Raw genomic sequence first — 71,210 nt, forward strand, 5'->3', positions numbered from 1 at the left:
TTGAAAATATATAGATGAGGCAATATACAAAATTTGAGCAAGATTGGAGGTGATTTGAACTGGTTTGGTATCAAAATTCGTACTTAAAATCGAGTTTTAAAAAATTTTCTATGACACATGTATCACGCATGTATCTCACACATATATATACATGGATATACATGTAATATACATAGGATACATATGCATATCATCTTTTTCCATGTCCATCTTCTACTTCGAATATTTAATTCAAACTATCTCAAAACTCCACCAAACCATCCAAATATTAAGATTCAAACTCCTTAAGATGTACCTAATCTATTCCCACAACACTCCACTTAAAAGAAAACAAAAATTTGACCTTTTTGAATACAAATAGCTAATTGGCTAATATTGATAGCATTTGGCTAATATTAATAATATTTTATATATTGACAATTTTTTATACTAATTTGCTTAGGGGAGGTTTAGCAAATATCCATGCAATAGAAACTAAGTATCCGTCCCTGCCCATCCTTTTTTCCCCTACCCATTATTTTTAATACCCAATCAAATAAAGTCAAACTAAGCTACTAAACCCAACCAATTCAAGCCAAGCCAAGCTAAATGGGTAAAAGAAGTGGGATTGGTAGGTTGAGTAATTAGTTTTAATTGAGTAGATATATATTGTAACTAGTTTTTAAATGAGTAGAAAAGGATAATTGTTTTAAGTTCAGTGGGTATTTTGCATAAATTGCTCATTTGCTTTTGGACAAACATTAATGGTAATTCCTACATATCTAGGTAAAAAATTCATTTCTTCAGAATGGGCATGTTCATGCCATATCTTTCATATATTTGGGCCTGCATTGATGTCAATTATGGGGCATTTGCACAAATGGCCTTTTTATGCTACTATTTAAATTTTGTTCCTATTAATATTGATTTAGTGAAGCTGAGGGTCTGTCGGAAATAACATCTCTGTCTCATCGGGGTAAGGGTAAGGTCTGCGTACACACTACACTTCCCAGACTCACTTGTGAGATTTTACTGGATCATTATTTTTGTATTAATATTAATATAGTGGGCTAAATTTATCCACGATAACCTTTAAAGGCAACATTAAGGGGTGAAGTACACAAATAGCCCTTAAAGTAGATGATCTTGATTTTTTGTCATTATTTGTCTTATAGGCAACTTTAAGTTTAATAAGTATTGCTACTTGCTTGTCCCATGAGCAACTTTTAAATTTTGACCTTAAAGTTCTGTCCTTGGGCAAACGATAATCAAAAGTTAAAGATCATCCCAAAATATTTTATATTTCTGCAAGTTTTTAAAATTTAGAAGATTAACGGAGACAAAATTCAAATAGTGACCGCTGAAAAGGCCATGCGGTGCAATTATTGCCTTACTGGTAGAGGTGAGTGAATGACCCGAATACAAATATCCGACCCGAACATTATGCTGACAACATAAATTCGAAACAGTTAAAGAATGTTACCGTCAACATATATCTCTATATAATAAACTCCCATTTCTTGAGTTGCTCAATTTTCATCGTCAAATTCAATCACAAAAAAAAAAAAAAAAAAAAACATCTTCTCTCCCCCTTTAACCGGCAAATTCCAATGGCAACAGCAAATTAAAACTAGGGTTTCAACAGAATTCTTGTTCAATCAACTATGGTGGAAAAAAGGAAACCTTTAGTTCTTTCTTCCACTAAAAATCTACTAAATTCACTTTTAAATTCAGAAAATAAATCCCAGATTGAAACCCAAATTCCATTTTTGCCAAAAGTACAATTGAGAGCTGGAGTTCTTAAAATATCAAAAGACGACATTGTTAATCTTGATGATTCTGCTTTGGTGGGGATAACTACTTCTCAACTTAGAAGACTTTGTATTACTTCCGGCTCACTGGTAACCTTATGCCCGTTAAATCTTATTTTCCCGCACTTCTCATTAAATTTAATGACCATAGTTTGTTAAATATTTGATGGATTCTAAAAGTGATCACTTTAGGCAAACTTAAAAGGATCAAAACTGCTCAGAAAAATTTGAAGAATCATTTTAGAAAGATTTATTTATATTACACTATGGCATATAAGTGATCTTCTTAGTGTTATTCACAGATAATTAACGCACTAAGGGTGTGGTCTAGTGATCAATGAAGTGAGTTGGGAACCTGAGGTCTCAGGTTCCAATCCAAGTGGGGGACATAAACACTAGATGATTTCTTTCAATCTGACCAAGCCTTAGTGGATAGAGTTATGGTTGGTGACAGGTATCCTGTAGAATTAGTCGAGGTGCGTGCAAGCTGGCCGGCCTGGACATGACGATTATAAAGAAAAAAAATGACAGATAATTAACAAATTAGGCAAACTCTTTTCCTGTGTTTAAAATTTGCTTTGTGATGCCTAGTATGAGAGTTTTGACATTCATTTCTAATGTAGCAGTAACAATACCTTATGAAAAAAATGTAGGGGTGAAGATATAGTATTGCTTGTATTTGCATATGCAGTGGTCTAACTGATAAAATACCTTACATTGCTTACTGTTTTTATCGATCTCTGTTTGTGGTATTGTGCGACATTCATTTCTAGTGTAGCTGTAAAGAAACCTTTAGACATTCATTCTCCCTTACTAACTTAGACATACATGATTCTTGCTTGACTTTGTGCTCCCTCTGTTTTTTCCGTAGGTACTCATTAAAAATGTCAATACAAGTCAACAAAGAATTGGACAAGTGGTAGTTCTAGATCCTCCTAGTTGTGACCAAGTTTTATCCGGACGTAGCTCATCACTGCCACATTCCTCCGGGATAGCATTTCTCTTGCCATTATATAGCTATCATGATTCTCATATAAAACCAGATGGAGAAGTTGCCTATTTATCTCCGATTCTAGCATTTAACCTTAATTTACATTTGTCATGCTTGAAATCAATGATTCAACAAGGGAAAGAAGCTTTGTCACCACTATTTGAGGCCAAATCGAATAACATAGTGAGTGGAAAAGACAATGTTCTCGTCACTCTAGAATTTGAACCTTTGGATCAGTTGCCAAAATATGCCACACACCTGCGGGCTTCTTTTGTGAAGATACCAGAATGTGGGAGTCTAGATTCAGTTAAAAAAGATTCATCTACAGAAGCTGAAGACCGTCAAGAGTTGATCGATATAGAATTGAACAAGTACTTTGAAGTAGATAGACTTCTTTCGAGAGGTGATCTTTTCAGTGTATGCATCAATTGGGATTGCAAATCGGCTCTGTGCATCCCTTGCAGTCAAAAGAAGCAAAATGGTGGTTCTGACCTCATCTATTTCAAGGTTTAAGTTTTATTTATTATTGTCATAGGTTCACGAGTAACTTGCGAAATGCCTTGACACTCACTCTTATTAGTAAGCAATCCCAGGTTGTGGCCATGGAACCTTCTGAAGAACCTATCCTAAGAGTCAACCGTACTCGAACTGCCCTTGTACTTGGAGGGAGTGTACCTTCTGCTGTTCCTCCAGATTTCTTAGTTCCTCGACCGCGAGGTTCTCTGCCTTTACAAATGAGCACTGTGAAGACTTTAGCCTCCATACTTATGCCACCATTATGTCCATCAGCCCTTTCATCAAAATTTCGAGTTGCTGTGTTGTTGTATGGTTTGCCTGGTATGTTCTAAACTTTGTCATTTGCTGGTTAATTTGAAAGATGCTGCTTATAGGATGATTTTGATCTTTTTTTCTCTTCTTAACTGTTTTGTGATATTTTCTTTTATCACCTATCGCATGACGTTGCAGAAAACAAAGAGATGATTCTCAGAATTGTTACATATCGGCAGAATCTCTAGATTGGGAGTCCAGTGTTTGAATTTCAAAAAAAAAAAATTTGAACATGGTTTAGATGTCTATAGTGGATGAGTAGGATAGTGCTTAAGCTATCAGAAACATGATTTTATGGTTCTCTTTGATAAATATATTTTACATGTACTTCTTCCATCCCAGTTTATGTAATGGTGTTTGACTAGGCACGAAGTTTAAGAATGAAAGAAAGACTTTTGAAACTTGTAGTCTTAAACAAGCCATAGATATTTGTGTGACTATAAATCATCTCATTAAGGATAAAATAGATAGTTTAAAGTTAAATAGTTACTAAATATAGAAAGGTGTAATTCTTTTTTGGGACTGACTAAAATGAAAGAGTGTCACATAAATTGGGACGGAGGGATTACTACTTTACAAAATTTTTATTCGGTTAAAAGCTGCAGCTCCATCGATTTATAAATTAATTTTGCCGTTGATGGATGGTTTCAAATTTTCTACAGGGTGCGGGAAGAGAACTGTGGTTAAATTTGTTGCTCGTCAATTAGGCCTTCATGTGGTGGAATTTAACTGTCAAAGTGTATTTGCAAATTCTGATAGAAAAACATCTTTTGCCCTAGCTGAAGCTTTCGGCATGGCTCGCAGGTATTTTAGGTTGCCTAGGATTTATTGTCTATTTAACTAACTACTATCATAAGGTTTATTGACTGTAGGTGGCAGTCTTTACTAATATGTCGACGACCTGATTTTCTTTGTTCCCTGGTAAATTTACTATGTAAGGCTAACCTAAGATTTTCTGATTTACACAATTTTTCCGTACCTTGAAGCAATAACTTTTTGCTAATGCGAACATACATTAGGGAAATCATGACTAGCTTCATAGAAGTATATTATACATGAAAAATCTTCACGTTTAACTAATTATTCCTTGTGTTTTGGATACTCGCATATTTCAATGATTGTCTCTTTCTAAATTGTTCCTCTGTCCCAATTTATTTGAGCTACTTTCTCTTTCACTTCTTTCAAATTAAATTGGGCCTTATCCTAAACTGACAGAGAAAAATTAGTTTACATTTTTTGAATAGACCAACAACCCACTTTAAAAACCTTTGACAATGATTTTGAACATATATTAAACTAATCTCAACTAAAAGATCCGTTAAACTCTATGTTTAAATCCATCTGGTCAAACAGGCTCAAGCATATCGAAACTTAAGAGGCGTGGTTGTCTTTAATGTGGTCTTTTATTCCTTTGAAATCAATTTGCACTGCAGATACTCGCCTACAATCCTTCTTCTTCACCATTTTGAGGTCTTCAAGAACCTGGTCTCTCACGAGGGTTCACCACATGACCAAGTTGGTATGAACTTAGAGGTTGCATCCGTCATAAAGGAATTTACTGAGCCAGTTGCTGAAGATGAAGAAATCTACTCAGAGGGAAAGTCAAATGCTCATGATGTAAGATGTATTCCAAGTTCCTTTACTTTTCATGTCTCCGTGTCCGTCATACTATACTGAATGATGTTGATGAATTTTCCTTTGAATTATCATGATCATCATCAATTAGATTGGTTTGTTTTTCTTTCCTGTTCGCTTTTCAAAATTATAATGTTCTTGGATTCATGCTCATATGTATGTGAATTTATGGGAAGAGGGAGATTCAGAAAGCTAAATTCTCTCCTATTCTAGGTAGTATCATAGTCAGAATTGTTTGCAAAAGTTGCAAAAGACATGATATAAATGGATCCATGTAATAGTTATGCCTACTTGCGCTCAAATGTTACCTGATTTCCGTAAGAAATTTGAGTCAAAATAGCTGCATTTTGGCTTAAATTCAGAACATGTCTGCTATTAAAATCTTCTCGGAGTTGAGGTTGTCCGCTCATAGTCATACGAGCTAAGTCCTCTTAATTTAATTTTGTTAACAGCTCAATAAAGGTGAAGTTTTGATAAGCTTGCGTCAAAATTTCACCAGCATTTGCATTTTTTGAATTTCTTTTACCACAATTTACCCCATGCACTCCCTTATCTAGTCCATAGTCTATACGGCAATTATCATATTCTCTGTTCTCCCCTCACCCCCCCCACCGGCGGGGGGGTGCGAAAAGAGGACGACGACATAATATTACTTTCTATTGCCACCTTTCTTTCTGAAAGATGCTGCTTCACATAATATACTGGAGAATAGTCTGGGTAATGCTTATTCTTGTCTTTTGTTGATGCAGCAAGTAAAGGTTGCTCAACCTGTAAGTCGGCACCCAGTGCTGTTAGTTGCTGCTGCTGATAGTTCTGAAGGCCTTCCACCAACTATTAGGCGTTGTTTCAGTCACGAGATTAGCATGGGTCCGTTGAATGAAGAACAGAGGAACGAAATGCTCTCCCAGTCTCTTCAACATTTCAGTGAACTACTTCCAGATGTAGGTAAACTTGAAGTTTCCTTCTCTTTTGTCTGTGTGATCTTAATATTCATTAATATGTACACTACACTGGTCCTTTATTAAACTTCATTGGCTATAGGCCAAAAGAGTCCATGAAATTTTCTAATTTTGCACCCAAGGGTATGTCCTAGTGGTCAATAAAGTGGATTGAGAACCATGCGGTTTCAGGTTTGAATCCCAGCGGAGACAAAAACATTGGGTGATTTCTTCTCATTTGTCCAAGCCTTGATGGACAAAGTTACCTACTACCTGGTGCTGGTGGGAGGTAGCACGTATCCCGTGGAATTAGTCGAGGTGCGTGTACGTAAGCTGGCCCGGACACCAGGGTTATTAAAAAAAAGTATGTCCATGAAGTTGGGAAACTTGAGAAGTCTAAAGGGTTTTGGGTTTTTTTTTTTTTTTTTTGGGGGGGGGTCAGGAATGAAAGGACCCTCATCTCTTCCTTTCTGTTATTTTCTAGATTACTGAAGTTGTGGGTGTCATTTGTTGTCGTTTTTATTGCAGACTTCTTTGGAGGACCTTGTGAAAGATTTGGTTGGTCAGACATCAGGATTCATGCCAAGAGATCTGCGAGCTTTAGTTGCTGATGCCGGTGCAAATCTAGTCCTTAGTCGTGGTAGTGAGGAAGTCGAGGTTGAGAATGGAAATCTGAAAGAGCTTTCTCATGAGAGCAAGCCAATCGAGAATAATGGCTCGCATGACTCGACAAAGTCCCTAAGCAAAGAAGATGTAATGAAATCACTGGAACGATCAAAGAAAAGAAATGCATCAGCACTGGGTACTCCAAAGGTAATTCGGGAAATGATTTTGTAAACAAAACTAATCTTATTATGCTTCTTTTGTGTTTGATTGGACTTGCTCAGCATTTTAAAGTTTTTTGCAAGAAAATGAAGTTTCAAAGTTTTTTTTTAACTTTTTTTTTTTTTGGAGCAACAAAATTTGGTGAAAGTTCAGATCTTCTGTGCTCCATTATTGGACTCTAATGTGCTGACTGCTTATATTGGTTTGGTTCATCTTTTTTTGTATAGCATGGGATTGCAATGCAGACAGTCAATTATTGTATTGAAAAGTCTAATGCTGCTTGACAAAATTCTTATATATATGGTTTACACTAGTGTAGGTTCCAAATGTCAAATGGGAAGATGTCGGTGGTCTTGAAGATGTGAAGAAATCAATTTTGGACACTGTACAGGTATTCCATTGATTTACTCCCACATAACGCTTGTGAAAACTAAAGCGAATAAGCCTCCTTTTAAAGTTTATACTTATTACCCATGGTGCGTCGAATTAGAAGTTGTACTCTACTGGATTTAGTATTTTATTTCTGCTGTTTTTCAGATGATGTGACTTCCATTCTCTTCTTCCTTTGTAATGCAGCTGCCTCTTTTACACAAGGACTTGTTTTCGTCTGGATTGCGCAAGCGATCTGGTGTTCTTTTCTATGGCCCACCTGGTACAGGGAAAGTGAGTTTATGAGTTGCTTTATGCAGTGTCATATCATCTGTATTTTATTGTCCAGTCCTGTTCCTGGTCATCTATTCATTAACAACATTCTGTTGAAATGTTCAGACTTTACTGGCAAAAGCTGTTGCTACCGAATGCTCCCTGAATTTTCTCAGTGTGAAAGGGCCCGAGTTGATAAACATGTACATAGGAGAGTCAGAGAAAAATATTCGGGACATTTTTCAGAAGGTAAGCTATTTTTGCTTTTGCAAAGATGTTTTAAAAAAGGATGCTGCTTATTTAAAATTCTTCTTGAAAATTGCAGGCTAGATCAGCTCGACCATGTGTCATCTTCTTCGATGAGCTTGATTCTCTTGCTCCTGCCCGGGGTGCTTCTGGAGACTCCGGCGGTGTAATGGATCGAGTGGTTTCTCAGGTACACAATGCATTGGTTTGTTAGTCATATTTTCTTCTTTTCTCGACTAATATACTGCTTGTTATACTAAACCTCTGTCGTTTCTAGATGCTTGCAGAGATTGATGGCTTGAACGACTCTACCCAGGTTAGCTACTCCACTCAATCATTAACTAGCTCTTTATTATCTTTTTGATAACCGAGAAATACCCGAGGGCTAGCTAGCGCACGGTTCGGAATATCATTGAAGAATTGGCCTTCCCCTCTACCCTTCTCCACTTAAATACTAGACTGCCGTCTGAATGATTCAAAGTCCTGACGTGCGCGGTGCGCCTAACCTACACATCGACGCAATGTGCTCTTATCACTATACCAAAGCCTTGGGGCTAGATTTTAGTTCTTTTTGTACTCGTCTTATTTGTAGATCTAATTCTTGGCCCCTCTTTTGTAACAGGACTTGTTTATTATTGGAGCTAGCAATAGGCCTGATCTTATTGATCCTGCCCTTTTGAGGCCAGGCCGATTTGATAAGCTCCTTTATGTTGGTGTGAATTCTGAAGCCTCTTATAGGGAGAGGTGAGCTCTCTTATATTCTGACCCTGTACTTGTCTTTGTATTTGATGTTTGATTTCTTGAATTTCAATGATCTGTAGGGTCCTTAAAGCGCTTACACGGAAGTTTAAATTGAAAGAAGATGTATCTCTACTCTCAATAGCAAAAAGGTGTCCTCCAAACTTCACAGGTGCTGACATGTATGCACTGTGCGCTGATGCTTGGTTTAATGCTGCGAAACGCAAGGTGTGTGTTTTCATCCCTTATTTCTAATTTCAAAATATACTTTTACCCTTTGTGTCAGTGCAGTTGGTACGAAGGGTAACCTAGCATTATCAGACAACCGATGGTATCTCAACTGATAAATATTACTCCGCCCCATTTGAATTTATTTGTTAGTTTCCTTTTTAGTCTGTTTCAAAAAGAATGCTTCTTTCTATATTTAGTATTAATTCCAACATTCTCATTTTACCCTTAATGAAACTTCATTATAGGAATGACATAGCATGTTTACGTGGCAAAATTCAAAGGGTATCTTTAGTATGTTATACACACTTTTAGTTTAAGATCTTCTTAAACTTTGTGCTTAGCCGAATTAAGCCACATAAAATGAAACGGAGAGGGTATATGGTCCTAGCTGCTTCCTAAAAGATATTTTGGTGTTTATGCTGTAGGTTGCCAGTTCGGATTCAACTGGCTCAGATGATGTGGATGACTCGATCGTCGTGGAATATGATGATTTTTTAAAGGTAAGACAGCCACTAATGGAATGTTTTGGGGTTTCTCTATGGGTGGACAGAGGCATTTTTTTTAAAGTTATTGGATTACATGATGGGGAATCGAACTCTCACCAACCTATATCCTATGCTACTGGTGAAATGCTTCACATATATATATGCTCCGTGTTGAAAATACTGTGTTCCGTTGAAGCGAGTAAACCATGCTACGTCTGCCTATATCCTATGCTACTGGTGAAATGATCATCTTTCTCTATTTTGAAGGTCTTGGGAGAGATCTCTCCCTCGCTGTCAATGGCCGAGCTTCAAAAGTATGAGTTGCTCCGTGAACAGTTTGAAGGATCATCAAGATGATAGAGAGGGGTTGCTCGCAATCTGCCTCCTACCGGCCCATAATCTTCTGCCCTTCTTTCTAAATGGGGATGGCCGATGCACCTCATCTTCTCATTTCGTTGTTGCTCATTCCTGTTAGGCTGAAGTATTCGGCCTTTCCACTCCGTGCCAGCTTGGGCTTCTTCCAACCGAGACTTCGAGTCACGCTAAAAGTAAGAAAGGAACCACTGTTGATCCTCCGGTCAATAGATTAAAAAAAAGGAAAGGAAAAGGATAGTCAAGATAGATTACACTTGGTGGTGGCATTTTTCATTTTAGATGAGGGTGCAATCCACTTTCCATTTGAGTTATAGTTGAAATAATTGTCATTCTGCTTGAGTTAGTGGCAGTTAGTTCAGTTGCTTTTGGCTTGTGGAATTTGTCTAGAATAAACTTCCATCCATATTCACTTCAAAATCATGTTTTTGATTTAGCAATCAAGGGCTGTATATATTGTTATTCACTTCAGTCTTTTTGTATTTAATTAGAAATTTTACCGTTTGCACTCAATGAAAAAATGCATGACGTATGTCATTTAAAATTTTAAATAAACTTGTATCAACTTAACACCCCGCGCCCCCGAGATCACTCGACTTCCATCGGTCAATCTCCCCGGTGTAGCTTGAAAGAAGAAAGAGTCCAATTCATTTGAGATAGTCTTTCATTGATCTTTTCTACTCTCGCTGCCTATTCAGAATGTGCGAAAGTAAAATAGCGGTGGTCAGATTACGTGTTCTCAGATGAAAATAATGCATATAAGTTCTCAGTTAAATATGGAACAAATAATTATTAATAAGAAAACTACATATATACAAACAGATAAATGTAATGATTATTGCTCAAATGCCGGCCTTCAGGAAAGGTATGTAAGGGATCACAAGGAGAATATTCAGTGTAATCATATCCTTGAGAATTTCTAATATGGATAACTACAAACATTGAAAGACAAGATAAAATCTTGAAGAGACGTCGTTGAAACGAGATTTTTTCATCAAAGATAAATTTTACCCGTATTCCATTTATGTCAAATCAAGAAATAATCTTAGTAATTAAAATAAAAGTGAAAATATATAATACTATTTAACCATGGATAAGGGATAAATAAGCTAATGAAAGATAATATGTAACATTTATTTATTTGGTGTTAAAAATGGATGCATTTAAATATATACCTTTAATTTGTCATGACTCTCTAGCGTAAGTTCTTTGACTTAAACAAGACATTTATACTTTTGTTTGTGTGTAAGAGATCATTAAAATTTTAATAAATATTAATCCTGAAAAGGCTTAGCCATAATTGCTTAGCCATACTATAAAAGTTTAGGAGAGAGTGGTAAAGCTAAGAATGAGGAAGAGTGTGTCTGTTTCCGAGAACCAGTTTGGATTTATGCCGGGGCGTTCGACTACAGAAGTCATCCACCTAGTCAGGAGATTGATGGAGCAGTATAGGGAGAGAAAGAAGGACTTGCATATGGTGTTCATCAACTTAGAAAAGGCTTACGATAAAGTTCCGAGGGAGATTTTGTGGAGATGTTTGGAGGCTAGAGGTGTACATGTTGCCTACGTTAGGTTGATTAAGGACATGTATGATGGAGTAAAGACCCGAGTGAGGACGGTGGTGGGGACTCAGACCATTTTTCGGGTATGATGGGGTTGCATCAGGGGTCGGCACTCAGCCATTTTTTGTTTGTTGTCGTGATAGACGTACTAACACACCACATCCAATGAGAGGCGAGATGATATTGTATTGATTAACGAGACGCGAGACGGTGTGAACGCGCAATTAGAGGTATGGAGGCAGACCCTGAAATCTAAAGGTTTCAAGTTGAACAGGACAAAGACAGAATACTTGGAGTGTAAGTTCAGTGGCGAGACTCAAGGAGGGGAACGGAAGGTGAGGCTGGACACACAGGTCATCCCTAGGAGAGGGAGTTTTAAGTACCTTGGGTCTATTATTCAGGGGGATGGGAAGATTGATGAAGATGTCACACATCGTATTGGGGCGGGATGGATGAAATGAAAACTCGCTTCCGGTGTTTTCTGTGACAAGAAGGTGCCACCGAAACTTAAAGGTAAGTTCTACAGAGTGGTGTCAGACCAACGATGTTGTATGGGGCTGAGTGTTGGCTAGTCAAGATCGCTCATGTCCAGAAGATGAAGGTAGCAGAGATGAGGATGTTGAGATGGATGTGCGGGCACACCAGGTTAGATAGGATCAGAAATGAGGTTATTCGCGACAAGGTGGGTGTGCCCCTATTGAGAACAAGATGCGGGAAGCGCAACTTAGGTGATTTGGTCATGTGAGGAAGAGGAGCACAAACGCATCGGTGAGGAGGTGTGAGAGGTTGACATTGGAGGGCCTACGGAGAGGTAGAGGTAGGCCAAAGAAGAGGTGGGGAGAGGTGATTAGGAAAGACATGGCGCAGCTTCAGCTGACCGAGGACATGACCCTTGATAGGAAGATATAGAAGTCGAGGATTAGGGTAGTAGAGTAGGTAGTCTAGAGTGTTCATAACAATAGTATTGGCACGCAGTCTCACTTTCTGTTGGTAGTAGGTTTTTATAACTAACCGTTGTTTTCTTTCATTGTTGATCACCTTACTGTCTTGTTGTTTTTATTCTGCTTTAATATGACTTTTTGGTACTGTCTTTTCTTGTCTATATTTCATTAATGTGATGCTTATGCTTTCCTGAGTCGAGAGTCTATTGGAAGCAACCTCTCTATCCTCACAAGGTAGGGGTAAGGTCTGCGTACACACTACCCTCCCCAGACCCCACAGTGTGAGATATTACTGGATATGTTGTTGTTGTATTAATCCTGAAGCTATAATTCAAAATACAGAGTGTTCGGAATAAGAATTTCGAAAATTAAAAGTGTCAATTTTAAATCTTAAATCCATCTAACTTCTTCACCAATAGCACTGTTCTTTGACCTAAGTTGCCAAAAAAAAGGGGCTATTTTTCACATACTAAATCTAACTAGTGAAAGTGATTGGAAAATGAGAAGAATTGTACACTTACCAAAGATAAAATGAACTGTTTGACAGTTAGAAGGAAGCTAATGTCCAATTTTTTTACAGTTTAGGTTAAAAAAAAGAAACAAACCTTACAGTACAAAAACACACACTTTACAGTTAAGGGAAAAAAACTGTTTTTCCCTTTCTTCATTTAGAAAAAAAAAAAACAGTTAACCGCACAAATACCAAAAAACAAAAAAAAGAAAGTAAAAGAAGGCTGTTATGTTATACACCAAAACCAGTTTCTCTTTCTTTCTTTCTTTCTTTCCTTCTTTCTCTTTCTTCTTTTTGAGTAAACTAAGATCCCACTAACAAATCCAAGTTCCTCAAATTACAGTTTTTTTGGTCCATTTATTTTTCTTTTTCTTTTGTGGGGGTTTTGGTGAATTTATTACTTTAGTGTTAAATTAAGGTCAATTTGGTTGGTAAAGTTTCAATTTTTTTCTGTTCTTTTGATTGATTCAGCAGAAAAAGTTGATCTTTTTTTATCTGGGTTTTTGCCCTGTTGTAATTGGGTGGAGGAATTTTTATTTTAAATTTTATGTTGGAGCTAAAATTCAGGGGATTTGGAGTTTGAAATTATTCTTCAAATTCCATCATTTTAAGTTTTTTATGTGGTTCAGGAGAAAGCTTTTGTTTTATTTTTTCTGAGTTCTTGTTGTTTCATGTTGTAATTTGGTAAATATTTATTTTGTTTTTTTGTAGATAAAGTAAGGGGCTTGAGGGTTTTGAATTTTCTTGAAATACCATGTTTTGTATGATTTTCATATAGTTCAGAAGAAAGTTTTGATTTTTCTTTTCTGGGTTTTTGTTGTTATATATTGTAATTTTGTGGGTATTTTAGTTTTTGTTTTTTTTTGTAGAGGAAATAAGGGGCTTGAGGGTTTTGAATTTTCTTGAAATTTTAGTTTATTGAATGATTTATGTAGATGGAAGAAAGGGGTTAGTTTTAGAATTTGGTGTTAAAACAGAGATGAAGGAGACTAAGCTTGAAGAGGGAGATGCTTGTAATGATTCAACAGTTGACCCTGATATTGCACTCTCCTATATTGTATGTGTTTTGTCTTCCTTTTCCTTTTTTTTATTTACTTCTCCAAGATTACATTTTTGTTATTCAATAGTACATAGAGAAGGTTAGCCTTGGAGCAATGATAAAGTTGTTTCCGTATGACCTATAAGTCAGGTGTTCGAGCCGGGGAAGCAGCCACTATTGCTTGCGTTAGGTAGGCTGTCTGCAAGGGGGTGAGGCCCTTCCCGGACCCTGCGTTAACGCGGGATGCCTTGTGCACCAAGCTGCCCTTTTTTAAATAGTACACAGGGATATATGTCAGTAGGTACTTTTTGTTTTTATTTCGTGTAATGGTGGTTTAAGATGAGCTTAAATGGACTGGCATGGCTGTTGTTGTTGACACATTTTTTTAACCATCAAGATAATGACAGGTAACTCTAGTTAATAGTAATGAGGGGTAACCACCAATTTAATATATCTGGAAGTTAAGCATCCACTCTATGTCTAGGTATATTTTTGTGTTAAAGTCGATGGCATTTCTTCTATTCTTGCTATGTAACTTAACTATGGTGAGTAGGATGGAGGGCTAGTCACTAGTGAGCTCACAAAAGTTTACCTGCAGAATTGAATACCAGTTTCGTACGATATATTATGCGTTTTCCAGCGTCTCACATAACTGTTCTCTTATTCTTTCAAGGATGAGAAACTCCAAGATGTTTTGGGACATTTTCAAAAGGATTTTGAGGATGGAGTTTCATCTGAGAACTTGGGTATTACAATGGCACATTCTTAGAATCAGAAGTTTGCAGTTGTATGCTTGTTCCTTGAAATATGAATGACAATTAATTTGCATGTATTGACAGGGTCAAAATTTGGTGGATATGGTTCGTTTTTACCTACCTATCAGCGTTCACCTTCTTGGTCTTGTACACCGAGCAATATGCGCCCAGAGGTAGCTGCCTTCTAATGACGGCTGTGTTGTGTTACTATGCTTCATTGTATCAAACAAGTATTATTGCTTTACTCACATTGATTTCTACTTTGACTAAGCAATATGCATATCATCTTGTTATTGCAGGGTGGTCGGCGATCCTCAGTAGCATCATCATCCACTTCTCTGCCAGGAAGGCCCACAGCAGCTTCTGCCTATTCGGCAGTAGTACCTGCACCGAAGGCTCAAACAGCTAATGGGAAAACAAATTCAGCTATTCCACCTGCTCATGAAAACGTCTCCGCTTTGAAAAGTGAAATAGTCAAGAAGCCGACAAATCTATCAGACCAGAAAGCTCCCAAGTTGCATATCGGAGTTGGTATTGAAAATTTGTCAACCCAAAAGAAAGCTGAAATCTACAGCGGGCTCGGTCTTGATGCCTTTCCGTCATCATCGCCGGATGATAGCTCGATATATGGTGAGGGGTTGTCCCATGACCTTGGGGATTCCCGATATGAATCTCCGACAAGTATACTTCAGGTGAATGCTCTCACCCCTCTCCTAAAATCATCAAATTTGCTTTGTATCTCTTCCTTTTTGGCCAACTTGACCTTGGGTTCTCCCGTTTTTATTTCCCATCCATATATTGGGGCAGATTATGACCTCATATCCAATGCATGAAGGCCTACTATTATCACCGCTTTCGGATGATTTGATTTGCTTGACTGAAAAAGGGAGGTTCTGGGGGAAATGTGGATCTGAACGTATGATCAAGGAAAGCTTTGAAACTTCTGTTGCATTAGTAAATGGATCTCATTATGCAAAGAGGAAAGCTTCAGAAGCTGGGAAATGGAAATCTTACGATAAAGATGTTTTAGCAAATGGCTATGGCAATGACAATCAAAATCGTAGTGGTGTGCAATCAAAGGAGGAGGTTGATGTAGACGTTATCACCAGTGAAGAACTTGTTTCTAAGGCATTGAAGCTCCCTCTTATCGAAACTAAGTTTCACGGTGTTCAAAGCACAGAGGTCTTAAAAGAAGTTTCCATCGCTGATTCCATGGAATCTAAGAGTAAGAAAACCCCTTATAGAGACACTCGCTTGTCTGGAAGTGGTTCGGAGGACATGAAAAAGAACCATGCCGGAGATAGATACAGAGACTTCTTTGGGGACATGGAAGCTGATGACGACAATGATGAAACTGGTGTACATGAAATTCCTTCACCAGATTCTGATGCTGTCGGTAAGAAAAGTTTAGTTGAACATAACGGCTCGATAAAGGAAAGAGTTAATGTTAGAAAAACCGAGAAACCATGTTCATCTGGGGAGTATCCTATATCGGCTTCAAATGGATCAACTTCCCCTGATGCTTTGCGCGCCAGCCAAGAGAACCAGAATCTTGGTGTACAAGTTATCGAATCCAGTCGGACAAAAGGATATGGATCAAAAGCTTCGTCAAGTGGAACTAAACAAGATTGCTCACAATCTTCCGACCATGTCATAATGAACCACGAGGAGAAGAGGAGACGTAAAAACAAAGAGAAGAGAATTTTTCTTGACAACCATTCTGATGGAGGTATTCTCATCTTAAGTACTCAATTTTGGACTTGCTGAAATCGTGGAATTCTGGTATTTTTTCCTTTATTTTCTGTCTGGGATGTTTGACAGGTACAAAGAACGCAAAGATGAGGAACATGAGTGAGGAGGATTTAGATGTATCTGCTAAAAAAATTAAACGAGATGATGTCCATCGTGAATCAGGTACAAAAGTCAAAGCAAATACCATGGTTTCTGGTTATGCAACTCATCAAGATGCTGACATAAATGCAGATCGATTACGTCAAACTAGTCAATATGTTTGCAAGACGGAAAACTCAGATCAAGGATCTGATAAGGAGAGAAAGAATGACCATCAGTATCAGAACAGTGCGCCAGCCTCAAATGGTAGAAGAGGTTCCTCGTCACGGAATAAAGACAAGAATGGGGCTCCAAAATATGATTCTGACCAATGTATGACCAAAGATCGTGATATTTTAAGTTTATCTTCAGATCAAATGCCATTGGATGAGGAGAAAATGACACCAGGAAAAAACAAGTTTCAGGAGAAATCTGGGGTTAGTTCTGATAGATTAAAAAAGAGTTCCAAGAAGGATCCTTCTGGAAAATTATTGGACAAAAATGTTAAAGGAGACAATCAATCAAGAATTGTTCATCACGATGACGCACAGGTTGGATTGGATGTTACATCCTACCCAGATAAAAGGCACGCGCCAGTACCTGATCGAGATGATCATAGATCATCTAAGAAGCATGTTTCCAACAAAAGCGAGCAGATTGAAGTCTCTCCCAAGTCTCCATTAACAAGAGATCAGAATGAGACAGTTGTATTTAAAGAGCCGGTTCCTGGATCCGAAAGGGAAAATGGGGCAAATCTTGTTATAGTTGATGCTTTTGAAAGGGAAAGGTCAAATAATTCACGACAGGGTAAAAAAGCTAAAAGCCACCACGGAAAACTACCTAATAGTACTGCTCATAAGGTCAGGGATGTAGATGTTCCAAGCCCTGTTCGGAAGGATTCGTCGAGTCAAGCTGCTACAAATGCTATAAAAGAAGCCACAAACCTTAAACACCTGGCAGATCGCCTCAAGGTATAAAGAATTTACACGTATGTCCAAACAATATGGTTTACTGTTTGTTTCATTTTTTTTGTGTTGGCATAACTTTGCTATTTGTTCCAGAATTCTGGATCAAGTGAAAGCACGGGTATCTATTTCCAAGCAGCACTAAAGTTTCTCCATGGCGCCTCCTTACTAGAATTAGACAGCACTAAGCATGGTGAATTGAACCAGTCAAGGAGAATCTATAGCAGCACTGCGAAACTCTGCCAGTGAGTTCTCCTCTAAACTTGAACTTGGTTCATTCATTGAGACACGTGCAAAAAAACTGTTGCAAGCATGATAGTGTTGTGTTTATAAAGATTGTGGAGTAGGTATTACTTCCGTAACATGCCAAAGTGCCAAGGGTCTGAGATACATCTGCAAGCATTATTCGATGGACTCGTCATGTGCAGGGGCGAAGCTAGAAGCCCGGCTACGGGTTCGGCATAACCCAGTAACTTTTGCTCAAACAGTGTAAAAAGGGCAGCCCGGTGCACTAAGCTCCTACTATGCGCGGATCCGGGGAAGGGCCGAACCACAAGGGTTTATTGTACGCAGCCTTACCTTGCATTTCTGCAAGAGGCTGTTTCCACTGTGATCTCCTGATCACATGGAGGCTGTTTCCATGGCTTGCTCAAACAATGTATTTGCGTATGTACAAATATTAAATTTAGAATCCAGTTATCAGCACTTGAAATCGTTGTTCTAAAATCCAAAATCCATAAAGTAGAAATCTTGGCTCCGCCTCTGGTCATGTGAATCTCCCATTGAAGGATCAATCTGTCTCTCTTAGCGAATAACGTGCTTTTGAAATAACAAATTATGCATTTGAACTGCTATTCTTTTATAATTTTGAGTCTTTATTTTAGCTTAATGATTGAATTTCCAAAACTATAAAATTTGCCTTGACACTGTTTCCATTCTTTACATTTATTAAGGATCTAGGAATGGCTAAATATTTGGATTTTGTTAAAGCTACATAGCTGTAAAAATTGGTTGATATCTTGCCACTGTATCAGTAAATTTGTAAATGTTTGAATTTGTTAGAATATTCTGTTTCTTGTTGACCAAACAATTTTAGCAGCGGATATAACAATATAATTTCAATTAGCTCATAAAAATTTTGGAAGCAAATTTCTTCACCAGTATCATGTATTGTGAAAACTTTGTGACCTAATCTGTTCTTCCGAATATGATTAGTGCTTTTCAAATCCAATTTTTGAAGAGACGTCTGCACCCTGGGGGCAATGTTTATATCACTTTTGTACTCAATAGGAAAATCAAACTTCATTGGATACTTTTTCGCACATGTGGAGTGTACACGACTTATGGATAATCCATATAGTTTTCTGTATTTCAGAAATCGGTTGTTATAATGCTATGGCAAAACTTGAACTACCACGGAAATGTCAATAAGGATGTAAAGCTGATTGTTGGTCCTTCTTATGTTCATAGGTTTTGTGCTTATGAATATGAGAAAATGAAAGACATGGCTGCTGCTGCACTTGCTTATAAATGCATGGAAGTTGCATACATGCGAGTAATTTATTCTTCACAGTCCGATGCAAATCGATACAGAAATGAGTTACAAACAGCTCTACAAATTCTTCCTCCAGGTAACCTGCATTGAGATGTCTAGAAAATTCTACATTTATGGTATCAATATGGTGGTGCTTCTTTACGCCACTGATTTAACTTTTGATATAACTATCAATACGCTTTTTGATGGTTACTCACCAAGAGAACATGTCAAACGTTATCTTGTTTTACTCCTTAATCATCATGTGTTTGTATTGGCCAATGCATTTTTGCACTAATATCCTATTAGTCGGGGCAGTATTGGCATATGTCAAAATTAGTGATATCCACTGTTGATAAACAGGATTACTTACGGAGGGAAAGCATTAGTATAAATATGATTATGAGTACTGGAAATGTATAAACTAGTTGGAAGGTGTTACAGCTATATGTCTGATGATGATTAGCTGCTTTTGACTTTTCTTCTTAATGGTTATTACTTATCAGACTCACTACTATATAATAGGTGAGTCTCCTTTCTCTTCTGTCTCTGATGTTGACAATTTGAACAATCCAACAATGGTAGACAAGGCTGCATTGGCAAAAGTTGTTGGTTCTCCTCAAGTAGCTGGAACTCATGTTGTCTCAGCAAGAAATGGTTCTAGCTTCATGCGGCTAATCAACTTGGTAAGTCCATATATTTTAATAATAAACTACCACCCTAATTAAAGAAATATATGGTTATAACTAACACCATGATTAGTTAGAACAATTGCCTAAATAATGGTTAGGCAAATCAGTTAGTTGAACCTATGTTCATTAGGCTTCATAATCTTTCTTCCAAATGATTGAACTTTGTTTTTCTGTCCCCCTAAATATAAAGGACAGGAGAAAAGGCTTACTCCTGCATCGGCAGTGGCGGAGCCACACTTTGCCAAGGGGAGACAACTGAAACCCCTTCGCCGGAAAATTGCGTTGTGTAGATCGATCAAAATTTTCATTTTACGTATATATACTATATATTGAATCTCTTGGCTTCTCCGTATACTTCTTTATATATTTTGAATCCCCTTAGTGAAAATTCAGGCTCCGCCACTGTGCATCAGCAAGAACTTTTCAATATATCCGTTAAAGAACATAGGTTCTGAAATTTTGGTAGTTTGACACTGCAATGTTTTTTAATCTTTTTGGAATTTTTTTTTGGCATCTTAGAGTTTTGTTATTTTACAGGCACAGGAAGTTAATTTTGCAATGGAGGCATCCAGGAAATCACGTGGTGCTTATGCAGCTGTTAATCCAGGGCCTGGAGATTCACAATGTAAAGAGGGTGCATTATCCGTTAAGAGGGCTCTTGATTACAACTTCCAGGACGTGGACGGATTATTACGTCTTGTGCGTGTCGCCATGGAAGCTATCAGCCACTAGATTGCAAGCCGTTGCTGAACTCATGCCACTCCTTGCAACATACTTTTGTACCGCTCTCCATGTGCTGTCAGTCGAGAAGTCTAAGAGAGGATATCTTGGTTGGAATTGCGGGCGGAGTTTGCTATACAATCTCCCAAAGTTTTATCTTTTCAATGCTCTTGTAATCTGTACAGTAATAGCTTGTTGGTTTTGACTCAAGAGAAGATGCCGGGAGTATACTTTCAGGGAAGTGCAGAAGCATAATATTACCAGTATGTATCCGTCACATGGATTGTTTGGGTTTTCGATTAGAGGACGAGGAGTTGCTATTATATACCTTCTCCCTGTAAGTCGACTGTCCAAAAAATTCTATTAGCAAAAAGAGATAAACATTTGCCTAATATTTTCCTGGTTTTGGTTGCCAGCTCTACTTTTTGCAGATAGGGGCGTCACAGGATGAGATATCCAGTTGTTACGAGCAGTTCCACATTTTCAATGGTTAGTACTCCCTTGCCACCATTTCTTCTTTCAGTGGAAGTTATTTCAAAAGGAAAGAAGTTATCATAAGTAACTTATGATTCTTCTTTATCTAGCTCCATATTGTCATCTTTTATTGTTCTCACTTATTGGATTTCATATTACAGGAAGTTAACTCCAACAGAAGCAGCGACAGCTACCTACCAAAGCCATTTGGTATTCTTTTGGCCACATTCTTTTTGGATGGATCTTTTTCTTAAATATGACCACAAGTACTAGAGAAACTAAGTTTTTATGATACTGCAACTGGACGGACTAAAATGGAGCAACATGGAAGTGAGGATGCATAAGCAGACTCCAGCTTGCTTTGGATTGAGGCGTAGTAGTAGTAGTAGTAGTAGTAGTAGGTAAAAATCTTTTGACTTGTAAAAACTTGAGAAAATGTAGCATAAAAGTGGAATGAAGCGCTGAAGTGTTGTATAGAAGTGTTTGCACTACAAAGTATTTGTAACTATAAGGGCAATGTAAATACAAACAAAAGAGAATTAGATTTGCATTCCCTTTCTATTTATTTTATTCACAGTATGTATATTTTTCTTTGACAATATTTACTGTATGTATGCGTATGTGTATATGTATATAGGCTTCCCATAATCCTTTAGCGGATTCTCCCAAAAATGTTTCCATGTATTTATACATTGTCTCGTGGTCGTTATGTTGTTGAGATGTCTTTATATAGTCTGCTACTACTATTCCTTTCCATACATCTATTACTGAATTTCACATTTGTGGATCATGTGCTGCTACATTTAATATTTTTCCTATACTACCCCCCCCCCCCCCCCCATGTGATTTTATTGGTTCTTCTATTGGCATTCTTTTTCCTATTGGTTTAACGTGTTCTGTTTGTATTTCTGGATCTATTCTCCATACTCTTCTTCTTGGTACATTTCCCGTATTATGTGTACTTGACTCGTTCTTTGGAAAGGAGTCGAACTAGTTGACTCCATAAATTCTTTTTTACTTGTTATTGACTCGTCTTGACTTATTTGAGTTTTTGTGTCATTATCTTCTAATTCTCCTAGAATATCTTCAAATTGTGTTTGGATTTCTATTTGCTTTGCAGCAGTTGCTACTAATTCGGTCGTCTTTATTTCTATTTCTTTGGGTTTATCTGAAATAGTTTTAATCAATTTTTCTATTTCTTTTTTTAGTTGGTATTTTTCAAAGTTAAATTTATTATTTAAGAATTGTATTTTTCTTTCTAACTCGTTAATTTGTTCTTTGATAAAATCTAAATTGCTTTCTATTTTTTCTAACGTTTTTCTTTGTTTGTCTTGTATTTTTTCTGAGTCTTCTCTTAATTTTTCTAAAGCTTTAGTATAATCTTAAAATATTTCTCCAAAATTAATTATTAAATCTATTAGAGTATTATATTGTTTGTCTTTGCTATGTTACACTTTATTATTGAATTATCTTTTAATGTTTTATTTTTCTTTTCTGTTTTAATTCTAAGATCCAAATATTCTAGTTTCTTTAGATTTTTTATGTTGTTAAGATTGTTTCTAATTTTCTTATTTCTTTTTCTTTTTGTATTTTTCTTTGTAATGTTAATTCTATTGTCCTTGTTGACGCTGCTATTGTTCTTAAATAGTTTATGCGTCTATTTAATTCTTCTAATTCTAATTTAGCGAATTCTATTTCAAATCTTACACTTCGCTTGAATTCTTGTGAATCTATAATTTTATTATTCCCAATGTATATTTACTTTTTCTTGTAATACCAAGTCCACTTCTAGGAGTCAACTAGTTCGACTCCTTTCCAAAGAACGAGTCAAGTACACACAGTAGACAATAATACATGTATATATATGGCCTTTTCTATTCTTTTCATTTTCCAAATATTTACTTTACATGTTACCATATATGGTCATGTTCATTTCTAGCTTGCCACCGGATAGATTAAGGGATTATTTGGTTCGCCGATAAAGTTACGCAGAAATTATAATACAAGAATTGTAATACAGGAATTACTAATCACTGGATTACAAAGTGTATATGTTTTTTTGGTCGATGTTTGGTTCGTTGCATTAAAAAAAAAAATTGTTAGCTGCTCCCAAAAATAATAGCGGATAAAATATAGTATATATAGTATATATATACTTATAATATACATATACAATACACTTTTTAGCTAGCGAATGTAATTAGTTTTGTCCGACCAGCCAATTTTGTATTTTGCCCTTAAAAACAGGATACACAATGTATAGTATAAATGTTTACAATTTTACCCTTCTTTTTAAAGTAAATAAAAGTTGAAACCCTGGAGATAAAACAGCAAAGCGATCAATTGCAAATGTTGGCATAACTGCAACAACCATAACATAAAATTTATACAAAGATACCTCACTTTTGACACAGATAGTAACAAAAGGGGACTACATAGTGATACATATTGCAGAGACTGCAAGTATGAATCTTTATACTAACTTCTTAGAGAAAGTTGGTTATATCTAAAACTGCAAATTTCTCCTACTCATAGGCAAAGTACAATTATCAACCTGAAACTGCAAATAATTTGCCTTCTAGGACTAACGACTCGTTTTCGACCAAGAAGTAACAGTAGTTATTCAATGTAGTGGAAAGGGCAGTAAATGTCACAGCCATTGCATCATGTCATTGCTTTAGGCAATGTACTTGTACGTGTTCGTGTTCTCCAGGTCTCGTTCCAAGTAGTCTCGCGTAATAAGATCTTCAATCCGCTTTTTGATTGCTTTGACATCAGGCTACATATATAAGTAAAACAAAATATTATTTCAGGAAAGTATTGTTAGAATTATTGAAGACAATGCCCTTCGATTTGTCTATAAGCAAGCGAGTAAATGAAATGTCAACATGTACGTACTTATTTCGAATATAACGAACTAGAAGATATTTGTCTTGTATTCTATTATTGTTATTGTTTCCTTCGCTTTGTTTTCTTATTATTTTATTGTTGTTACTGCTTTTTTTCATCATTCCTTGAGCTGAGGGTCTATCAGAAACAACCTCTATACCTTCAAGGTAGGGGTAAGGTCTGCGTACACACTATCCTCCACAGACCCTATTTATGGGATTATACCGGGCTTTTGTTGTTGTTATTGTAGAACAGTAGAAGCTATTTGGATTTTGGGGCAAGGTAAAATGAAGACAAGTTTTGTAAACTGATGCTTCAATCTAGAAATCCAAATGGTTGAAAATTTGCTGCATACCTTAAACATTTTGCTCAACTGCTCAACACACTCCAAAATTAGCTGTTGATGAGTTAGAACTTTTTTGGCTTTCATTATACGCACAAGACATGCATCGATTGCATAACGTCTGTCCTTTCCGACTTCCTCAACCATTTTTTTCCTATCATCCACAGGAGGCAAAGGGATCTGGATGGTGCAAACAAATCATAATCTTAAGAATAAGTGCCAACTGTACCTTTACAAAGAAACATCATTAGGAAATAGGTGAAGTTGTAAACAGTATCTATACCCGAATCCTCCTCATTTTGTCAGTGAACTGGGAGTTGAACTCAAAATGATCAGTTGATGAAACGCTTTTGCTGCTCGGCTCCTTGTTAAGAATTTTATACTTGGCACATGACACGGACGCCAGCACTCTGACCAGGTCATCGTCGGCCAAGTTTAACTGAGTCTTGATGTCTGAGTAACTCCATCTATCAGAAGTATTAAACAGTAATAGCACAGCAGCCTGAAAAAATAGGGAGGTTATTAATCTAGAACCATATTTAGTCTCGAGCCAGGATATCGCAATGGAACTACTTGACAAATTGATCACCTGATAAGTTCCCAATGTTAGTTCAATAGTTTTCTGCTCAAACTTTCCGTTAAGGTTACATTGTCCCAACGAAAATATCCATGTCAATTTCCTGTGTTTCGTTTTTTTCGTGTAAAATTCCTTGAATGATTCCACGCCTTTTGCCTGAGACAAACGAAAGACAAAATGAAGAGCTCAGATCAGCAGAAAATTGTCGTATAACTTAACAAGAGAAGCACATTATACCATTTCCACAGGAAGATTCAGATCACAAGATTTATAACTAGGCCAGAATCCAGTTGTAAGAACAGTGACAGTCATATCGATTCCAGGATTCGCTGCAGGGTTGTTGCTGATATATTCCTGAAAATGGTTCTGATTTTCCTTCACCAATGACAAGTCTGTCACCTGTTTTTACATTTCCAACCACTCGACTTATAAGATATTTGAACGGACGGAAGAGGCAAAGCATTACAAGTCCATTACACTATTCTCACCATTCCCTCCATTTTGGATGTAAATTGTCCACCACATTGTTGCTTTAGCTTTGATAAGATAAGCCTTTCATGATCTTCATTGGCACTTCTATCAAAAAGCAGTCGGCGAGAAAGCTTCTTCCTATCAATCAATAAAGACAATTAACATACCGAATGGTGAATGTTGTAACAAGCAACTAAAATGATTATGCCAACCTGTAGAACTCAGCAAAAACATCTTTGTCACTGATGTATGTAACAAGCTTGACCACCTACATAAAATGTAAAAACATTTTGACGTTATTGTTAGAGCAGAAACACGGAGTTTGACCCCCACAATTGAAGACCGATGTCAAATTTGTGCTATACCTTATCCAATGTATCCTCAATAACATCGTCACTGAGTTCTTCGCTCCCACCTTTCTTAAGAGTATTATCACAATAATTAGCAAGGAGCTCTGCTGTTGAAGAACCGGCAACACTTTTGTTACAGAAGACCTCAAATGCTTCTTTCAGAGCCTATGAAAGTCGGAGTTTATACATAAGCGAGTACGAGGAAGTTTTCGAGGAATGCATGAACAAGATGCTCGACTCCTTTTATGCACACTTTACTATATCATATTTAACTGTTTACATAACTATCTAAACGTCTCAAGTAATAGTGATAACGTCTCAAGCAGTAGCAGAACCAGAAATTTATATAAAGGGATTAAAAAAAAAATTAAGATGTCACAGCTGGGATTTAAATCTATGATCTAAAGCAACTTTCAAACCCCTTTCACTACAATACTTAAAAAATTTCATGTCAAGGGGGATTCAACAGCTCACATAACCAAAAAAAAAATCATTTTTACCCAATTTGCATAGTATAATTTTCCGATGAAGGGGGTTCAACCCCTTCATACTACTTATTTCCGCCACTGGTATCAAGTAATCAGAAAATAAGGGATCAGTGCGCAATGGTCAACAGCTAGAATACCTTGTGAAAGATAGAGTTATCGGCAAAACAGCCTTTCACAAACACCATATACTTGTCATGTAGCTCAAATGCCTTCTTAACAAAGTCCTGAGGAAATAGATGGATCCATCATTGAACCAACTAACAATTACATAAAATGGACCTTTAATCAAAATATAGACATGAGTGTTTTACCTGCTCCTGTGAACCGCCAGAATTTTCAGCCTGAAGAAGAACATGCACATCACCATTAATAAACTGCAATATTAGTAATTTACCGTGCAGAACAACATTCCTCGGCAAAATCACCTACAAATATATGTTCTTATTCTTGCAAAATCTTTTTACTCTACTCAGGTTCTAATTTCTTGAAAACTTTTGATAGTTTTCTAAGATTGGGATGCTGATACATATCTCCCCTTATCATCTACTTAAATCTCGCATGGACTTTAGACTGGCTATACATACTATGTAGAGGCGGAGACAGGATTTGAAGTTTATGGGCTCGGGATTATAATTCTTTTAAGTTACTGGGTTCTAAATTAATAATTTGAACATATACAATGGATTATTAAAGACAAATACAGGGTCTGAACCAAAGCTACAGGATTCGGCCGAACCTGTAGCCGACACCCTAGCTCCACCCTGCATACTAGCATCCCTCAAAGAACTCAGATGGAACACTTGTGTTTTTGAAGGATAAAACGTTATGGAAGAGGAACTAATGGAAGCTAAGATTAAAGTCAATAGACGACATTGTCAAGTAAATCACAAATTTCAGTTACTATTAGATAACAAACCTTGTTATTTGCTGCATCTGCAGCCTGTTGCACCAAGACCAAGCCTTCGGCAGCAACATGCTGCAAAATATGTACCATCAGAAACTGCTTAGCTCCAATCGGGACAAAAAGGAAGGGGAAAAAAAAACAAATGGGGTAGAAGACTAAAATACCTGCTTAAACATCTCTGCTACTAGTTCAATTCCTTTAGGAATTTTGTGGTATAGGCTATACATTCGAGATAAATCCTCAATCTGTATGACGGACAAAAGAAAGAGCATCAAATACAACGTAAAATCCATAAAAATAATTAAACACATAACATTCAACAGCAAAAAATGGGGTTTAATACCTTCCCATCTCTAAGCAAAGCTCGGCATCCAGAATCCTCCTTCTCAAGCAATTGATTGGTATATACAACCAATAGCTGGTTTTGCACTTTCTGCAGTGAAAGATGTTGGTCTCAGCTTTGAAAAATAAATACAATCAAAGACATATTCTTATATTTCAACGCAGAATTAAACCCCAACACTGACCTCCAGAAGTTTTGTCTCACTGCTAGAGTGCAGATAATGAGAAACTCTATCCTTCTCTTTTTGCAAGCATTCCTCTGCCTGTATCAGCGAAGAACATGCATTATATTAGAACCTATTCCAGTATTGGAAAAGGAACACACGAGCAATTTCCTGAGGTGAAAAAGTTGTGAAAATCATTTGTACCTTCAGCATATATTCTGGGCAAGAATCTTCAACAATCCAGCTCGAAGCTTTTCGAGTATAATGACAGGCGGTATCTCTAAGCATAGCCTCTTCAAAGTCATTAACATAATACTGCATCTTCCCCTTTGCCATCTCAATATACAAATCTATTACATTCTTCAATAAAGCTCTGTCGATTTTCTCACCCTCACGTTCCAGATCAATCTGATACAAAAAGGATACTTCACTAAACCAGAGTTATCAACGGCGAAAATTGCAAAAAAGCCCTAAGGTCCACTGGCCCTTTAAGCGCAAAGCACAAATAAAGTTGTGCTTTAATGAAGAAAGGCGCAAATGGAGAAACACGACAAATATGTGTGTGTAGTCCAAGACTAGTAATTATAAGCACGAATAACAAATACATGGACAAAGAAATTGAAAAAATATAAAGTGAAATATCAATCGTATAGTGTCGCTTTTTCAGGATTATGCTCATTGGCAAGGAAAAGTATGTCTTAGGACCTTGATGACAATATTGAAGCGCCCGCTAGCGAGGCGAAGTGCTCAACATGTTTTGCGCCTCGCTTCAGGCTTAAGCGCACCTTTGACAATCATTTCATGAAGTAAAATGTGATTCTTATCTTTAAACCTTTCGAGGTATTTTAATGCATGTAAATGAAACGTGGAGCAATAAATCAAAATAGAGTATTTTTTTGAATTCTATATTTTATTTTTATTAAGTTCAACTAATTTCATTTATACAGAACAGATAGCAAATTTTATAGGTATAGATTGTATGAACCAAAAAGACACATAGAATTGTAACACATTAAGCCTAGACAAAAAAGGGGAAAAGGAGACACTTGCCAGTGCTATCACAGCATCTGTAACTCTACCTTTCACCTCCTGGAAAACCTATTATCAACAAACACAAAAATGAATAAAATGCACAGCAATGATATAAAGAGCATTTATACTAGAAGTAATTTAAACAGCAGAATAATCACTCCAAAAGCTAACCAGATCCCGGAAGCAAGTCAGACCAACTTCATTAAGCGCAGGGACTTCAGCTCGTTTGATAAAAAACTTGTCAAGATAATGGAAGAACTTTAAAAGCCACTTGACCATAAGTTTATGAGATGCCCATCTTTTCTCGAGCTCCTTCAACAAGAATTCATCGTGCTTCTTTTTCAGAGAAGGCAAAACCTAACAAAGCAAATGAAAACTGGTAGGTATTTTCTATACCATAGCAAAGCAATGAGCTTAGAATCTTCAATTTCTCTGTCTTTTTCTTCCTTTTATATATTTCAAGGAAACTAATATGCCCCAAATACAATGCAAATTGAAGATCATCAAATTAATAATAAAATAAAAATGCGGGACTTAATAGAAACTACCCCAAGAACTGGTGTCACAAGTCATGAGCTATTGAGAATAGGAATACAACGCTGATATGAAGAAATTACATTGTCTGTTTGAATATACAAAACAGAAATACAAACTGTAGGCTACCGCAAATAAACTGGCAGATCGCACATATAACCATCAGCTAATAAGTTCTAATCACTAATGTATCATTAGATGACGTTTAAGTAAAGAGAAATCTCAATTCAAAGGTTCTTACAATAGTATTGATGTAATCTTCAACTGCTTCCTTGTACTTATCATACAGCTGCTGAGAGTAATCATGAGGAGCTTTCTGTGTACACATGTTATAGATAGTTCTATGCTTCAAATTAAGGAGATACTTGCTTGTGCAGAGAGAAATACAAACTAAGACGACGAAACAAATATAAATAACAAAGGGAAAGGACAATTTAGAAAGAAAACATGCACTCTAAGGTCAAGGAACGTTGAGGATACGTGTAGAGCATCACGTATTCGTCTGAGCTGAATGACTCCGGCTCTCCTTCTAAGATTACTTTTATCTTATTAAGTCCCTTTTGAACACACTCCATTCCTTCCTCCAATGGGATAGTCTTCTCCTCGGTCTCCTCCATCTTGGAAATTTTTTGTTAACACGATCTAATATAACAGATCAAAACCACAAATAAAAAGATATTTCATACTAAAAGAAATGCACCAAGTTTGGCTGATTAATGTTATATGCTAGTGGTGTGAACATGCAAAAAAAGTAGTACATTGATCTAATTACAAAGAAATCTAGATACAGAACATCTATGCAACAACAACACCCCCCACCCCCCCCCCACCCCAACACCCACCCAATATACCCATTTACCTATCCATAGAAGCATGTAAAACACATAACAAAAACGCCACACTGACTACTATATCTAAAAATGCAAGTTAAATTTTTCCCTATAATATCTGTGATAGAAAGAAATTAGCATCGCTAAAACAAAATTTTTAACAAGCATTTCAATGTTGTTCTAGCCCCAGTCTACACCTATCGAATCCGAGAAATAGCATCCAACATAAAAACAACAAGAAGATAAGAATCAACAAATTTAACTAAGAGAAAAATAGTAAGTTATTCCTTTCACCAAAAAAATAAATGGAGTACTAAATTTCTTAACATGAATTGCCTTAAATGAACAAATTACTTAGTATTAAAACGAGACACATAGAGCAGAATGAATATAGAGGATTCATACAACTAATCAATGGTGAATCTAGCCCTCCATAACAACTTCAACTGAATCTATTACTTTCGATTCAGACAACGCATACATATGCAATTATGTGTGTCTCTGTGTGTAATACGATTAAATAGAGTGGAGCTATTTTGAATTCAGTGACTCTAAATCCTGAAGCTGCCTCAACCAAGTAATTTGTGACTAATGAGCCAGTATAGAGCAGGATATAGACGATTCATATAACGGATTTAGCCCAAACCCATTGTTTTCGGCTAAGACTATGTATACATGTGAAATTTTCTTTTCAAAAGAAATAATATGTATGTAAGTATGTATGCAATATAATATAGTCTACTACATCCATTTCGAATCCACTGACTCTAAATTCTGAATCCACCTCTATTAAGCTGACTAACTAATTTGGCACTAATAAAAATGAAGAAAATGAGCTCAATTAGAACGCGATAATAACATACTAGTTAAGGTGCTAACTGAAGCAGATGAATGGATTTCTCCAACTGTGAAGAAAATTACGACAATGTGAGATTAATTTGCCAAAACAACCAAAATGAGATAAATAAAACATGAAACCGTGAGACTCGGTTGCATTTTGTTGAACTTCTAAACCCTAAAAATCGCATCTATAAACGAAGAGTACGTTAAGTGTATGATTTTCGATCAAATTGGCGCTATTTGGACGGTAAAGATGTGGAATTCCGTATATTCTTTTCTTGTCTGCATTTTGTTTATATTTTAGAGAATAACGAACTTAACTGTCATTCTTCTTTTATTTTCCCCGCTTTCTATTTTTAGATATTCTAGAATGTTTGATCCTCACTCCGTCTCATATTATCAGTCGTTATTACTAAAAATAGTTGTCTTAAATTATTTATCATTTAAGAAGTTCAAGACAAAATTGATTATTTTTTTCCTTTTTTACCCTTAGTAATAATTGTTCTTGAAGGTGGAGATAATACATAAATAGAATAAATATTCAATGAAGAGATATTACATCTTAAGACATAAATAAGGATAAAATAGTCTAATTACTTTCCTAATTAATATTTCTTAAGGAGCGTGTAAAAGAAAAATATGACAAATAATATGAGACGGAGGGAGTAATAATCAATTGAAAATGATACTCTATTTATTTTAAACAACTTTCAAAAATTCAGATTCATATAATTGTTACAAAATTGATGTAATCTCTTCACTATCATAATAAAAAAATTCTAAATATTAAAGAATCATTTATGATAGAGATATTAAATAATAATCTTGTTTAGCACTATACTGTGATGTGTTTAATTTCTTTAATATATTACTACTTTTTATCATTACTATACTATAAATGGGAATAACCAGGCATCTCATGGTCAACATGTCTGCCTGGCCCAAGGATAAAATAGTAATTGCACTTACAGCCTAATACGTGGAACTCAGTTTGATACCCCTTAAGTTACCATTTGGCAACGTAGTGGTGCATGTATAATTTTTCTAATAAGTGGGCCCCATTTAAATTTTCTTCTCAAGCTCACTCTATTTCCCAAATGTGATTTTACAGGTTTTTTATTGTAATAGTCACGTGCAATGTTTTGTAAATGCATACTAGATAACTCAATTTAATTAATTTATTACAGAGAATTTCTTTTTACCAAAATGACAAAATCCTTTCAAATATTGTAGCTGAGTATTATTTTTGTTAAAAAAATATTGCATTGATCAACTAAACTTTCTACTAACTAAAATTTGGAAAATAAAAAAAGTAAGACGAATTAAAGAGTGGAAAGGACGAAAGGCTAGATGAAACTTATTAAAACTAATTAGCAGTGCATAGGAAGATATCATTGGAGTATTTTATTTGTCAAGATTAAATATATGATGATACCGTGAGCATAACAGATCAAAAATAATAATGTGCAAAGAAAAGAAAACGTATGTCCTTTAAAAAGAAAAAGAACAGAGATTTTTAATAATTAAACTTTTCTGAAATGAGTAACTTATGCAAGCAAAGCGGGTATGCATACATTTAAATTGCAACTTTTGCTATATTTTTTGGATGATTGTTATTCAACATTTTATGGTGTATATCGTATTCTATTGTGTGTATTATACTGTATTGTTTCAATGATTACAATGTTGGATAGATTATATCGTTTTTCATCATTTTATAATATCATACACCAGCAGTTTGAAGGATACATTATAAAAAACAGTATGACATAAGATAGACTTTTTATTAAAATAGTGTAGAGGGTGAAATATAAATATTAAAAAATTATTAAGGATGAAATGAGAAGAAAAAGTAAGGTAACGACGCGAGCACACCAAATTATTTTCGTCGTTAAGTAATGATCAATTTAGCAATACAAAACAAGAATAAGTAACAATCAATGTAAATAATATATTTAAAGTAATAATACGATGAAATACAAGGGTAACAATCATCCAAACAGGTTGTGATGAAATACTTGTAAAACATCGTAACTTGTTGTTTTGAAGCTGTTAAACTTTTAGGATCTCTATGTAAAACGTATACTACATACGGAAAAAAGCCTAAACTAACCATATTGTTTGTTAAATGGCTTATAGATATCCCCGTCTATCTATCAGTATACGACGTTAATTCTATTAATAAAATTGGCCCCGCAACTAACGACAGATCTTGTGGGCCTTGTAATTTTATAAAGAGAGTGAAAAATTTGAATATAGCTTTGTAGTGCTACACTATTTCCTATCATATCAAATCTCCCACGGCGTTGATTTCTTGTGTTTCAAACTTAAAATTTGAGAAATTACATTTGATGGGAATCAAAAGTATTGAATTTTTAATATGTGGAGTTATTCATACTTACCGTACAAGATGCATGATATGGTAATTGGGCCCGGGAATAGCCCGGGCTAATCCAACTGGTGACTAATATAAAACTTGAGAAAACAGAGTTGAAAAAACAAACTTTACATCGATTTGGTTTGATATATAAATTAACAAAACCTCCATAATTGGTTTGATTTTCTTAAGGAAAAAAAAAAAGTTAACTCAAACCACGTAAAACCCATACTGACTAGTTTTCTCTCTTCGCCAATTTTTACCTTTGACTGCACTGAAATCAATTAATCATCACTTAAAGACAAATTACTTGAGGTATGAAGGACAACACTGTATACTACCTCAGTTTATTTTTATTTGTCCACTACTCTCTCCGATTCACAATAAATAATCAATTTGCCTTGGGCACATCCATTAAGGAAATATTGAATTCTAGATAAAAAATAGTTAGTGTGGCTAAACTATCCTTAATTAAATATTGTAGCATAATTTAATGTGAGGAGTAAAAAGATTTTTTACGGATATGTACATAAGGGTAATTTTGAAAAAATAAATTGATTTTTTTTTATTATATAAATGGACACTTATTTTGGACAAAAATAAAAAGACAAATTAGTCACTTATAGTGGATCGGAGGGAGTATTGACTTTGCACACCCCTTAAGAAATAATAAATGAAGTGTATAATTTACCATGATACTCATATTAATTCGTGTATGGTTTTAACGGATTTGAAAAATGATTTGGAATGAGTAATTAATGCTAAGGGCAAAACAGAAAAAATAAATTATTTTTCTCTTGATAAGCTAAAAATGACAAGTAAAATTGAAAATGTATTTTTAGAATATTGGATAAGTAAAAGTGATCGGAAGGAGTAATTATTAGTCAAGAACTCAGCAATTTAAAGAGGCATTCGAGTTTGAAAATATTTTTTGGAATTAATGCGACGTCGTTTGAACTTTAGACTGGATAACTTGTAATTGGGATGCTAATCGAGACAATTTCACTTTTATGGGAATTTGGCCCGATCGGTCAAATGCTACTGTAACTAACTCAATCTCTTCACCCTTTTATTTAAACTATTATCTAACAAGTTTTAACGTACGCGTGTAGCTTGTTTCACGAAGTAATAGTTTTGTAAATCAAATAAACATTATATTAAAAATTATATTTGAGTAATAAAATACAAGTTTAAGCACCTGAAATTGATGAATAAGGCAGAAGAAGGGTTTTAAATTATAGTAATGTCAAAAGCAGCACATTTAGCTACAGTAAAGTACCAGAACTAATACAAGGTATATAATAGAAACAAGTTACAAGGAGGGTGAACACTTTGTAAATATTAGTAGCCACCATTGCGACAATGAAGACAACATCATATCACAAATTGTGAATAAAGTAGAAAAACTACATCACATCAAGGCAAAATTCGATTTCTTTTTTTCAGCATTGGAACTTTCTATGAGCTTTAGCTGGAAGGCCACTTTGCTCATCCTTGGTAGCAAATTCAACTCCCCGGTAATTTGGAGACCTAGAAATACACAAGCACAGATATCGGATAACTTTGCCTACCAAGATCATTTTTTCTCATTTACTTTCTTGTCGTTCCTCCCTCTTTTTCTAAACTCTCGATTTTCCGAAGGGTACTGCTTCTTGATTAATAGATTACACATAGCAGTTTTCACTGATTCTGCAGCTGTCACTAATGCATCTTTCTCAATCGACGAACTGCCCTGCAACTTTTGAAGGAGTTGTTCACCACCTCGTATATCTTTATCTTCTAAGACACGCGTCTCGTACTCAGCAGAGTCCTGGTTGCTCTCACAGAAACCATCGACAACCTTCACACGAGCCAAAGGTGCTGAATCGGAAGCACATAGAGTCGAAGCACCCATGACCATCCATAATTGATTCGACGAGTAGGCAGCTGCTATGCTTGTGGGAATAAAAGTCTCCCCAGGAATTGGAACCACCTGAAAATTACATTCAAGGGCAAAGGTTAAACATACAAACGGTTCAGTCACGAATTCAATCTCAGTTTTCTTCAGCATTAAATATAAAGTAGGGAAAAGGATCAAATCTTCCCTGTGCTATGCGAAATCGAGCAACTTTGCCTCTGTCGAACTTTTGGTCTAATATTACCCCCATCGTTAGGAAAAACCATTTTAGCCCTTGACCCCTAATGGAGCTCCAACATGAGGATGATTTTAAACCATAATCAAAAGTTGAGGGGTAAATTTGGACTTCTTTTCTCGAAGAATTTGGACACACCACCAATTTCACGTTGGAGTCTCACATAATGGCACGGGCAAATACAAGACAATTTGCTATCCGCAAGGGTATGAATGGACCAAAAGTGCAACTGAGGGAATCATTGAACAATTTCGGATAGTATAGGGGCAAATTTGGACCTTTTTCCTTTTAATATAACATTGACATGCAGCAGCATATAACATTTTCACTTGCTGGTCGTTGTAACTTTGAACGGGACACAATCTAATCAGATTTCCATAATCTGAGAGAGTGAAGGAACTTACCCTTGCAAAATGGAGAGATCTAGCTGAAAGGTTGCAACTCAAAAGCATCACTCCTGCCAAGCTACAATGCGAAGAAAAGAAGTATCACAATTCAAGAACAAATTGACCAAGTCCTATACGGATGAAAAAGTGTCATGCTGAAATAACACGAGGCTTGCCTCTGAATGGCCACTGCAATTAATGATCCACCACGAGTGGCACAGAGATCGGTGACAGCCAGCAAGCTGTCATCTACTCCTTTTAACTGTGAGAGTCCTGTCTTCACAATCATAGAGGAAATTAAGCACCAAGCTGAACATGAAAACTTACAGTTCCACATTTCACCACCAAAACGGTAGAGGAAGAAAGGAAATGGAGAAAAAAGGCAGGTCACTTGACATCCTACTTCACGGTCATCGATGCTTTGAGGGATTGAAAATCACTCAAATCATGTCTCTAAAAACCATGGTTCACCATTTCTACTTTCTATGAAATAGATTCGACCAGCCAATTGTGTAATGTGATGGAGAGAGGAAACTAAAATAAATCAATCAAATATCTCAGGCCAAAAAAATGAAGCTACCTCCGGCCCAATATGACAGGTATCAAGAAGAGAACCACAAGTGAAGTCCCATAGGCGTACCTGAAAAAGAAAAAAGAGCATAGGTTGCATGATACTCCTTATACATTATGGTTCAAGGTAGATAAAAAATAATATGAAGTTACATGCTCATATAATTCTTTTAAGGTATTTGTTTAGTAACTAATTTCATTTTGTAGTTTACGTCACTAATTCTGTTTTGCCTCCTAGCTGCTAAGTCACGGGCTTGCACTGAACAGAGAAAATCAATAGCCAAATGCTGAGGGTGACATTTGTTATCTTTTCAAAATGGGATCTTAAAGGCACAAAAGCGTGATTTAATAGTAGAGTAAGAAAAAATTATTTATTTAAGGAATTTACTCACAGTTGAATCACCACCTCCAGAAAGTAAATACCGCTGCTGGGAATCCTTGCTGCAAATGAAGGCAAAGCAGGAAACGAACCTGACAATTGAGACATAACAAATGAGCCCATGCCCATCATAACCAACTACCGTTGTCAAAATCATAGAATTTCCTCCCACATAAATACAGGCCGAAGTCGGAAACAGATAACAAAGCTTTTCATCTCTCTTTCTTCTTCCTTCTCTTTTTTTTTGGGGGGGTTGGGAGGGGGGTTGGGGAGGGGAGGATGAATAGAATTTTAAACTGTTGCTGTTTAAAATGCATTTTCGAAACGAAAAATATAGTCAGCATGGACACAAAAAGAGATACATATAACACTAACAAGCATTACATACTCGCCTTGGCCTTGAACTAGCTTACATAATTCGCAAAAAAAATTCTTATTTACAACAGATACCAAAAACACCTATATCTTTGCCAAGTTTAGCTGAGCTAGTTTTGAAAACAATAATACATGAGATCACAAATCTTAATCCATCAATTTCTTCTTAAGATCAGAGACCTATACACTGATCTTTGAAGAAAATCTGGAATACTTGGTAAAACTTGAACCACCTTAATCAATTTCAACGATGTGCTTTATTAAATGCAATCATTGATAGTGCATGCAACACTTTACCAACAGCAGCTACCAAACATGTAAAAGGAGAAGAAATTCGGCAAGTACACATAAAAATGCTCCATCAACTCACTGTTAGGCATGGTACAGATATTCTAGAAGTACTATGATGGAGGCCAAGAAAATTGACCAACTATATCATCCTGGTCAAAATGTTTTCTCTCATTTCTTTTGGGGTCAAGAATCCCGGTCAAATGTCAAGATTGGTTTTTATCAATAATGGCGAGAAAATTGTCAGTAGATTTTAAGAATTTTAGCAATGTAACCAACATTTTTCAGGAAAGACTGTCTACATCAGCTTGATTATCATACTGAGGGTGTTAGGACCACCAGAGTTTCAAGAAATTCTTACTCGGTATGGCCAAGACAAAAGCTCTGAATCTCATGAGCTCCATCTGATGGCTTTTCCGGGAACACAGAGACCTGTCATTATGACCCATAAGAAATTTTTGATGTTAGCAGGAGAACATCAAGATATCTTACTGTGATTCATGATTAGTAGGAAGCATGACATTACTCGGATTTTGAAGTCCCGATCTGCACTAATAATGTATCGTCCGTCAGGTGAAAACTCCTACAAGATGAAAATTCACTTTGAGAAAAACAAACTAGCTTTTGAAACTAGAGGCCTTGACTATGGGATCAAATATAGTTTGATACAGTAAAGCGCCATATGATATGTGGTTTACTAGTTATAAGCTGAACATAATCTGATATAAGGTAATCATAGACAATAAGAGTATCATGGTCTAGTCATCAGAGTGGATAATGATTATACTTGACCACCAGAATGGAGAAAGCTTACAAAAATGCAAAAGATATGCATCGAGACAGGTAATAAGTCTTTACCCAAAATATTTGGGTAAAAAGTAAAGACATAAATACAATTGCAAGAACAGTGTATATGAAAACACAATATCCATGGAAAGCTGCTTACAACGTCATAAGACCACTCATGAGTATCAAAACAATAGCTGAGAAAATCACTAACCCTCATATATATATATATATATATATATATATATAGGGTAAAAAAAATTACCAATCAAAAAGAAAAGATATAGAGTAAAAAGTAGATGCATAGAAAACTAAAGCAATTTATGTGAAAAGGAAAAGAAAAGAAAAATACCAGGCTAGTAATGATGCTGCAGTAGTGGGCAAGAATTGGGACTGCCTTATTATTGGGCAAGCTTTGATTTTCATGAAAAGCTTCTATTTCAACTGCATATATTACACCAAATTTATCCGCGAAAGATACAAAACGACCATCATTACTAACGGCAACAGCACTAACTCTCTTCTCGGATGACCTATTAAAACCATAACAGTTAGATAAATTTCACCTGCTAATGACGAAAATCCAAAACAAACAAAAAAAGAGAAGGGGGAAAGAAAAAGAACAACTTTCTGCAGGTGAATCATTCAACCAATAATTATCAAGGGAAAAAAAATTATGTCCTCCCTTAGTTTCAATTCATGTGTCTTACTTTCCTTTTTAATTTGTTCCAAAAACGAATACCACTTTCTATATCTAATAACTCTTTCCCAACATCCCACATGGCATGTTTAAGACCACAAGATTTAAATGGCATTTTGGAACATTATACACATCTTTAGTTTAAGACCACAAGATTCAAAAGTCTCTCAACTTATCCCCAAAAAAAAAGATTCAAAAGTTTCTCTTAATTTCTTAAACTATGTATCCAATCAAACTAAGAGACATAAAACAAAGCGGAGAGAGTATTAAACAGGCATCCGCTTATAAGAAGATTTAGTGATGTAGAAAATTCAGAAGAATTTATTTGTTTCACAGTAACATTTAACATGATACTAGTCACTATGCATGATGTACTTCAGATGATTTTGGAGAGCATATCATTGGAAATTGTTTTATGAAAGTTGTATCAACAATCTAATACTGAATTCAAAATGATCAGACATTATTTGAACTTATAAATTTAAAAAAAAAAATATTTAGTTAATTATTATTGCGATATAGTTTTTAATAAAAAAATCTTCCTTTTGCTTTGTTCTCTTCCCATCTTTTTTTGGGGAACATAGCTTGGATAATTTTCCACGGATTTTTATAGCTTTAAGTGATGACAGAGTCAAATATCTAAGCTAGCACCGGAGAAAAGTATACCAAACAATACTTGGTGGAATCCTAAGCTTATATGCATAGTTCAAAAGCGCTCATAAAAAAAGTTATAGTTATTTTACCCAATTCAAATAAGGAACGGATTTACATAAGTAAAATCTCACTCCATTTTAAATTCTTAAATATTAGGAGTTCCTACTCAGTTCAAATAAGGAAATATTTAGTAATCAAAACTTTAGTTAATCTCAAAATCCTAAATATTAGAAAAATAATATCCAAGTGAATTCTATTTTTATAGAGTAAAAAGGTCAATGAACATTTTGTGTTGGTATAATAAAAGCATGAAACGCAGCGTGAAATATGATCGACCTTTTTACCCTTTTAAAAATAGATTTCACATTGGACAAAAGTGTCATTTTATTATTTTTCTAATATTTAGGACTTTGAGGCTAATTAAAACTTCGATTATTAAATTTTTCCTTATTGGAACGGTATATGTATGAACTCCTAATATTTAGGAATTTAAAATCGACTAAGATTTTGCTTAAATAAATATTTTCCTTATTTGAATTGTGTAAAGTAACTATAACTCATGCCTTAGTCATGCTTTTGGACTATGTATATAGGGTTAGGATCGCATCCAATACTATTCGGTTCACTTTTCTCCGGTGCTAGCTTAGATCTCTACCTTATGTCATCACTTAAGCTATAATAATGAGTGAAAAATCATTCATTCGGAAGGAAAAAAAAAGAAGTAAAAAGGAAAAACAAAAAAAAATTGTAAATCTCAAAATATTAATCCCTATTTATTAGAATCAAAATCTAAAATGACTCATTTCAATCCATTAATCTGAAGTTCAGAATTTAGATTTCTTCAAAGTAAAATCCGTAGGACATACGGATGAATTATTGTCATTGATGAGTACATGAATTTGGTAATTTTATATTTTGGAGTGCATTTGTGAAATTTCTAATTTTATGTAGATATTTATATTGCAACGTTTATCGTGAAAATACCAAATTTTAATTTGCCCAAGGATAGCAACTATGGTAAAATTGTTGTCCTAGATAAACTTCAAATCCTAATGACGAAAATCTAAAACAAACAAAAAGAGAGAAACGGGGAAAGAAAAAGAACAAATTTCAGAAGTGGATAGTTTCATCAAATAATCTGCCGTAGATAGTCCAGCCAATAATTATCAAGAAAATAAAAAAATGTACATCCTCCGTTAGTTTCAATTCATGTGTCTTACTTTTCTTTTTGATCTGGTTAAAAAAGAACGCCACTTTCTATATTTAGTAACTCTTTTCCAACATCCCACATGGCATTTCAAGACCACTAGATTTAAAGTATACACATCTTTAATTTAAGGCCACAAGATTCAAAAGTCTTTCTTACTTTCTTAAACTCTGCGTCCAATCAAACTAAGACACAAAATAAAACGGGGGGAGTATTAAATAGACATCCACTTCTAAAAAGATTTTCTGATGTGGAAAATTCAGAAGAACCATTATTATTTGTTCACAATAGCATGACACTAGTCATTATGCATGTGTATTGCACATTATTCCAAGTATTGAAGAGCATATCATTGCAAAATATCTTATGAAAGTTGTTGTATCAATAATCTAATACTGAATTCAAAATGATTGGATATTATTTAAAGTTATAAATTTGAATGAAAAAAAAACAGTATTTAGTTGACTATTATTGTGATGTTAGTTTTTTTAAAAATATCTTCCTCATGTTACCTTTCTCAAAAAAAAAGAAGAAGAAATTCTTCCTTTTGCTTTGTTCTCTTCCCTTTTTTGGAACATGTATGATTTTTCACCCATTATTATAGCTTAAGTGATGATAGCGCACAGATTTAAGCTAGCACCAGCTTATTCTGTATCTTATTTTTAACCTCCCTTCAGGATGTAATAGCAATTTTCGTAGAAAAGTGTACCAAACAATACTTGGTGGAATCTTATCTCATATCCATAGTTTGAAAGAGCTTATAGGGAAGGAGACATAGTTACTTTACACAATTCAAATAAGGAATGGATTTATATAAGTAAAATCTTAATCAACTTTAAATTCCTAAAATATTAGGAGTTCTTACATAGTTCAAATAAGGAAAGATTTAATAATCAAAACTTTAGTTAATTTCAAAGTCCTAAATATTAGGAAAATAATTAAAAAATAATTTTTGGGCAATGTAAAATCTATTTTTGAAGAGTAAAAAGGTCAATCAACATTTTCGTGTAGATATAATAAAAGCACGAAACTCAACATGAAATATTAGTCGACCTTTTTACCCTTTAAAAATAAATTTATATTGGACAGAATTGTCATTAATTATTTTCTAATATTTAAGACTTTGAGATTAACTAAAGTTTTGGCTATTAAATATTTCCTTATTTGAACTATATATGTATGAACTCCTAATATTTAGGAGTTTAAAATCGAGTAAGATTTTACTTATATAAATCCTTTCCTTATTTGAACTGTGTAAATAACTATAACTTCTTCCTTACGAGTGCTTTTGAACTATGTATATGGGGTTGGGATTGGGATTGTATCCAACATTATTTGGTCCAGTTTTCTCCGGTGCTAGCTTAGGTCTCTGCCTTATGTCATCACTTAAGCTATAATAATGGGTGGAAAGTCGTTCATGCAAAACGTGTTCCAAAAAAAGGAAGTATAAAAGCAAAAGAAATAAATTGTAAATCTCGAAAATATAAGAATCACTATTTACTAGAAACAAAATCTAAAATGACTATTTCAATCATTAATCTAATATTCAGATTTATTCAGAATAAAATATACAGGATTTAAGGATGTATTATTGGCACTGATGAGCAATGTTTTAAAAGGTGGGAGCGTGAGGCGAGGCGTTTTACCTCTGACGAGGCGAGACATAAGCCTTGAGACATGGGGCGTAAGTCCCACGGATCTTTAAATTTTACAAATTTCAAGAATTTTAAGATAGTATAAAATAAAAAATAACTATAAAAATTACATTGAAATCACAAAATTATAACAAATAATCTATTTAAAATATTTATAAATTATAATTCAACTATGAATAATACGAAAAGTATGACATATATCATAATATGCAAATTAGTTGCAACTTCGTTACAACTCAAACATCAAAAGTAATGTATTCGATGCGAAATCTTATATGTATCTCTTAAGGAGTAATGAATCTTGAAAGAATTTCGATATTATAATTTGATTTTTTTTTAAAATACTCCTTTTATTTAATATGCTATTTGAAAAAGATTTTATATAAAAACATAATTCACAATTTAAATATAATTCTCTAGCATCGTTTATTTTTAAGTTTCAACAAGTTAATAAAGTGATACATAATTCACCATACTATACTATGATAACTAATTATTTGTAAATAGCTACTAGCTAATGTTGGGCTATTAAATTAATAAGTATTGTATCTCGTAAACGTGAAAAACAATATTTATGAACATAATTATAAAAAACATTATGGACTATTATATAATAAAGACATAACAAAAGTTAATAAATAAATACTTTTAAATGAAAGATTTATTTAAAATTTACTATCATAGCAGTCTTGGTGGATAACATGCAATAATTTTTATTTTAATTATGACATAAAATACTCTCAACTTAATGATTAATGATTAAGAAAAAAGTAATTGTGAATAGTCAACAATTTATTAAGAAAATTTGAGGATTTACAAGGTTAGTTACACACAATTGCATAAAGTTCTATTAGGCGAGCCCAGTTTACTGGGCGTTGGGCGTGTCCGGGGTGTAAGCCCCGACGGCCGAGGCGTAAGTCTCACGGAACTAAGCCCCATACATAAGCCCAGGGGCGTTTTACGAGTGCTCCGCCCCGGGACGAGCCCCGGGCGAGTCCCAATTCTGCCTTTTAAAACAGAGTTGATGAGTACATGAATTGGGTAATTACAAATTTTGGAGTGCAATTGTGAAATTTCTAATTATGTGGATATTTACATTCTAAGTTGTTCGGACTCAAGTGCGGGTGTCCGATACGGGTGCGGATCTAGACCTTTATAATCCAAATTTTAAGATTCGGGGGTATGGATCCAGGTACAAATACGGGTGGGAGGATTCGGCTAAAAATAATTCAAATATTTAAAATTAGAGTTATAAAAATATGTCTAAATTATGAGACATAATGTGAAAAACTTACAAGTTTTCCGAGAAAGAGAAAATATTGATCAAGAGGAGAATCCAAAAAGGAAATAAAAGAAAAAAGACTAACATCAAAATTTCTATATACAAGATATTCCATTTTCTTTAATACCCTAACTTATGTTTTGATTTTAGAAATCATTGTATCTGTCCCAAATTTCTTTGTCAGTTTTGGGCAAAGTACCCAAAGTTGGTTGACCAGATCCGATACTGGTCCCACACCCACGTTGCGTCGACACGGGTGCGGCATCGAAAGTGAAGAGTTCGAGCAACTTAGTTTATATTTGCAAGGTTTATCGTGAAAATACTAAATTTTGATTTGCCTAACTTTTTCATGCTGATAGGTCAGTTGAGAGCATTGGGTTTGAGCGACTCGAGGATAGTAACTATGTAAATTTGTTGTCCTAGATTGTTATACGTTGTTGTTTTAACATTATTGTTTTTATGTCTTAGCATCATATATATATTGTGTTTGTACGAATGTTTTAAGATAGAATTTAGTTTATCATAGGTATTGTGATTGTATTATTTTATTGATGTTAAAAGAATTGTGATAAATGTATTTCACAAGTAATATTTAACTAAATATTGTTTTTAAAATTTACAAGTTCAAATAAAATCTGATCATTTTGAATTCAATATTAGTTATCGGTATTAACAATTATCATAAGATATTTTTTAAATGACATACTCTTCAAAATCACGTGAAATACATGCACATGGCACATGCATAACGACCAGTAATATTATAGATAAGAACACTTAATCATCAAAACAAAAGGTTGAAATGCTAATTAGATCAATTAACAAGCTTTGTCGCCAGCTAACCATGGAATTAATTCTCTTTTTATTTCATATCCTCTTCGAAGGGGAGCATTGGCATAACTAGTAAAGTTGTTGTCATGTGACCAGGAGGTCACGGGTTCAAGCCTAAAAATAACCTCTTGCAGAAATGCAGGGTAAGACTGCGTACAATAGATCCTTGTGGTCCGGTCCTTCCCCGGACCCCACGCATAGCGGGAGCTTAGTGCACTGGGCTGCCCTTTCTTTTATTTAATTTCCTTTTAATTAGGATAGCTATGAAGGATATATTTTCTGCCAAGTTTTTAAACTAATGTAAGCAAATTGATAACCTTTTTCTCCGGACTGCACCTAATGTTAACTTAAAAGCTTAAAGTTGCACTTTGTTAAGTACATTTTAGCAAAGCAGAACTTGAACATCAGAAACTTACACCGAACTTATACAGCGCCAAGAATCAGTCAACCAAATCTTAGCAAGTTTGTCATCTCCAGCAGATACAAAGAGCTTGCCTTCAGCACCATACCGAATTGCTCTTATTGAATCCTTATGCATATGCACCCCTGAATCATCCACCAATGAAACCGAACAACCTTCTCTGCAACAAATTACAGAGTTTAATATATAACCAAGTTGTAAAGCGCAAATTTTTGTTGTTTTTTAAGTAGCATAAATCTACAACAAAAAACGGATAACAGAATCTCAATTCAGTGCCATTAGGACAAAAAAAAGTCTTTGTTACTGTTGTTACACTTCCCTCTGATTTTCTTAAAGAAATAAAATATCTACCAGTATTACAACGACATGGGTCTGAAATAAGTCAAACCTATATAAAGGATTACCTCCATTAAGGAATAGATGATAGTACAATTCTGCTTTACATGTTATTATAAAGAACCTTTATTGTAGAAAAATCTAATATTTATCGAAAAATTATACTAAAATCTTTAGAAAAGACTTTTTTGGAAAAAGGAATGAAAAACCCCTTAATTTTTGTATGACCGATAAAAAAGTTGTTTCAGCTTCGAAACTCTGTCCACCCTTCTTCACTTAAAAATCTGACTTAGTGCTACAGCGAAGTCTCCAAACAAAGTCTAAGAGAAAAGAGAGCACAGATATGAGTGGCAAAATATCTATGATTGAATTCAAAAATGCATAGGCCTCAGGCAATTTGCCCAAGACAAAACAACTGAAATAAAGGCTCGAATTTAGACAAATACAGATCAAACAAAAGGTGTTAAGCATACTAAACTTTTCGCAACTCGTGACGTGAGCATACATGACACAACACATTCGTGCTGCATAAAAAAGCTCCTTTTTTTTTCCTTAAATCTCTATGAAAAAGAGACAAAAACTTGCTTCAGTTTAGAAGCATTTCAATATATTTAAGGGAACAATGAGACAAGTACGGAGATATATTTTTGATAATTGCTCAACAACAACAACAACAAACCCAGTGTAATCCCCACAAGTAGGGTCTGGGCACGGTTGTGTGTATACAGATATTACCCCTACCTTGGGAAGGTAGATAAGTTGTTTCCGGTAGACCTTCGGCAATTGCTCTCGCTCTCTCTCAATCTATATATACTTACTAGTCTCTCGGCACGCGCGTTGCACGTGTGTATTCGGTCTTTAGAAGAGTAAAACTTTAAATAATATAAATATTCTATTAAAATTTGTGTTTGGTCCATAGAATAAAAGTGAAGACAAAAGTGTAAGTACAAAAATGATAATTATCTATTCTACTTAGCCACCTCAATAAAGGAAAAAATTCTACCTTAGAAGTCAATCATTTCAGTCAATATATCAAAACTTAAAGTTTGTTCAAGTTTTATTTTATTACCAATTTCACAAATTTTCATGTTTACTTTCTAGTTTTAGCAATAACGCATAACCATATAATGATTTAAAAGTTTTTTTTATTTTGTTTAGAAATCTACTTATTTTTTATTCTTAAATACACAAATAGAGTCAGCTAATTGAGAGAAGTTGTTTTTTCTTCTTCAGGCGAGCAAAAAGTAAAACTTTCTATTTATTTAATCTATAGAAAATAATATAATAGCTTGCTAATCAAATTACTTTTTAAGTATATATCTTATTATTTTTTTGTGGTTTTCTTAGTTAAGGATTATCGCATACTCCATTCCTAGATTTCGGTCCAACTATAGACATGTTCTTGAACTTTATGCTCCCTCCGTCCAAGTTTATGTGAAAGTGTTCAGATTTCGAGAATCAAACGAATTATTCTTTGTTTAGATATTTTTAATTATTAATTATTATTATTATTATATTTTTTACGTAGTTTTCGTATATGTAAATTTTATTTCGAAAGACCAAAAATATTTATGTCCAAATACATATGGTCAAATTTAAGAAGTTTGAATCTCGGAAAACAAAAAGTATCACATAAATCGGGACAAAGGGAATAATTACTAAAACTCTGCTACGATAAAAATAATCTGATAGTATACTACATACTATCAAGGTGCTTGATTTTGTTGTCACTTTTGAAAATCATGAGAGTTGGACATATTTCTTTTTAAAGTTTATAACTTTTTTATTACCTTTTTCTAGTTTAATATTTTCATTCCTAAACATATTTTATACCAAATGATAATTTTGACCTCTCCTTATACGTGAACAAATGAATGGAAAAAACTATACGAAGATCAAACTCATCTCTCTTTTTTAATCTCCAAAATAGACAAAAGGAAATAAACTAAACCAGAAACTTATTATGGTAGTAATATGTGAATCCTAAACAAAACCAACATATGACAGGAAAGAAACACCAGAATCATACTTCAGCGGGTACTAAGTAATGAAAATTTGTTTCTTTGTCACACATGAAAATTAGTCAATAACGAAAAACAATACAATTTTATTGACATCCAACAAAAAATAAGATTTTGAATCCTTGTGTCTTTGTCAGCCACAAACAACGTTAAAATTATCCAACAAATCATTAAACCACAACATAAATAGCACGTATAAGAAGTAAAACAAAAAGCCATGTCAAGGAGGAATTAAAAAAATAAGTTTCATTTTTTCCATTACCAAGAGTCTTAACACATATGGTTCGTGTTTGTTGTTGCTAGAATGTTTGGTGTTTTCAAAATAAATGTGGTATGTCGTTTTTGTTGGTAGTTTGGTGTTATCAAATAAATATTTTTATGAACATATGGTAGAAAGGTATCAAAAGAATGAAAAGTCACAATTTGTTTATTAAGCTTTGGGAAGTAACAATTTATTTCTTTAGATTTGGGAATGTTACTTTTAGCTTTGTAATTTGAATGGTTGTGACTATTAATGGTTGTTTGTAATTTGGTTTATATATATATATATAGACACATGAGGGGAGCCTTGATGTAACCGGTAAAGTTATTGTCATGTGACCAGGAGGTCACGGGTTCGAGTCGTGGAAACAGCCTCGTGCAGATTTGCAAGGTAAGGCTGCGTACGATAGACTCTTGTGGTCCGTTCCTTCCCCGGACCCCGCGTATAGTGGGAGCTTAGTGCACCGGGCTGCCCTTTTACTTATATATATATAGACACACACATACATTAAGTCTGAACAACAATAACAACATACCAGTGTGATCCCACAGGAGTATAGGGAGGATGGGGTGTATGCAAACCTTAGCCCTACCTCGTGTGAGGTACATTATGTCTAAAACAAATCATCATAAAAAACAGAAAGTGTAACGATTCTCAGCACACATAGACTAATAATTATAGATGAAGCTTTCTATATTTGGATTAAATTAAAATTTTAATAATTTATTTTAAAACCACAAGTTCCAACAGTTCTCCTTATATTAAATTTTGTACCCAGTGAAATTATGCGCATAAATACGAACAAGTACTACGTTTGAACACATTGTCATAAGAATTAGCGAGAAATAATAATTTTCTTCGCACGCACTTGAATTAAAACTATAGTTAAATGACGCTTACTGAAGATTAAAGACACGGAGATTTGAACCGACGGCGACAGCAACGGATTGATGAGTTGGGTGAACTGCAATTAAAGCTGGAGCAACCTCGGACTCACGGTTCTGTTCACAATCATCCATGTTGGTTTCCTCCATTGTTGTTGAGAACAGTAAAAACCTTCGTTTTTCTCCCTAGGGTTTAAGTCTGTAGGTTTTACAATTAGAGAGAGACGATTCTGTCAGTTAAGTCCGTTATTTTGGACGGCCCATTTTTGGCAGTGATGTAGTCCAGAACTTGCGGCCCATGTTGACTTCTTTTTAAAAAATAATTTAAAAAGAAAAAAAAATATTTTATTATCTATATCTATATTATTATAAAAGTATAAATACAATATTGGTAGACCAAAATAGCCCTAAAATATTAATTGATTACTTATAATATTAATGTACAAAAATGTAAAAGTACTTCATTAATTGTAGAGTCCAAGTCAAGTAGGTATACAAAATACAAGTAGAATAAATTTCTGCATTCAATTTTACAAAGTTTAACATTAAGAAACACTAATCAAAAGCTGACACGTATATTTTCTTATTAATTTAGTCAATTTTCTTTTCATTTTCTTGCGATTTTGAGTTAATATTTTGTTGTACGTTTCAATTATAAATGATCTCCTCTTGATTTACATGACGAAGACAAAGATATGCTCAATGTTAATTCCAAATTTTTGAAGAGGAAAAGAGCCAATGCTGACCAAGAACATATGCACAAATTATCTAAGTACGAAACTTTTCAAAAGCTTTTCCTTCCCTAGAACCCGTCCGGTCTCTTGAACTCTTTAAAAAGGTCTAAGATTCAGAGATAAAGGCAAATACCTCCCATATTAATTCATCTAATCTGTTAGGATTCACTTGATTTTGGATTTTTAGTGCAAAATACTTTTGTTAATAACAACAATAACAAAAAATCATGTATAATCTCTCAAGTGGGGTCTTGAGATAGCAGTTTGTATGCAGTCTTACCCCTATCTTGTGCAAGTAAAAAAGTTGTTTCCGATAGACCATCGGCTCAGACCAACATAGTCGCAGTATTAAAACTACAGAGATAACAAAATACTTTTGACACTAAGATAAAATAGCACTCAACCACCCCCAAAGGTTATGTTTATAATAGTAAGTATCTGGCCATCCATAATCCGAAGTTTAATATTCAAACTTTGGAAAATTCTTTCTCGTCGGGAGCACTTTACCCTTTAAAGTGGAACTTTCTTGATCAAATCAGATTTAGTTAGGCCGAATAATGAATACAAAATGACAAGTGAAAAAAAAAATATCACTTAACATATGTATGTAAACTGATTTTTATACTCTTTAAAAGCTAAATTTTATACTTTTTCAACAAGATAACTTTCTGTTGATGGATCGTAATATTTAAAACTTTAGCCACTATGAATTTGAACCAAAAATTACTCGCTAATAATATAATAAAATAGTTTACAAGTTAAAAAAAGTAGTTCAAATATAACGCAAATAATGAAAAACCATGTTGACTATTTTAGGACAAAAACATAAGATTGTGTATATGTAGTACATCGGTGACAATCGATATTTGGACACACTAAACTATTTCATGTACGAACATGTATACTTGTGGATGAGAAATACGATTAAAGTTTTATTAATTAGAATAAGTGTTGAATCTAGAGACTGGATTAATGTCTAATGACTTTCTATTTTTGTGTTCATTATTTATGTATCTTAATTTAAAAATATATGACTTCTAAGTTTCTGAATCACTACGACTTAACTAAAGTGAATCATCCAATCAGAAAAATAATATTAAGTATTGCTGCATTTTTAAGTGGTGATTTTACAACTTTTAGCATAATTGTGTCATTTTAGAATGTTTCTTTTGAAATATATTTGGTAATATTTAACATAAATTATTTGTGCATCGCACGTACATAAAGACTAGTATTATCAAATATAATTATGGTGTTAAAAGATAATGGGGAAAGCCTAAAAACTATATAATTGAGGATAAATGCATACAAAAGATATGATACTATTAAAGAAAAATATCTTTATAAGTGATACATATTACTAATTGAGAATATTTTAAACTTAGCACTTTTACTGTAGGTCTTATGCTTTCTAAGAGAGGTTTAATCTTTTAATGATTTACTAGTTTTAGTATACGTGCGTTGTACGTGTGTATGGTGTCTATCAATTAAAAATATATACATTGACGTTAAAATAAAATATAATATTTGTTTAAATGATGAAAATAATTTTTCTCACACTAACATAGTAATTATATTCAATATCTTCTGAATATGCATAGATGATGAAATAAGTTAAATTAGTTGTATATTATTTGTAATTATACATATCTTATAATATGATATACAAATATGTTAAATTGTGTCTCACCTTACTTTTCTTTATGAATATGTTTTATCTTCTATGATTTCATCCTTATTTCTTAAAGTTTGCATTTTAACTAATTTAATTATTAATATTGTAACTGAATTTTTTTTATATTCTGATTTCTTTTAATTCAAATATTTCATTATCTTTTTTAATTATTAAAGCAATAATTTGTTTTTTTGAGGATTCAAATTATTAGTATTAGCTCATACCATATATTAAATAATTAATTCTAACTATATTTTTATCCCAGAAATTCTCTTGTCAAATGATAAAAAATTGAACTTTTGCACTTTATATTTATCATAGTGTTAGTAAATGACTTTTATCAATCAATTTTCTTTCTCTCTTTCTCTTGCTATTATTAAATATTTTTGTTATTATTTTTTCTAATTATGTGTTAATATCTATATTAATATTTATATCTAAGTAAATTAGTGATCGAAGAATAAAACTAATAGTCAGTGGACCAATCTTACATAGACTACTCATAGCATTTATAGGTTAATTACTATTTGCGATAAAGGACAAAGTAAATTCTTCCTCTTTCTTTAATCTTTATTTTATTTTATTTTATTTACATCATAATTGTTCACCTAAAATTAGCACAAATGTACAATCACTTTTGTACTATAAAATATTCAATTGTAGAAAAATCATACGCAAAAAAATTTGGTGTTACTTAATTATACCTTAAATATAAAATTTATATAACGTAAAACTTCAATGATTTTAAAGTCCTAATTATAAGAACTTCTTACTTAATTCAAATAAAGAAAAATTTAATAAGTAATAAATCTAATTTAATTTAAAACTCCTAAATGGCTAAATATTAGCTAGGAGAATAATCAAATGACTGTTTTGTCTAGTGTAAATTCTATTTTAGAAAGATAAAAAGGCGAACGGTGGACGGACTCTGCCAACTTTGAAATTTCAAGACTTACTGATGATACGAATAATTTTTAAAATTATAGGAAAACAAAATGAAAATTTAGAAGTTTCAAAGTTTTAAATATATTAGTTTAGCTAAACTTTAAGTTATTATATTCTAGTTACAAGTTTAGTGGTTTAATTAATTTATAGATAAAAATTAAAATCAAAGAGTACAATTAAAAATATTTATTGAAAAAAATAAAAACTATAATAGAAGTTTGGCCTAAAAAGGATGAATATAAACCGTTTCCGGAGGAAACATGTGAGATCCTATTGTGATATTTATATGTACGAATTTTAATTTACTTAACTAATGGAAACTCTAAGCAAACCTCATAATTTGGCACTTGGCAAAAATATTATTTCTCTATTAATTAGAGATTTTGTAAAAAATAGCAGTATAATGTCTAGAAGTAATGGATATAAAAACAACTTAGTGAAGAATTATACATGAAGTAATGTCACCGCAACAAAAGAATAGACAAGTATTGAATCAATCTAAAAAATATTTTTAAAGCAAGAGAAATTAATTGTAATATACATATAAAGTCTGCCTTTATAGATTTGAAACCTAAATAAAAAAAAATACATATTAAAATAAAAAAAACTGCAATATAGGTAGGAAATCAAAAAAAGTTATTTTGCAAGTCCTTATCTTGATCTTAGGTGTGTGAATTCGACCGGAACATTGCCAAGCAACCGAAAGACATACCGTTTGCAACAACAAGCAAGTAAAAGGCATAGAGTAATTGAAAAAGAATTTCATAAACTGGATAACAAAAATATGCAAAGAACAGGTTTAGTACCCTATCAGTTGAACAAAAGTAAGTCTCCGTCCCCAAATAGTGAATACTACATGGTCATATGTCACGATCCCAAATTTCCTCCGTAGGATGTCGTGATGGCACCTAATCTCTAAAACTAGGTAAGCCTATCAATGCGGAATAAAATTTAAATCTGAAATAAATAAACTACAATTCAAGTCATTTCAACTCCCAAAACCCGATAGAAATAAGTCACAAGCTTTTAAAAATTTATTCTCAATGTCTCTATATATCAAGGTCTAAAGAAAAATAAGGAAGCAACATAAAAATGATAGAAGGGGACTCCGGAGTCTGCGGACGCTGGCAGATATACCTCGAAGTCTCCGTGCGCAGGTAACTCACTGACGTTTAGGCTGGTAAGATGTACCTGGGTCTGCACAAAAAGATATACAGAAGCGTAGTATGAGTATACCACAGCGGTACCCAATAAGTGACAAGCCTAACCTCGGTAGAGTAGTGACGAGGTCAGGTTAGGCCCTACTGGAGAATAAATGATGACATGGAAAAATGTTTAAACAATTTAATAAGATAAAATGACAATGAAAATGAATCAGGTAGTATGTCACATTTAATTACACCAAATAATGGCAAATAAATACCCCGTGGAAACAAAACAGAATTTCTTTTCAACTTTAAGAAAAATCACAACAAAATCATAGGCAACTACGGCCATAAATCAATATCAACAAGGGCACTACCGAGGTACCGCCTCGTAGTCCCAAATCATAAATAAATTCACAATATCTCATTTTCTTATCTCACCGCGGAAGCCTTCACAATTTATTTTAAAGAAAACATATTTCCCGAAATAGCATCCCGCGTTTTAGCCATCCTTATCACACCGCATGACTTCTAGTAGTTCCCCCTACTAGCCACACGTATCAAGACACCCTTATCTCACCGCATGCGTTTCAATACCCAGACCTTATACCACCGCATACGTATCAATATCACAATATATCACAATTTGTACCTCAAGTGCTCAAATAATTTAACTTACCAAAAATAAGTCAACAACAATATTTTTTCACAATAAAGAGCTCACGGTTCATGCCAAAATAAATCATCAATAATATTTTTTCACAATAAAGAGTTCACGGCTCCATCACAATGAGTACGAAAATCTTACAAAAATATTCAGGAATAAATAATTCAGGAAAATAATATTTTAAAATCTTTAATATGTTGCTTCAATATCAAATTTAAAAATGTCAAATACTTCATATTAATAATATTTAATTTAAAGAAAATCAACCTTCAAATAATGCACAGAATAAAGGAAACCAAGTTTCAACTAAACAGATAAAACAACTAGCAGGAAAAGGTCAAACAAATTTAAGGTATATATTCCAGATCAATGATGAAGAATATAACAAGATAAAATAATTTAATAAATGCGCAACAGTGATCTACACAATTTAAAAATATAATCTTTCACATTTAGCACATGTACACACTCGTCACCTCGTATATACGACTTTTAACACATTTCAATAATCACATCAATATCAATCCTAGGGGAAAATTTCCCCCACACAAGGTTAGACAAGTCACTTACCTCGACTTGCTCCAATTTAACCAAGTAGTATGTTTTTTTCTCGATTTTTCGATTCCGGTCGACTCGTATCCAGTCATAATTAATTCGATAAAGTCAACAAAAATTATAGAATTAATTCTATAAGAAAATACTACATTTTTCAATTAAAATCCGAAATTAACTCAAAAATGGCCCGTGGGGCCCACGTCCCGGAATCCGGCGAAAATTACGAAATATGAACGCCCATTCAACCACGAATCTAACCATACCAAAATGACTAAATTTCAATAACAATTCGACCCTCAAATCCTCAAATCTATCCAAGAGGGTTTTCAAATATTTTCAACTTAAATCACCAATTAAATGTTAAAAACAGTGATGGATTCGGGTAATCTAACCAAGATTGAGTTAAGAACACTTACCCTGATATTTTTTCTGAAAATCTCCCAAAAATCGCCTCAATCCGAGCTCCAAATCGTTAAAAAATTTTCTGAACTTAAACATTCTGTCTAGTGATTTCTTCTTCGCGAACGTGACCCTTGCCTCGCGTTTCCGAAGCACAAAAATGTGCTGCCCAACTATCCTCTTCACGAACGCGAAGCTTTGTAAACTCAGACCTTCGCGAATGCGTCCCTTACCTCGCGAACGCGTAGAACAAAAGATTGGGGTTCCCAGCTGCCTCACTTTCCTTCGCGAACGCGACGGCACTCATGCGTCCGCGATGCACACACTGCCCTATCCTTCGCGTACTCTCCTTCGCGAACATGTAGAATAAAAATCTCACCAGCTCAGAACACTCTTCGCAAACATGAGGCTCCTCTCGCGAACGCGAAAGAGGAAACCAGAAAAATTGCAGCAGCAGATATCACTTATCTCACCAAGGCCAAAAATGATCTGTTAACTATACGGAACACGCCCGAGACCCTCGGAACCTCAACCAAATATACCAACATATCCTAATATATCATACGAACTTAGTCGAGTCTTCAAAATACATCCAACGATACTAAAAGTACGAATTACACATAGATTCAAGCCTAATAAAACTTTGAAACTTTCAATTTCTACAAACGACGCCAGAACATATCAAATCAAGTCTGATTGACCTCAAATTTTGCATGCAAGTCATAAATGACATAACAGAGCTATGAAAACTTTCGGAACTGGATTCCGACCCCGATATCAAAAAGTCAACTACCCGGTCAAACTTCCAAACTTAAATTTCTAGTTTAGCCATTTCAAGCCTAATTTAACTACGAACTTCCAAATAAAATTTTGAACACGCTCCTAAGTCCAAAATCACTATACAGAGCTGTTGGAATCATCAAAATTCTATTTCGGGGTCATTTAAACTTAGCATTTTAAGGCCAATTTAAGGAACCAAGTGTTCCGATTTTAACCCGAACACTTCCAAATCCCGAACCAACCATCCCCGCAAGTCATAAATTTATAAAAGTACATACGAGGAGTTTTATTTAGGGGAACAGAGTTCTAAAAGTAAAAATGACCGGTTGGGTCATTACATTCCCACCTCTTAAACAAACGTTCGTCCTCGGACGGGTTTAGAATTATACATGGAGTGGTGAAAAGATGATGATAACAACTGCACATATCATGCTCGGTCTCCCAAGTCGCCTCCTCGACTGGATGACCCCTCCACTGAACCTTTACGGAAGCAATGTTCTTTAACCTCAGCTTTCGAACCTGCCTATCTAAAATAGCCACTGGTTCCTTAACATAAGACAAATCCTTGTCCAACTGAACTGAACTGAAGTCTAAACACATGAGACGGATCGTCGTGATATTTCCGAAGCATAGAAACATGGAATACCGGATGAACTGCAGAGATACTAGGTGGTAGTGCAAGTTTGTAAGCCACCTCTCTAACTCTCTCAAGAATCTCAAAAGGCCCAATATACCTAGGGCTCAACTTGCCCTTCTTCTCGAACCTCATCACACCCTTCATAGGAGAAACCCGGAGCAAGACCCGCTCACCAACCATGAATACAACATCACGAACCTTCCGATCCGTATAACTATTATGTCTAGATTGGGCTGTACGAAGTCGATCCTGAATCAATTTAACCTTTTCCAAGGCATCCTGAACCAAGTTTGTACCCAATAGCCTAGCCTCGCCCGGTTCGAACCAACCCACTGGAGACCGGCATCGCCTACCATATAAAGCCTCATACGGAGCCATCTGAATGCTTGACTGGTAACTGTTGTTGTAAGCAAACTCCGCAAGTGGTAAGAACTGATCCTAAGCACCCCCAAAATCTATCACACACGCACGAAGCATATCCTCCAGTATCTGAATAGTGCGTTCGGACTGCCCGACTGTCTGAGGGTGAAATGCTATACTCAACTCTACCCGAGTACCAACTCACGCTGTACTGCCCTCTAGAACCGTGATGTAAACTGCGTACCCCGGTCAGAGATGATAGATACTGGTGCGCCGTGAAGTATGACAATCTCGCGTATATAAATTCGAGCCAACTGCTCGGAAGAGTAGGTAGTTATCACAGGAATGAAATGAACTGACTTGGTTAATCTATCCACAATCACCCAAGCTGCATCGAACTTCCTCTGAGTCCGTGGGAGCCCAACAACGAAATCCATAGTGATTCTCTCCCATTTCCATTCTGGAATCTCTAACTTCTAAAGCAATCCACTTGGTCATTGATACTCATATTTCACCTGTTGACAATTTAGACACCGAGCTACGTACTCCACTATGTTTTTCTTCACCCGCCTCTACCAATAGTGCTGTCTCAAGTCCTGATACATCTTTGCAGCACCCGGATGAATGGAGTACCGCGAACTATGAGCCTCCTAGAGAATCAACTCACGCAAGCTATCTACATTGGGTACGCATAGCCTGCCCTGCATCCGTAGTACACTGTCATCTCCAATAGTGACTTCCTTGGCATCACCGTGTTGAACTGTATCCTTGAGGACCAGCAAATGGGGGTCATCATACTGACGCTTCCTGATACGATCATAAAGAGAGGACTGAGAAACCACACAAGCCAAAACTCAACTCGGCTCGGAGACATCCAATCTGACAAACTGATTGGCCAAGGCCTGAACATCCAAGGCTAAAGGCCTCTCTGCTACCGGTAAATACACTAAGCTGCCCAAACTCTCCGCCTTACGACTCAAGGCATCGTCCACTACATTGGCCTTCCCAGGATGATAGAGAATGGTGATATCATAATCCTTAAGCAACTCCAACCATCTCCGCTGCCGCAAATTAAGATCCTTCTATTTAAACAGATGTTGTAGACTCTGGTGATTAGTGTAGACCTCATAATGGACACCGTACAAATAATGCCGCCAAAATTTTAAGGCATGAACAATAGCTGCTAACTCCAGGTCATGTACATGATAATTCTTTTCATGCACCTTTAATGGTCTGGACGCATAGGCAATTACCCTACCATCTTGCATCAACACTGCGCCGAGACCAATACGCGATGCATCACAATACACAGTATAAGACCCTGTACCTGTAGATAATACCAATACTGGGGCTGTAGTCAAAGCTATCTTGAGCTTTTGGAAGCTCTCCTCATATTCCTTGGTTCACCTGAATGGAGCACCCTTCTGGGTCAATTTGGTCATAGATGCAATAATAAAAGAGAAACCCTTTACAAATCGGCGATAATACCATGCCAAACCAAGGAAACTCCGGATTTCCGTAACTGAGGACGGTCTGGACCAACTCTGCACTGCTTCAATCTTCTTCGGATCTACCTTGATCCCCTCGCACGAAACTATATGACCCAAAAATCCCACTGAATCAAGACAGAATTCACACTTTGAAAATTTTGCATATAACTTCTTCTCTCTCAAAGTCTGGAGCACAACCCTCAGGTGTTGCTCATGATCTTCCTGACTTTGGGAATACACTAGAATGTCGTCAATAAACACAATGACGAAAGAATCAAGATAGGGCTGAAATACACTATTCATTAAGTGCATAAATGCTGCTGGGGCGTTGGTCAGCCCAAAAGATATCACAAGGAACTCGTAATGACCGTACCGAGTCCTGAAAGCAGTCTTTGGGATATTTGGCTCCCGAATCTTCAACTGATGATAGCCTGAACGCAAGTCAATTTTAGAGAATACCCTAGCACCCTGAAGGAGATCAAATAGGTCATCAATACGTGGCAATGGATACTTGTTCTTCACTGTAACCTTGTTTAGCTGGCGGTAATCAATACACATTCGCATAGAACCATCTTTCTTCTTTACAAATAAGATAGGAGCACCCCAAGGCGATACACTAGGCCAAATGAAGCCCTTATCATGCAATTCCTGTAACTGTTCTTTTAATTCTTTCAACTCTGCTGGGCCCATACGATATGGTGGAATAGAAATGGCAGAGTACCCAGTAATAAATCAATATCCCTGTCGGGTGGCATACCCGGAAGATCTACTGGAAATACATCAGGAAAATCCATTACTACAGGAACTGACTCCATAATAGGATTATCAATACTAACATCTCTCACATAGGCCAGATACGCATCACACCCCTTTTTAACCATTCATTGAGCTTTAAGAAATGAAACAACCCTGCTAGGAACATGATCCGAGGTACCTCTCCACTCTAGCCGCGGTAAACCTGGCATAGCCAACGTCACCGTCTTGGCGTAACAATCAAGAATAGCGTGATAGGGCGACAACCAGCCCATGCCCTAAATAATATCGAAATCCACCATACTGAGCAATAATAAATCAGCTCTGGTCTCAAAATCGCTGATAATAATTAAATACGACCGATACACGCGGTCCATAATAATAGATTCACCCATAGGTGTAGATACATAAACAGAAGAACTCAAGGAATCACGTGATACGCCCAAATACGGGGCAAAATAAGATGACACATAAGAATAAGTGGAGCCTGGATCAAATAAGACGGATGCATCTCTATGACAAATCGGAATAATACCTGTGATTAGGGCTGCTTATCGGGCGAATTGGGCGGTTAATTACTCTTAACGGTTATCGGCTTTTAAATGTATTAATCTGCTAGCCACCCAATAAGATATCGGGCGGATTGGTATCGGTTTAGCTCTTATCGGGCGATTTATCGGCCTAATTCAATCTATATTACGTGCATTAATTGTTTGTTGACCGCCTAACATACAAATTCAGAATAGAAAATTACACATTGAGTCCAGACATACATGTCTGTTAACGCCTACATAAGAATGAAGTAGTGTGTCATGTGGTGTAGAGTGAAAAAAGTAGAACACATTGTAGTCTACATTACATCCCAAAGCAGACTATGATATGATGTAATTAAGGAAAAAGTAGTTCTAATGAATATGCCACTGTAACTCTTGCTAGCTATAACATGGATCATACAAGGATATCAAATTTCATTGAGATAACTATGTGATTGCCTGGGTTTAGATACAAAGGAACAATTTTAGTAGTTTAGGCTGTTTAGCTCATTAAATATAATGGTATCTAAGCTTTTATTAATTTATTCATAGCATAAACGAAGCAACATTACAATAAACGTGCGGTCCTTCCCTTTGTTTCTTATTCATTTCTCTTAGAAAAGTAACAATATATTAATAATTAACACAAAGGCTGTGCTGGAGCCATATTTATAATTTTAAAAAGCAAAGATATGAGCTTGCTCTTCATACTAGGGCACTAAGATAGAGTGATGGAAGCCTGGAAGTCGACGGGATAGAGTACTGCAGGTGGCTGCTGAAGTACTGGTTGAATTTCTACTGAATCTAGTTGAATTATGGTCGAATAAAGAGAACCATAATTCTGCTGGTGGCTGCTGGTTGAAGTTTAGGCGTTAGGGTTCTAATTATTTAGGAATTAGGCGTTAGAACTTAGAGATAGAGTACTAGAAGAAGTGGAAGGGTTTTTGATATTTAATATATATATATATATATATATATATATATATATATTCTTAATGGGTTAACGGATTATCCGTTAAGAAAATTGAATAATCCCAAACCGATAAGCCGTTAATAAAAAAATTCAATCTGTTCCCCGTCCGTTAAACCGTTAACCCGATACCAATAAGCCATTAAGCTTCGGTTTCGGTTCAGTTTTCGATTTCGGTTCGGTTTTTAACACCCCTACCTATGATAACAGAATCGGATGCAACGGCCTCTGTCCTAGCAGGAAGGGCATAATATCTGGCCTAGCCTCCCCCTCTAGGGTGACCTCTACCTGCCCGACCTCCACCTCTAGCTGGCTGTGCAGGTGGAGTGGCAACTGGTGCAGTAATCATGGCGTGAGAAGCCTGGAGACCCTGTGGAATAGGTGGGGCCTGAGAAATCCGTGGAGGTGTACCCTTCCTAAGTATGGGGCAATCCCTCATGATATGACGAGTGTCACCACACTCAAAAAAATCCCTCGGAGTACGTGGCTGCTGGGACTGGCTCGGGCCTGATCGACTAGACTGCCCGCTGAAAGCATCCCGTACAGGAGGTACTGAAGACACTAGCGGTGCATAATATGGAACCTGAGGTCTGGGAGTAGCCGGAATACCACCGGAAGATGGAAGTGCTGAATGAATAAGACGACTCACATAACCTCTACTATGACGGGCTGCAACTGGGCACGAGATTTATTATATGTGCCAGAATCTCGGGGTCTCTTAGCTTCCCTCTCTTCCCTCTCCCGAGTCCGCATACCTTCCAATCTCCTAGTAATTGACACCACATGTTGGTATGTGATGTCCATCTCTAACTCTCGGGCCATACTGTATCTGATAATAGGGTGGAGACCCTCAATAAATCTGCGAACCCGCTCTCGAACAATAGCAACTAAGGCTGGTGCATGCCTAGCCAAATCACTGAATCGGACCGCATACTCTGACACGGTCATAGAACCCTGGCGCAGCTGCTCAAACTCTACACGCCATACATCTCTAAGACTCTGAGGAACATACTCCCTTAAGAACATATCTGAAAATTGAATCCAAGTAAGTAAAGCTGCCTCAACCGGACTATCCAACTCATATGCCCGCCACCACTGGTAGGCTGCTCCTCTAAACTGGAATGTCGTGAAAGAAACCCCACTAGAATCCACAATCCCCATAGTACGGAGGATATGGTGACATTCCTCCAGAAAATCCTGAGCATCCTCTAAAGCTAAACCGCTGAAAGTGGGAGGGTGGTACTTCTTATACCTCTCGAGCCTGAGCTGCTCCCCCTCTAAAACTGTTGTCCTAATCTCAGGTCGAACTGGGACAACTGGCTGCACTAGTATAAGCTCTAGTCCATGGTCAACTTGGGCCTATAGCTCTGGAGTACGGGCAGCGAGAGTCTGTGCTCCTCCCTCGGCCTGAGATGTGGTAGGAGCAAGTGGAATTAACCCTGTCTGAGCTAGAGTGCCAAACATGCTCAAAAACTGGGCAAGAGTCTCCTGAAGTATATGAGTAGTAACAGGCGTCTCAGGTGCCTGCTCTCCAACTGGAGCTACTGGTGGCTCTGGTGCAGCAACTCGTGCAGTTGCTCTGGCTGCACCATGTGGTCTTTCTCGGCCTTTGCCCCGACCCCAGCCTCTTGCGGCTCCAACAGGGGGCGCGGGTGTCTGATCATCAGATCCAGTTGTGCGTGTCCTCACCATCTGTGAGAGAATAGAAAGACAATGGTTTAAAATTTTGAAGTCAACAAATACGCACGATAAGGAATCAAAGGAATGAATATTAACTAACGGTTCCATAGCCTCTCGAAAATAAGTACAGACGTCTCCGTACCGATCAGCAAGACTCTACCAAACCTGCTTCTGACTCATAATACCTATGAACCCAGTGCTCTGATACCAACTTGTCACGACCCCAAATTCCCTCCGTATGATGTCGTGATGGCACCTAGTCTCTAAGACTAGGTAAGCCTATCAATGCGGAATAAAATTTAAATCTTAAATAAATAAACTACAATTCAAGCCATTTCAACTCCCAAAACCCTGTAGAAATAAGTCACAAGTTTCTAAAAATTTATTCTCAGTGTCTCTATATATCAAGGTCTAAAAAAAAAATAAGGAAGCAATATAAAAATGATAGAAGGGAACTCCGGAGTCTGCGGACGCTGGCAGATATACCTCGAAGTCTCCGTGCGCAGGTAACTCGTTGACGTCTAGGCTGGTAAGATGTACCTGGATCTGCATAAAAAGATGTGCAGAAGCGTAGTATGAGTATACCACATCGGTACCTAGTAAGCGCCAAGCCTAACCTCGGTAGAGTAATGACGAGGTCAGGTCAGTCCCTACTGAAAAATAAATAATGACATGGAAAAATATTTAAATAATTTAATAAGATAAAATGACAATGAAAATGAATCAAGTAGTATGTCACATTTAATTACACCAAATAATGATAAATAAATACCTCATGGAAACAAAACAGAATTTCTTTTCAACTTTAAGAAAAATCACAACAAAATCATAGGCAACTACGGCCATAAATCAAATATCAACAAAAGTACTACCGAGGTACCGCCTCGTAGTCCCATATCATAAATAAATTCACAATATCTCATTTCATTATCTCACCGCGGGAGCCTTCACAATTTATTTTAAAGAAAATATATTTTCCGAAATAGCATCCCGCGTTTTAGCCATCCTTATCACACCGCATGACTTCTAGTAGTTCCCCCTACCAGCCACGCATATTAAGCCACCCTTATCTCACCGCATGCGTTTCAATACCCAGACCTTATACCACCGCATGCGTATCAATATCACAATATATCACAATTTGCATCTCAAGTGCTCAAATAATTTAACTTGCCAAAATAAGTCAACAATAATATTTTTCCACAATAAAGAGCTCACGGCTCATGCCAAAATAAATCATCAATAATATTTTTCCACAATAAAGATCTCACGGCTCCATCACAATGAGTACGAAAATCTTACAAAAATATTCAGGAATAAATAATTCAGGAAAATAATATTTCAAAATCTTTAATACGTTGCTTCAATATCAAATTTAAAAATGTCAAATACTTCATATTAATAATATTTAATTTAAAGAAAATCAACCTTCAAATAATACACAGAATAAAGGAAATCAAATTTCAACTAAACCGGTAAAACAATTAGCAGGAAAAGGTCAAACAAATTTAAGGTATATATTTCAGATCAATGATGAAGAATATAACAAGATAAAATAATTTAATAAATGCGCAACAGTGATCTACACAATTTAAAAATATAATCTTTCATATTTAGCTCGTGTATATACTCATCACCTCGTGTACACGACTTTCAACACATTTCAATAATCACATCAATACCAAGCCTAGAGGAAAATTTTCCCCACACAAGGTTAGACAAGTCACTTACCTCGACTTGCTCCAATTTAACCAAGTAGTATATTTTTTGCTCGATTTTTTGATTTCGGTCGACTCATATCCAGTCATAATTAATTCGATACAGTCAACAAAAATTATAGAATTAATTCTATAAGAAAATACTATATTTTGCAATAAAAATCTGAAATTAACTCAAAAATGGACGTCTCGGAATCCGGCAAAAGTTATGAAATATGAATGTCCATTCAACCACGAGTCTAACCATACCAAAATAACTAAATTCCAATAATAGTTCGACCCTCAAATCCTCAAATCTATCCAAGAGGGTTTTCAAAATTTTTCAACTTAAATCATCAATTAAATGTTAAAAACAGTGATGGATTCGGGTAATCTAACCAAGATTGAGTTAATAACACTTACCCCGATATTTTTTTTCCTGAAAATCTCCCAAAAATAGCCTCAATCTGAGCTCCAAATCGTTAAAAATGAAAAATAGGACGACCATTTTCTGAACTTAAACATTCTGTCTAGTGGTTTCTTCTTCGCGAACGCGACCCTTGCCTCGCGTTCGCGAAGCACAAAAATGTGCTGCCCAACTTTCCTCTTCGCGAACGCGAAGCTTTGCAAACTCAGACCTTCGTGAACGCGTCCCTTACCTCGTGAACGCGTAGAACAAAAGACTGGGTTTCCCAGCTGCCTCACTCTCCTTCGCGAACGCGACGTCACTCATGCGTTCGCGATGCACACACTGCCCTACCCTTCGTGTTCGCGTTCGCGTACTCTTCTCCGCGAACGCGTAGAACAAAAATCTCACCAGCTCAGAACACTCTTCGCGAACATGAAAGAGAAAACCAGAAAAATTGCAGCAGCAGATATCAGCTATCTCACCAAGGCAAAAAATGATCCGTTAACCATACGGAACACGCCCGAGCCCCTCAGGACCTCAACCAAATATACCAACAAGTCCTAATACATCATAGGAACTTAGTCGAGTCTTCAAAATACATCCAACAATAATAAAAACACGAATCACACATAGATTTAAGCCTAATAAATTTTGAAACTTTCAATTTCTACAAACGATGCCGGAACATATCAAATCAAGTCCGATTGACCTCAAATTTTGCATGCAAGTCATAAATGACATAACAGAGCTATGAAAACTTTCGGAACTGGATTTCGACCCCGATATCAAAAAGTCAACTCCCTGGTCAAACTTCCAAACTTAAATTTCTATTTTAGTCATTTCAAACCTAATTTAACTACGGACTTCCAAATAAAATTTCGAACACGCTCCTAAGTCCAAAATCACCATACAGAGCTGTTGGAATTATCAAAATTCTATTCCAGGGTCGTTTTCTCAAAATGTTGACCGAAGTCAAACTTAACATTTTAAGGCCAACTTAAGGAACCAAGTGTTCCGATTTCAACCCGAACACTTCCAAACCCGAACCAACCATCCCCGCAAGTCATAAATTTATAAAAGCATATACAAGGAGTTTTATTTAGAAAAATAAGGTTCTAAAAGTAAAAATGACCGATTGGGTCATTACATCATCATACAAAAAAATAAATTCTAGCAAATTACCTTGGGTTCACTCGGTCGAGATGCGCAAAAGATCATATAATAAACGGATGCAACTCCATCAAATACCATTGAAACAATGAGTCCCTCAAAAACAAATTTCTTTTATATAACTTGTTTCTATTTAGGGTACGTGCAAAACATAAATATAAGGAAATAATAATAAAGAAAGTTAGGTACCAATGTACGTGCAGGTAAGGATTCTTACATGGTTAAAATAACAAAATATTTAATAGTTAAAATTTTATTTGATTTCATACTCCTAGTTATAAGGAAAACAATTAAATGATTATTTTGTCTAGCATGAACTCTATTTTCTAAGGGTAAAAAAGGCGAACAATGTTTCATTAAGGGCCTTCGTGCTTTTAATATAATATAGATACGTTAAGAAATTATATAGAACTTATATTATTTTTTACATGCATTTGCATAATACTGGCATGGGCTATTTAAATTGAGTAACATGGTCTATCAGGATTCATATAGCCGACCTTAACTTATTTGAAATTGAAGCACAATTGTATTCATGACTTAATTGCATTATCATAAGTAGTGTTTAAAAGGCGTGGGCGGAAGGCGAGACGTTTTATATATGCCTCATCGAGGCGTAAGCCCCGAGGCACGGGGCAATAGCCTCATGGGTATTTAATCTTTAATATTTAATAAAATAATATAAAACATTAAATATTTTTAAATAGGTAAAATTACATAAAAAAAAAAAAATATATATATATATATATATATATATATATATATATATATATATATATATATATATATATATATATATATATATATATATATCTGCTCAATCCCACTAATAACTAGTCAAAATAATCCTTGTACGCTACTTACTAGCACAAACAACTTGAGTTGAAAAGAATAAAGTTTTCTACATAAGGAGCAAAAAGGATGATTAACCTGCAATTTGAACTTTGAACTTGTTGCTATGGAGGAAAATTGAGTTTTCTTTGGATTTGCAAAAAATAATATTTTAAAAAATTAATTGTTCATTGCTTTTGGGAGATATTAACAGACTAGCAGACAAGATAAAGAATTAGAAAGACCATAAATTAGGGTTTCTAGCAATAAAAAAAGGTTTGACTTTTAAATTTGATATTTCAGTTCTTTTTAAAACTTTTGATTATTACAAGCTGACTTTTGAGATTTTGGGTATAATACTAAGGACTTATTCAACAAATTTTATTTTAATTTGAAAAAGTCACTTGGGCTTAGGGATGGCAATGGGACGGTATAGTTACGGGGCGGGGCGGGGCGAGTTCTAGTTTTTTTATAAAAAAGATTAATGCGGGGCGGGGCGGGTCGCGGGGTGAGATTTTAATTTATTGAACTAAAACCTAAAACGTCCAATCTTCTTTGACTGTTGGGTTCCCCTTGAGATGTGTGTTTTCAGAATCTATTTGTTTAACCCATGAAACCTGCAAAAATTTTAAAGAACATATACGTTTAGTATTCTTCAAACTTTTAAACATAATCCACAATTTAAGGAATTAATTTTGAACCATATTAATTTATCTTATTTCTCTCTCGTCACTAATCTAAACTTACCATATCTATAAAAGTTCCCCTAACATATTGTTGCTAGAATTTTCATTTTTCATTATGCAAATAGTCTAAATAAATTCACATTTTTATTCTGTGTTCGAAGGTGTGTGTGTGTATATATATATATATATATATATATATATATATATATATATATATATATATATATATATTAATTATGTATATTATATATAGTGAATATATTATGTATATTTGCTTATACCGAAATCATTTTATGTGTATTCAATGTATAATTTTGTATATATGACGTATAAACAAATATACATATTCGATATACGTATTATGTGTATTTAATGTATAAATTATATACATTTGATGAGATCTATATATAGTTTAAGTATATTTGACATGCGAAATATATACTACGTATATGTGATATATTTTTTTTTTTATGTATATTATGTACAAATAACATAACATATATGTTTATAAATATACTATTATGATATTGGAACAAACACATTTTTATGGAAATAACTTTAAGTTTACAGATGCACAAAATATTTATAATGTTCATTAATCTAATTATATTTTTCTAACTATATAGTGCTACTTTCCTTTGGAGGATTCGTACATGTGTTTTGGTTGTGACATTAATGTAGAAGAGAAATGTGTATTGAATGTAATTAAATGGGTTGTCAAACGTTTTGGTAAAGAAGAGTATTAATAGGACTAATTTCGGTAATTAATAGGACTGATTTTCGGTCAAACAGAGAATCCCTTTGTTTGATTGAAATCTGTTCACACATATGAAAAACTTAATTTTTTGTCTAGCATTATATGTTTAAAGTGAAATTTGTTTAAATAAAACAAGACATAGATGAAGAAAATCAAGTTTTGGCACTATGAATTATGATTGCAACTACTGGCCAAAAGAAAAGGGAGAGACAATTTTTTTTTTTAAAAAAATCTGTTGTGGCGGGGCAAGTGGACGCGGGTGTGAGTGTGGGACGGGTGAACGCTGGTTTAAGTGCTATGCGGGGCGGGGCGAGGCGGGTTGAAATTTTGCGAGTTAAGACAGAAACCGCCCTGCACCCGCATCGCCCCGCACCGTCTGCCATTCCTACTTGGGCTTATGCCTCACTGCAAAAACTCGCCTTAACGCCCGGACGTACGCCCTGAACGCCCCGGGTGTATGCCTCTTGAGACTTTCGCTCCGCACCATCGCCTCAGGGCATTTTCGGTGCGCCTCACCCCCAGGACTTGCCCCGAAAACGCCTTTTAAAACACTGATTATAAGTTGTGGCCGCTACAACTTCAATCTTATATATGACTCATAATTGTGTAACAATGCAGACGTAGACAGGTTAAACTCATTTTTGAGCGAGTGTGGGTCAATCTTTAACCGCACCAAGTGGAATTTGGGACGCAACAGAATACGCACTTTAACTGCTATAATGAGAAACTAACCGAGATATACACCAATAGACTGAAGATTGACAACAAAAACAATAACAACTACGCCCAGTCGACAAAATAATGCCCCTTAAGCAATGAAAGCAGGACTGAAGTAACCAAGTATTTAGCACTATAGTGCTCATTAATGCAAATGCAAATAGATGTTAAAATCTCATAGTTCTCAAAGTACGAACTGAACTTCATTCCTCTAAGAACTCAGCAGCTGAAAGCAATAGGATTTACACATTAGGCAAGCAGGGTGCAAGAAAGCTGAACATCTCGTTTCTTCCGCGTTTCTGGCATGGGATTTTATTTCCCATAGCTTTTAGACAGCTAATAGCTAAGCCGAGACAGCTCACAAAGGTCGTTTCAGATAAGATTCCCATCATATTCAGTCTACGGCGAAGGAGAGAAGGCACCTAACACGTTCACCCTCTAACTTCCATCCGTCATTAGTAATCTTAATTCGTTTTTCCTATTCACCAGTACGCTGTGTGCTACAACTAGTAGCCGTTTTATTGTCAATTGTTCATTGTAGCACTTACCCTAAAACACTGCATTGAATTTCATCCACATTATGCATGTCCTAAATTCTCAGCTGTGTGCAGGCAAGGATTGTCCCTCTGCACCTTGTCATTGGAGCAACCTTACGCCACACCAACCTCTCATTTCCAAGCGTCAATACATCAACATCAGACAACACTTTGATGTTACAATTCCAATGCTCCGGTCCATTAACCCCTCCAACTATATAAATATCATCTCCAAGCCCTATCATAGCAAACCCAATTCTTCTACGAAACTCAGATGCTGAAACTACCATCTCTCTTACTTCTTTTTCCTGCTTGTAAATGAACCAATTGCTCATAACATAAAGCTTTTCCCTAACGACAGTCATTGGACCCTGGAGCCAAGAATACTCGTGAACGGTCCAACCTTGCTTGACATTTTCCAAAACCTGAATAGTCGATAAACCTTTATGCAAGACATGAACTTTACCGCCAACAACCACTCCTGAGCATGCGGAATTGTGCGCGTGATGGAGATCGGGTAATTGAACCCAGACATCCTTTTCTGGATCATAGATTTCCGCGTTACATATTGATTTCCTGTAGTTAGTAAAACCCCCTGCAACAATTATCTTCCCCTCCAACACGCAACAAGCAAACATGGCACGAGGGAAAATCATAGATGCACGCCGATTCCATACACGTGTTACAGGGTCATATGACCAGACCTCATCAGTCGCGAAAATCCCATCTTGGTCACCTGTCAATGGATCCACAGCATCACTGCCACCGCCTAAAACAAACAGCTTTCCAGCAGTAGAAGCGACACTGAAGCGAGCAAGATGACTGATGTTTGAGGGGAGAATAGGGAGAGTAATCCAACGGTCATGCATAGGATCATAAAGCTGTGATAAGTTTTCAGGTTCAAATGCAAATACACATAAAAACTCTTCAGACGAGTTGACCTCCTTTCTCGCTTTAAATAGTTCGGCACTTCGAATGGCAGCTCTCCAGGAATGGGAAACAAGCTCTAACTTTGGATGAAGGTGGAACGGAACCCGTGCAATGCACCTAAGGGCAACAGCATTGGGAAGACCTTCAAAGAGTGCAGTCATAACCACCAAGCTTGCATCTATTTTTATCAGCAAATAATGATTGTGGTGCACTACTGTTGGCTGGCGTCAACTTGAAATATGCAATTTGAATCGTTAGCTCTAGAATAAAGAGAATCATAAAGTAAATTGCTAGCATTTTACATAACACTCTTCTGAATAAAAAAGGCCGACATCTCTTCTCAGCCAAACATTGTACAAAATTGTGTCAAAGAGGTTAACCAATACATTAGCAATATAATCAGTGAACTGACTTTTAAACACGTTACAGCAAAACGAAATTTCACAGTTGGCCTACCTTGATGCCAAGCTCAAAAATCACATTTAGAAACTTCCAATTCAAAGCTAAAAACATCAAACCACATAGCAGACTGAAACAACAAGTTGAATAATCCTACCATACAAACTATGCTCTTTTTTTTTTCTTGTGAAACCTCAGTCCATAATGAATTCAACGTATCAGTACCTCAGAGCAGCAGAATCTCTGATCGCCTCATCAAGCACTTCTAGCTTATTAAAAGTGTTATTACATGGCAGAGTCACAACAATCTCTCTAGAAAGTATGAGAGAAATGTTTCCTCGATGTTGTAGCCTGCAGCTTCTCCTTTGCAGATCATTCGGCACTTGAGATTGTGCTAGAGTGGCTAAGGGGCATCACTTGCCGCCAAAGAAGTCCACGGGACACTTGGGAGTTGGGACATATATTAACTTTGGGAAGAAGTGAAACTGACCGTAGTGAAGCAACGGTAAGGCTTTGAAGCCAAGCAAGTAGCTACTTGAAAGAAGTTAGCAGAAGTGGAGAAAAGAAAGCACAATTGGCCATTGCCCTCTCAATCAAGGAGCTGATCGAATTCCTTGACCTCATATTCTATTACAGAAGACTTAATTGAAGTTATGGACTGGTCAGCAGGCCCCTTACTGTTCCTACTGAAGAAGGGATGTTTCTGCACGGATCCCATGAAGCCGCCACTGTATTCCTAGACCTCAAAAAGGCCATGATATAGGCACAACTCCGGATTTTACCAAAACCTCTATTGTAAAAGTGCATAACAAAAAGTAAAAGGACGCATAATGTGGTGATGCAAGAAGGGAAACCTATTACATTTCCTTGTCAAGCACTTAGCATCAAACATCAAGGTCTCCCGACCTATGGAGAAGAGCTCATAGACCTCTCACTAGCTGTAATAAAATGTAGACAACATGTACACCTGTTTCATTTTATCATCAAGATTGATCATTTCAGCTTAAAGTATCTAAGGACGCAAACATTATCTCAACGTGAAGGGTTGGCCGAACTATTGGAACTAAGCTATGAGATCCAATATGGAAAAACAGATGAGAATGATACAGTTGATGCACAATCAGTAAGGGTTGTAGAACACTCTACTTGCAACGCTATAAACAAGTGGCAACCAACATGGATACGGAAGTCATAGAAGACTATGGCTAGATGATGACACAATCAAGGGTATTACAACCCAAGCATTAATCAACATCCTATTTCTCATGTAACTCCTCAGGATAGGGAGCTCAAATATCAAGGAAAGACATGGGTGGCAATGCCAGGCAAACGCAGGAAACGCAGGAAACGCAGGAAACACAGGAAACAGCTTATAGAATTCATGCATGCTTCAGTTGTTGGTGCGCACTCAAACTCAATAGGACCACTATGGAGTGTGGAGGATGGATGGACCCCTTAACCCTTAACCAAAGGTCTCGAATTCGATACCTAAGAATGGAAAAAACTAGTAGGGAATGTTTCCCCTTTAATTGGGCCTTACTCGGGGCGAAATCCGAATTAGCTGGGCCAGTGGATTCCGGATACTGGATACTGGATGGTTAAATCAAAAAAGAAAATCAATTCAATAGAAACTAAAGCCAGTTTTGAATTAGCCTAAACAATAAGATGGTGCAAGTGCAGGAGTGTGATGAATGCCAAAGA

At 35.5% G+C, this 71,210-nt stretch overlaps 5 protein-coding genes and 1 long non-coding RNA gene across 21 annotated transcripts in view; 3 read left to right on the forward strand and 3 right to left on the reverse strand.

The window, feature by feature from the left end:
* Positions 1-1,462: 1,462 nt before the first annotated feature.
* Positions 1,463-10,187, forward strand: LOC104099805 (peroxisomal ATPase PEX6). 2 transcript variants are annotated; one of them, XM_018771993.3, is made up of 16 exons: positions 1,463-1,880; positions 2,662-3,288; positions 3,375-3,618; positions 4,272-4,413; positions 5,043-5,226; positions 5,994-6,185; positions 6,711-6,995; positions 7,327-7,398; positions 7,584-7,670; positions 7,776-7,898; positions 7,975-8,085; positions 8,173-8,211; positions 8,518-8,639; positions 8,717-8,867; positions 9,290-9,364; positions 9,617-10,187. In XM_018771993.3, the coding sequence occupies exons 1-16, from the start codon at positions 1,644-1,646 to the stop codon at positions 9,704-9,706; spliced, it is 2,781 nt and encodes a 926-aa protein (XP_018627509.1). In that variant the 5' UTR covers positions 1,463-1,643; the 3' UTR covers positions 9,707-10,187. The 2 variants fall into 2 exon arrangements, with proteins under 2 accessions (XP_018627509.1, XP_009605207.1); XM_009606912.4 differs by having other exon boundaries at positions 8,717-8,861.
* Positions 10,188-12,950: 2,763 nt separating this feature from the next.
* LOC104099806 (cysteine-tryptophan domain-containing zinc finger protein 3) lies at positions 12,951-21,294 on the forward strand. Of its 7 annotated transcripts, none has more exons than XM_070196461.1 (13): positions 12,955-13,792; positions 14,448-14,520; positions 14,614-14,702; positions 14,829-15,221; positions 15,337-16,258; positions 16,351-17,330; positions 17,421-17,569; positions 18,795-18,955; positions 19,384-19,544; positions 20,088-20,607; positions 20,687-20,759; positions 20,906-21,126; positions 21,177-21,294. In XM_070196461.1, exons 1-10 carry the CDS (start codon positions 13,658-13,660, stop codon positions 20,280-20,282), a joined length of 3,258 nt encoding a protein of 1,085 aa, XP_070052562.1. In that variant the 5' UTR covers positions 12,955-13,657; the 3' UTR covers positions 20,283-20,607; positions 20,687-20,759; positions 20,906-21,126; positions 21,177-21,294. The 7 variants fall into 7 exon arrangements, with proteins under 7 accessions (XP_070052563.1, XP_009605213.1, XP_009605209.1 ...); XM_009606916.4 differs by having other exon boundaries at positions 16,351-16,443; positions 16,513-17,330; positions 20,906-21,294; XM_009606914.4 differs by having other exon boundaries at positions 12,954-13,792; positions 19,444-19,544; positions 20,906-21,294.
* A 1,773-nt stretch (positions 21,295-23,067) lies between these two features.
* On the reverse strand, positions 23,068-30,688 carry LOC104099807 (cullin-1-like). 3 transcript variants are annotated; one of them, XM_009606919.4, is made up of 20 exons: positions 30,532-30,688; positions 29,319-29,480; positions 29,080-29,179; positions 28,476-28,661; positions 28,323-28,370; positions 27,477-27,680; positions 27,294-27,371; positions 27,110-27,199; positions 26,931-27,011; positions 26,779-26,838; positions 26,174-26,203; positions 26,000-26,086; positions 25,390-25,539; positions 25,237-25,292; positions 25,042-25,162; positions 24,791-24,952; positions 24,566-24,709; positions 24,260-24,478; positions 23,989-24,156; positions 23,068-23,523 (listed from the first exon to the last, which is right to left on the reverse strand). In XM_009606919.4, exons 2-20 carry the CDS (start codon positions 29,453-29,455, stop codon positions 23,422-23,424), a joined length of 2,223 nt encoding a protein of 740 aa, XP_009605214.1. In that variant the 5' UTR covers positions 29,456-29,480; positions 30,532-30,688; the 3' UTR covers positions 23,068-23,421. The 3 variants fall into 3 exon arrangements, with proteins under 3 accessions (XP_009605214.1, XP_070052564.1, XP_070052565.1); XM_070196463.1 differs by lacking the exon at positions 30,532-30,688 and adding an exon at positions 30,074-30,301; XM_070196464.1 differs by lacking the exon at positions 28,323-28,370.
* A 3,401-nt stretch (positions 30,689-34,089) lies between these two features.
* Positions 34,090-48,286, reverse strand: LOC104099808 (uncharacterized). Of its 4 annotated transcripts, XM_009606921.4 has the most exons (11): positions 48,071-48,211; positions 47,706-47,783; positions 44,547-44,706; positions 38,154-38,334; positions 37,542-37,598; positions 37,377-37,447; positions 36,366-36,444; positions 35,984-36,043; positions 35,580-35,680; positions 35,422-35,482; positions 34,090-34,857 (listed from the first exon to the last, which is right to left on the reverse strand). In XM_009606921.4, exons 2-11 carry the CDS (start codon positions 47,776-47,778, stop codon positions 34,462-34,464), a joined length of 1,239 nt encoding a protein of 412 aa, XP_009605216.1. In that variant the 5' UTR covers positions 47,779-47,783; positions 48,071-48,211; the 3' UTR covers positions 34,090-34,461. The 4 variants fall into 4 exon arrangements, with proteins under 4 accessions (XP_009605216.1, XP_009605215.1, XP_009605217.1 ...); XM_009606920.4 differs by lacking the exon at positions 47,706-47,783 and having other exon boundaries at positions 44,547-44,711; positions 48,071-48,286; XM_009606922.4 differs by lacking the exon at positions 47,706-47,783 and having other exon boundaries at positions 48,071-48,209.
* A 19,291-nt stretch (positions 48,287-67,577) lies between these two features.
* On the forward strand, positions 67,578-68,123 carry LOC138906797 (uncharacterized). Its single transcript, XR_011414453.1, has 2 exons — positions 67,578-67,810; positions 67,878-68,123. It is a non-coding gene; the product is annotated as an uncharacterized lncRNA (long non-coding RNA).
* Positions 67,718-71,210, reverse strand: part of LOC104103617 (F-box/kelch-repeat protein SKIP30-like) — a 4,265-nt gene continuing 772 nt past the window's right edge. Inside the window, exons 1-2 of one of the 4 annotated variants that reach the window (XM_009611528.4) lie at positions 69,735-71,210; positions 67,718-69,341 (exon numbers count right to left, since the gene is read on the reverse strand). The exon at positions 69,735-71,210 is cut by the window's right edge and continues 548 nt beyond it. In XM_009611528.4, the coding sequence (XP_009609823.1) occupies positions 68,234-69,271 (1,038 nt within the window). In that variant the 5' untranslated portion in view covers positions 69,272-69,341; positions 69,735-71,210 and the 3' untranslated portion in view covers positions 67,718-68,233. Of the gene's footprint in view, positions 69,371-69,734 lie in introns of all 4 variants that reach the window. The other 3 variants (XM_009611530.4, XM_033658058.2, XM_009611529.4) reach the window with 3 other exon arrangements.

Source organism: Nicotiana tomentosiformis, chromosome 2 (genome assembly GCF_000390325.3).
Source record: "Nicotiana tomentosiformis chromosome 2, ASM39032v3, whole genome shotgun sequence".
NCBI classification, from domain to species: Eukaryota; Viridiplantae; Streptophyta; class Magnoliopsida; order Solanales; family Solanaceae; genus Nicotiana; species Nicotiana tomentosiformis.

Excerpts from the sequence above, each read along its gene's own strand:
- LOC104099806 (XM_009606913.4), top strand. The coding sequence starts at position 13,658 with ATGATTTATGTAGATGGAAGAAAGGGGTTAGTTTTAGAATTTGGTGTT. Across the intron at positions 13,793-14,447 it reads ATATTGCACTCTCCTATATT|GATGAGAAACTCCAAGATGT; the intron begins GTATGTGTTTTG and ends TATTCTTTCAAG. Across the intron at positions 17,570-18,794 it reads AGCACTGCGAAACTCTGCCA|GTTTTGTGCTTATGAATATG; the intron begins GTGAGTTCTCCT and ends TTATGTTCATAG.
- LOC104099807 (XM_009606919.4), bottom strand. The coding sequence starts at position 29,455 with ATGGAGGAGACCGAGGAGAAGACTATCCCATTGGAGGAAGGAATGGAG. Across the intron at positions 27,681-28,322 it reads CAGATGCTGTGATAGCACTG|ATTGATCTGGAACGTGAGGG; the intron begins GCAAGTGTCTCC and ends TTTTTGTATCAG. Across the intron at positions 27,012-27,109 it reads CTTTGCTTAGAGATGGGAAG|ATTGAGGATTTATCTCGAAT; the intron begins GTATTAAACCCC and ends TCCGTCATACAG.
- LOC104099808 (XM_009606920.4), bottom strand. The coding sequence starts at position 48,204 with ATGGAGGAAACCAACATGGATGATTGTGAACAGAACCGTGAGTCCGAG. Across the intron at positions 37,599-38,153 it reads GCAGCATCATTACTAGCCTG|GAGTTTTCACCTGACGGACG; the intron begins GTATTTTTCTTT and ends TTCATCTTGTAG. Across the intron at positions 35,681-35,983 it reads CCTGTCATATTGGGCCGGAG|ACAGGACTCTCACAGTTAAA; the intron begins GTAGCTTCATTT and ends ATGATTGTGAAG.
- LOC104099805 (XM_018771993.3), top strand. The coding sequence starts at position 1,644 with ATGGTGGAAAAAAGGAAACCTTTAGTTCTTTCTTCCACTAAAAATCTA. Across the intron at positions 8,212-8,517 it reads GCTTGAACGACTCTACCCAG|GACTTGTTTATTATTGGAGC; the intron begins GTTAGCTACTCC and ends CTTTTGTAACAG. Across the intron at positions 8,868-9,289 it reads CTGCGAAACGCAAGGTGTGT|GTTGCCAGTTCGGATTCAAC; the intron begins GTTTTCATCCCT and ends TTTATGCTGTAG.